Source organism: Salvelinus namaycush, chromosome 29 (assembly GCF_016432855.1).
Source record: "Salvelinus namaycush isolate Seneca chromosome 29, SaNama_1.0, whole genome shotgun sequence".
In the NCBI taxonomy this organism is placed as follows: domain Eukaryota; kingdom Metazoa; phylum Chordata; class Actinopteri; order Salmoniformes; family Salmonidae; genus Salvelinus; species Salvelinus namaycush.
The window spans coordinates 21,970,845-22,042,933 of NC_052335.1; the positions used below are offsets into that span (position 1 = coordinate 21,970,845).

The following is a 72,089-nucleotide window of genomic DNA, read 5'->3' on the forward strand; positions in this document are numbered from 1 at the left end:
AATTGTTGGTTCTAGTCAGGATTCTAGCAGCCGTATTTAGCACTAACTGAAGTTTATTTAGTGCTTTATCCGGGTAGCTGGAAAGTAGAGCATTGCAGTAGTCTAACCTAGACGTAACAAAAGCATGGATACATTTTTCTGAATCATTTTTGGACAGAAAGTTTCTGATTTTTGTAATGTTACGTAGATGGAAAAAAGCTGTCGTTGAAACAGTCTTGATATGTTTGTCAAAAGAGAGATCAGGGTCCTTTATTCAACCATCCTTTATTCACATTACTATAATACAATATTTCAGTTGTGTATAAACATTCTGGTCATTATAGTTAATTACCATGCTTTCTGCACTTAAATATGATGAATTTTGACCTGTGGAAAACTACACCTGTCTATAACTTCCCACAGTTCATGCTTGATTTGCGCATTGAGCTTGCAGAAAGAAAAAAAAACGAAATGAAATTCTAATAATTGAACCGATTTTCAGTCAATTAGTTGTCTAAAAAAACTAAATTAAATAGAAATGTCAGCTAATCGCCCAGAACTAACACAGGTGTGGTTCCTGAGTTAATTAAGCAATTAACATCCCTTCATGCTTTGGGTAAAAAAATGCCCAGTGCACAATATTATTTTGGCTACCATGGCTAGAAGAAGAGATCTTTGTGACCTTGAAAGAGGCTCTCAAAGGAGCATAGGGGGTGTAAAGGGTGTGTGTGTGTGTGTGTCAGTCAGTCACCAGATCTCAACCTTATTGAACACTTATGGGACATTTTGGAGCGACGCCTGAGACAACGTTTTCCACCAAATGATGGAATTTAATTGTGGAAAAATGGTGTCGCCCAACGCCCTATTCAGACTCTATGTTGGTGTTTCCTTTATTTTGGCAGTTACCTGTAGATAGTTACACACAACAAGCAATTGATTTGTAATTTTTTTATGACCAATCCCTAACTGCCCTGTAAGTGGTGCTTGTGTTTTAGGTTCCATTCCATACACATACACACGTTCAGCCACTTCCATCCCTGCCAACCCCAGAGTGCTATACCCATACACACACTGGTATTTGCATCGTCAACAAAATACATTTGTTTTTTCATGTTGGGAAAAAGCGCTGTTGAAATAACTGCTGTTTGATGCCCAGTAACGATGCCGCAATATATGTGTTTGTTTTGAAAATGTACATTTGACACATTTTCTGCCTCCTTCAATGGTCAATATCAGATGTCTGCTGTGAGAATATATCTAAAACCCATTCAATTAAAACATGGATGTCTATGGAGGACGGACACAGAGATGTACAGTAAGATCCATGATAGAGAAGCCATGGTTTTGTTATTTACTCTGAGGAGCCTATTTAAGGAACTCACTTTCAAGCTCAACTAGATTGCATGAAACAATCACTTTCCCATAGTCGTCCATTATTTAAATCTAGTTGGAAGTGTCATACAGTACATGCTATATGTTTATGAATGTGTCTATGAAGTTCATATTAGTCATGTCGGGGGTTTCTGTTCACATCAAATGTATAAGCCCGGTGTCTTGATATCATTAATAATAAACCATAGTCCATTCTCAATTTGAATTTGAAACACTGATTACAATAGGGCATGTTTAATTAAACTTTCTCTCTAATTCAATTTGGGCACAACATCAGTAAATTAAAAAAATAATAATAATTGTATCACAGCTGACAATCAAATGTCTCTTAGACTTTTTTCCAGTGGCCTTTGATGTAAGTACCCTTTTGAAAGGCACACAATGGGCCTGGATCTGTGCCAGTGAATAGTGGATTCTCTGCAGCTTTAAAGGTTGTAACTTGGCAACAGTGGGCCTGTCCACCTCTCCCCTATCTACCCAATCTTCTCACCATGGCCACTGTATTTATCAGACATTCAGACACTGCATTGATTCATGTGTTATTAATAACACATAATATGGTGAGGATGATGATGGAGATGGATGAAAGCTTGGTTACTACTTCACTCTAGTTACTGTGAGTTACCACAATGTCAAAGGTCATGAACAGAATTTGAAATCTATGAGGCTTTTGTAATTGTTCTCAGGGAGCATTCTGTTCACGTTCTCCACTGCTGTCTTTCCCTGCATGCCCCTTTAGCTCCAACTGTGCTACATGATCAAAGCCTGACACACAAATGGTTTGTTTTTGTTTTTTAATGATTTTAAAGATATAGCTTACCAGAAACCAGGTATGATATCACCATTGTTCTCATCAAGTAATCACCTGGATATAATATATTAAAATGCCATTGTTTGATGACACTTTTAGTGTATACATGTTACCTTTTAACCTGACACATTGAATTGACGTCTGGGCAGGTGGGTGATTCACCTCTGATGTCTGAACTTGCCCAGGGGCTTATCGGCTGGCTGAAGTCCCTATTAAAGCCATTGAGGTGTTGTTACCATAAAGATTACCTGGTGCCTTTACAAAGATTATTGATATATGCTTGATCTCCAAGAAGTGTTACTCCTGACTTTAAAGAGAATCTCATCTCTGCTCCAAAAAGGTCTGTAGCTTGCACAACTGAAATTGTCAATTTCTCCTGATCTAGATATAAATTATCTAGTAGTTTAAACTAAAGCTACAACAACACAGATAGTAGTTTTTCATGTATTGGTTGGTTTATGAAAATCAAATGCACAGATTTGTATTCTACTTTTGTTTGTGGGTCTTCGATGCTGCTGCACCACTATCTTCTCAGTTCGTGTAATTCATGTTTTGCAGAAAACGAATGTATGTTTTTATCAGATGGAATTGTGGAGTTATTAAACAGTGATGGTTGAAATGCCAAAAACATCTCTCTTCTCCCTGTACTATTCAGCCAAGGAAAACCAATTGATGGCACAACAAAAAACACTGTCTTGCGCTTGCCTTGATTTATAGTTTTTCAAAGAACACTGCCCCTTCCTGTCGTGAACCCCATTCCCTCCATCCACGAGGATGTCCTGTTCAGAAGTTGTTTTTACGGAAACGTTATCACCTTCATTTCCATTAGTGCTTGCCCCCTCTGAGAATAGCCCAGGAGGGTGGCCTACACCACATCAGCAGGGCCAAGCTGTTATGTTATCTATCCTGTCCAGTATCCACTCTATCCTCCCTGGGTGGACAGACACAGGATGTGTCCCAAATGGCACTCTATTCCCTTTATAGTGCACTACTTTTAACCAGTGCCCATTGTGCTCTGGTCAAAAGTAGTGCACTATATAGGGAATATGGGGGCATTTGGGAAGCAAACACAGCTCACTGCTTCCCAATGTCATGTGATCTAACTGGGGCCTGCGCTTACTCCTCTGTACATAGCTCTGAGATCAGCTGACCTTGCGGCTGTGATGGCTACTGAGAAAGTGAGTCCAGCTGGTTATGGACCCACAGGTCAAGTGGAGTCCTCCTGGGGATGGGAAAGTAGTTACAATAGGGCCTTCAAACAACCAAGTACTGTGGACTCAGATACGCTCCTATGAGCCAGCATAGGGAGAGAGCCCCGGAACGCAGATAGGCTTGTTTGACCAGAATGATGTGTGCTCCCAGCTGGTTCCTTCCTTCCTACCAGGATCATCTGATTTATTGTGTGTGATTTAGAATGCTGTGAACAGCTGTGTAAATACACAGGCTCCATATCAAACAAATTCAAGAAGACAGCATATGATGCAAAAGGTATTATACCGGCTGTATTTATGTATTTTAAAAGTTATTTATGTTGAAAACTTGATTGCTGACATGCAAAACATTTTTGATAGTATATCAACAATGGACTAATGAAACAAACACCAAAACAGTGTTTTTGGGTGGAGTTTTTCTTTAACAGGGCCTTATCAAGAGGCTCAGCAGAGCTGACAAAGCTATGAAATATACAACACAATTAATGAGAATTGCCTGTAGTTAGTGGTTATTCATCAGCAATATTACATAGTAAACAATATTACATTGTTGCTGTTCTGCCCAATACAAGGGCCTCATACCACAATAAGAAACCAATCTGTACCAGACATATTGTAGCTCTGAGTCTGATCTGAATAATGGTTCATCATAATGAAAATTCCACCCATCAGTTGAATATCCTGCCTCCTCCTGTTTCACTCTGTGAAGTGGAGTTGCTGTCTGTCTGGGGGACTGTTTCCTCCTAGTGTGGGGCCGTGCTCCTCTCTCTTTGTACCGGCTGAAACAGACATCCTGTTGACAGAGCTCCTCTGCTGCTAATGACAGGATACAGCTTGGCAGAGCTGCAGATTGAGGAACTCGGCTACCAGTACTACCACACTGGTCCCTGGTATAGCATGTCAGCGTGGGATATGGAAAAACACCCGGTGAATTACAGTATTTCATATGGTGTCTTGATAAGACAAAAAAAATGTAATCTTTCAAATTAATTTGAAATTATATTCATGGAAAGATTACGTCTTAAAAGAGAATTTCACTATTTTACAACTTGATGTTAGATGGTTCTGAAAATAGTCTATGGGCCAGGAGAAACTAACTTCAGCTAACTTTAGCCACTGATAGAAAAACATCTATGGAATTGATGGGCATGTGAGCATGTTTTTTTGAATGTTATGGCCAAATCACCTTTAAGTAAAATCAAACCACATATGTATTACATTTCAGGTGATTTGGACATACATTTTTTTTTACATGCTCACATCATGCCGCAATCACTTCCTTAGATGTTTACCTAGTGGTGGCTAAAGTTAGCTAATGTTGTACTGGCTGTTTAAAGACAACTGAACCATGGTTTCTCCTGGCCAATAGACTATTTTCAGGGTGAGGAACTATCTAACATCAAGTTGTAAAATAGTGAACTTCTCTTTTAAAATGCAAGGTCTTTCCAAAACACATCATTGATCAAAAGAACAACTGCTGCATTGAAGAAGAAGTGTTGCTGGATGCTTACTAAAAGGATGAATGATAAAAGAGTTCAGGTTGAACATGAATTGATTTATTAACCCTCACAGCGATCATCCAATCATTGCATCTGAAAGACTAATGTCTTGAGAGTCTAACTATCTTCTAAGTGTTTTGCTTCTTATAAAATGAATACGTTTAGCATAATTTTCAAAAGTAAAAAAATGTATCTGTTTGCCTGGCCATAACTGTAAGCAAATAATGTATATCACGGAGTAAGGGATTGATTGAATCTGTTAAATCAAAGTATATATTATTATTTATTATTATACTGTAACCCAATCATCTGGAGTTACAGTAACTCAATTTATCTTGTGACAAATGTACTACAAGAGATGTAGTTACCCTACTCTGACAGATGAGGGTGTACTGTACATTGATCAGGGTAGATTCTCAAAGACTAGAATCACAATTTATGAATCAGCAGGTGACTTTCCATTCTGTAATTAAACATTGTATCCAACTAGACTAAATTAATAGATACATGAATGTCACGCTTTCACTCTACCGGAAGCAATGTCAATAATATTTAAGTGTACTAAACTAATAGCATTTATATATATATATATATATATATATATATATATATATATATATATATATATACAGAGTACCAGTCAAAAGTTTGGACACACCTACTCATTCAAGGGTTTTTCTTTATTTTTTACTATTTTCTACATTGTAGAATAATAGTGAAGCCATCAAAACTATGAAATAACACATATGGAATCATGTAGTAACCAAAAATGTGTTAAACAAATCAAAATATATTTTAGATTTTAGATTCTTCAAAGTAGCCACCCTTTGCCTTGATGACAGCTTTGCACACTCTTGGCATTCTCTCAACCAGCTTCATCTGGAATGCTTTTCCAACAGTCTTGAAAGAGTTCCCACATATGCTGAACACTTGTTGGCTGCTTTTCCTTCACTCTGCTGTCCAACTCATCCTTAACCATCTCAATTGGGTTGAGGTCGGGTGTTTGTGGAGGCCAGGTCATCTGATGCAGCACTCCATCACTCTCCTTCTTGGTCAAATAGCCCTTACACAGTCTGAAGGTGTGTTGGGTCATTGTCCTGTTGAAAAACAAATGATAGTCCTACTAAGCGCAAACCAGATGGGATGGCATATTGCTGCAGAATGCTGTGGTAGCCATGCTGGTTAAGTGTGCCTTGAATTCTAAATAAATCACAGACAGTGTCACCAGCAAAGCACCCCCACACCATCTCCTCCATGCTTCACGGTATGAACCACAAATGCAGAGACCGTCCATTGCTCGTGTTTCTTGGCCCAAGCAAGTCTCTTCTTAATATTGGTGTCCTTAGTAGTGGTTTCTTTGCAGCAATTCGACCATGAAGTCCTGATTCACACAGTCTCCTCTGAACAGTTGATGTTGAGATGTGTATGTTACTTGAACTCTGGGAAGCATTTATTTGGGATGCAATTTCTGAGGCTGGTAACTCTAATGAACTTCTGCTCTGTAGAAGAGGTAACTCTGGGTCTTCCTTTCCTGTGGCGGTCCTCACGAGAGCCAGTTTCATCATAGCGCTTGATGGTTTTTACGACTGCACTTTAAGAAACTTTCAAAGTTCTTGAAATTTTCCACATTGACTGACCTTCATGTATTTAAGTAATAAGGACTGTCATTTCTCTTTGCTTATTTGAGCCGTTCTTGCCATAATATGGACTGTGTCTTTTACCAAATAGGGCTATCTTCTGTATACCACCCTTACCTTGTCACAACACAACTAATTGGCTCAAACACATTAAGAAGGAAATAAATTCCACAAATTAACTTTTAACACCTGTTAATTGAAATGCATTCCAGGAGACTACCTCAAGAACCTGGTTGAGAGAATGCCAAGAGTGTGCAAAGCTGTGTGTTGGGTCATTGTCCTGTTGAAAAGTGTGCCTTGAATTCTAAATAAATCACTGGCAGTGTCACCAGCAAAGCACCCCTCCACCATCACACCTAAAAAATATAGATTTTTTATTTTATTTGTTTAACAGTTTTTTGGTTACTACATGATTCCATATGTGTTATTTCATAACATTTTCTCAATTTTCTGATTGTATTAGATCATGGATTGATAAGCATGACACGCATCATTCGTTAGACAGGAAAGAGTATTTGGAAAATGAAAACATCACAACTTTGTATCAGATTCCTTTGTGAATAAAGGGCAGTCTAGTTGGATGCAATCCTTGGGACGTCCCAACTCTAACGTCACCCAATTGAAGTTTAACACATTTTTACATTTTAGCAGACATTGTTATCAAAAGCAATTTACAGGAACAATTTGGGTTACGTGCGTTGAAGGACACATCGACAGACGTTTCTTCTAGTCGGCTCGGACGATTTGAACCAGCGACCTTTCTGTTACTAGCTCAATGCTGCTAACCGCCAGGCTACCAGCTGCTCTACACTGGTTAAAGGGTTAGGGTTAACTAAGGGTAGAGGTTAAGGTTAGGGTTTAGGGTAAGGACGTCCCAATGAGTCCAGATAGCGCTAACCTTATTTTTATGAGTCATTGTGTACACAACAATTGGTTTGTGTTGGACGCCCCGCCCATGGAGGCGTTACCGTAATAACTGAGAGTGAAGGAAATCGTGTAAAGACTGGCATCTGACAGCGCAGCAGTAAGCAACTATATCTACGTCCAACACGTTGTTTGCTAGAACTATTTATATTTACTTGAAGTAGCCAACTGCTTCAGATTGTTTCGAATGGAGACCAGACAACAGGGTGAGTGAGAATTCCATCTCTCTAAAATTATAGAATAATATGTTGCACATAGTGGCTTTTTGTTGTTGCATTTATTCAACTGGGTAACTAGTACTTAGCCAACTGTTTGTTACTTACAATTAGCAGAGATGAACGAAAACTATTGTTAGTGTATTCATATTTGATATAGACTTAGTTAACCTTAATGCATATATTAGTAACCGTAATAAGCAGTTGACCTTGTATATGGGATGATGGGCTTGATAGGTGCGTCATAACTTTTAATAAATTATTTTTCCTCAAAAGGCAAACATTTTATCAACAGAATAGCCATTCGTGACCAGTTATCACATGACGCATCTAGGCTGCCTAATGGAGCACGTGGTTAACTTTTCCATTTCTGTCCGGTGTGCAACATCATGTTGCAACATGGTAACAAAAGATCAAGTTAATGTGGATGTAATATTGCTCTGTCCCTCTATTAGGTTCAAATTCATTTTGCAAACCATATGACTGGCTCAAGGGCAAGGCCACTATTTCCCCTCCCCACATGACCATCTGACCAAATAATTGAAACCTTGTGATAGGTATTTGGTTTGGAGAGGGTTTCTTTGTAGTTGGCCCTATCTTCCAAATAGCAAGATGACTGTCATATCTTGTTCCCACTAGATTAGGTTACCAGTTGAATACTGGATATTATAATTAACTTTCTGGTTCAAACAAGGTCTAGGCATTGGTTTTTATCAACCTCTGGTTATCAAGTTACAGTCAGTCTGTAATGCAGGGGTTTTCAACCGGAGTTCCACAGTCCGTGGAGGTACTGCAGGGTGTGTGCGAACATATATAAAGAAAGAAAAGTGTTTCCCCCTCAATGTTTTTATTAAAATCACTAGCAACAACAGAATATTCTTTTTTTGACTACATACCTACAGTACAATAGAAAAGAGGAGAATATCTTATTTCTAATGATGTCAATGTTAATTCTCAACTCCAAATATTGAGCAAATTACACTACTTGGAGCTAATTACACTCACTGGAGTATCTGACATAAGCTTAGAAAAAGCACCCGTGAATAGATTACCAGGCTGTCGAGTGCCGATGGCAGCTAGTAAGCTTTCTTGACTGACTTGGACTTTCATTTTGCCAACCCATGGCTAACCTTTGTTTAATCAGCTAAACAGCTGCTCTTAGAGAAAATAGGCTATATTAGAGTTTACACCTCCTCTTCCAATTATAATGTGAGGAGGTCAAAATAATTAAACTATTTACCACATATTCATTTTAAAATGTTGTAAGCCAGTATGAGGGTTTGCACTCAGGCTAAAAAGAAAGGTGGCCTGTGCGTAAGATAAAAATATATAAAGATAGTTCTAAAGGGACTAGCACTCAAGCCATGAATAACCCAAGGAGGCCGAGATGTAAAAATAATATACTTCATTTAATCAATGCTCAAAAAAATACAAAGGGTGACAGTGCAAGGTGCAAAAATAGTTAATAAAGAGCATACGTTTCGGCTTTATACTTTCATCACTGCTGTAAAAAGCATTGATTACTTGATGACAAGACGTGAACATTTTGGGGGGGTTAATGTATGATGGGGGTCCGTGGGTCGCCAGTTTGCCTGGGAGGGGGTCCCTGAGCCAGAAAGGTTGAAGACCCCTGCTTTAGTGGACACTGTAACCTACATTGTACACCAATCGTGTGTGTGCCTGTGCGCCTGTGTGTGTGCCTGTGTCTGTGTGCCTGTGTGCCTGTGTGTGTGCCTGTGTGTGTGTGTGTGCCTGTGTCTGTGTGCCTGTGTGTGTGTGTGTGTAACCTACTCTTTTGTCTTGCACCCCATTCATTGGCTTATGGACATCAAATGCATCATCAGATCTGTACTCTAGTGTACTGAGCGACTTTAATGTACTGAGCGATGGTGCAGGGGTATGGGGTAAGACCTTGTAGTCTGATGAGTGGGTTATGCCCAGCAGGTTTGAGATGCAACCTGAAGGTTACATGTCTTTGTTCAGTCCCTCCTTCCCTATTATTGGTAGTATTACAGTAGTTACAGTGTGTCCAAGTGGAGTGTGTCATCATGGGCCCACTTTTGAACAGTAAACCTGTGCAACATCAATTGCATATGTTTTATAGGCTACTGTGAATTGTAAGAGCATGTGGTGATAAATCACTGATCTGTCTTGATGATACTGCACAATTAAACCAGAAAATGGGCCTATGTGTTCTTGATATGCTTGCTTGCCCTATAATGTGGATACAGTTGAAGTCAGAAGTTTACATACACCTTAACCAAATACATTTAAACTCAGTTTTTCACAATTCCTGACATTTAATCCTAGTAAACATTCCCTGTCTTAGGTCAGTTAGGAGCACCACTTTATTTTAAGAATGTGAAATGTCAGAATAATAGTGGAGAGAAGGATTTATTTCAGATTTTATTTCTTTCATCACATTCCCAGTGGGTCATAAGTTTACATACACTCAATTAGTATTTGGTAGCATTGCCTTTAAATTGTTTAACTTGGGTAAAATGTTTCGGGTAGCCTTCCACAGGCTTCCCACAATAAGTTGGGTGAATTTTGGCCCATTCCTCCTGACAGAGCTGGTATAACTGAGTCAGGTTTGTAGGTCTCCTTGCTCGCACACTATTTTTCAGTTCTGCCCATTGTCAAGGTTGTGCGCTACTGGTACGAATCAGGTGCAGGAGAGCAGAGAGTTGTGATCAGGCGCACTTTATTTGGCAGAAGCACAAAAGACAGACGCAACTGCGTCAAAAACCTCTAGCCAATGGCAAAAGTGAATAAGCGTGAAAACACTCACAATAATGCAAATGTATGAACAATAAACATACTACGGGTCAAAACACGATAACCGGGGAACAACCAGTCTGGCGCGTAACACTAAACATTAAACAATTCCACACAAAGACATGGGGGGAACAGAGGAATATATATATGCAGTGTAATTAGGGAATGTAAACCAGGTGTGCGGGAAACAAGACAAGACAAAACAAATGGAACAATGAAAAATGGAGTGGCGATGGCTAGAAGGCCGGTGACATCGACCCGCCGAATGCCGCCCGACCAAGGAGTGACACCCACACATTTTCTATAGGATTGAGGTCATGTTTCTTCAATATATCCACATAATTTTCCTGCCTCACGATGCCATCTATTTTGTTAAGTGCACCAGTCCCTCCTGCAGTAAAGCACCCCCACAACATGATGCTGCCACCCCCTTGGTTCACGGTTGGGATGGTGTTCTTCAGCTTGCAAGCCTCCCCCTTTTTCCTCCAAACATAACGATGGTCATTATGGCCAAACAGTTCTATTTTTGTTTCATCAGACCAGAGGACATTTCTCCAAAAAGTAGGATTTTTGTCCCCATATGCAGTTGCAAACCGTAGTCTGGCTTTTCTATGGCGGTTTTGGAGCAGTGGCTTCTTCCTTGCTGAGTGGCCTTTCAGGTTATTTCGATATAGGACTCGTTTTACTGTGGATATAGATACTTTTGTACCTGTTTCCTCCAGAATCTTCACAAGGTCCTTTGCTGTTGTTCTTGGAATGATTTGCACTTTTCGTACCAAAGTACATTCACCTCTAGGAGACAGAACGCATCTCCTTCCTGAGCGGTATGACGGCTGTGTGGTCCCATGGTGTTTATACTTGCGTACTATTGTTTGTACAGATGAACGTGGTACCTTCAGGCGTTTGGAAATTGCTCACAAGGATGAACCAGACTTGTGGAGGTAATTTTTATGAGGTCTTGGCTGATTTATTTAGATTTTCCCATGATGTCAAGCAAAGAGGCACTGAGTTTGAAGGTAGGCCATGAAATACATCCACAGGTACACCGCCAATCGATTCAAATGATGTCAATTAGCCTATCAGAAGCTTCTAAAGCCATGGCATAATTTTCTGGAATTTTCCATGCTGTTTAAAGGCACAGTCAACTTCGTGTATGTAAACTTCTGACCCACTGGAATTGTGATACAGTGAAATAATCTGTCTGTAAACAATTGTTGGGGAAATTACTTGTGTCATGCTCAAAGTAGATGTCCTAACTGACTTGCCAAAACTATAGTTTGTTAACAAGAAATTTGTGGAGTGGTTGAAAAAACGAGTTTTGAAAGTTCAGATAGTCCCAGTTTGAGAATGTTTGACACGCATAACAAAAACAGCATTTACGGAGGTATCGACTAACACTAATGTAAAGTAAAAAAGTAACCCCTTTTTTACTCTACTAGTGTAACCTATGATTGCTTGAAGTTTTATCTGATTTTAGGAACAGTACTCGAGTGGTTGAAAAAACGAGTTTTAATGACTCCAACCTAAGTCTGTAAACATCCAACTTCAACTGTAGATAGCAAGATTTATCTTTTGGAATACTAAAGTTCTCTAGCATGTTATGTTTGAGCTGATTGAAATTTCTAAATGTTCTCTCGGTACGTATACAGCCTAAAAGGATCTGTACGTGAATTGCCTAACCAGGGTCACCTTCATCAGGCAAACAATGAAACACCTATGTATGTGTCAAAAATGTTCAGATGTTTGTTATACAGCATTTTTTCTCTGGTTATGAACATGTTATATCCATAGGCTGTATGTTTAGAACATGTGACCTCCTTGGACAAAGTAGTCTAGGCCTATACACTGAGAGTACAAAACATTAGGAACACCTGACCTTCCTAATATTGACTTGCATGCCCTTTTACCCTCAGAACAGCCTCAATTCGTTGGGGCATGTACTCTGCAAGGTGTGTGTGTGTGTTTGTTTGTGTTCCACAGGGATGCTGCCCATGTTGACTCCAATGCTTCCCAAAGTTGTGTCAAGTTGGCTGGAAGTCCTTTGTGTGGGGAACCATTCTTGATACACACGGGAAACTGTTGAGCGTGAAAACCCCAGCAGCGTTGCAGTTCTTGACACACTCAAACTAGAGAACGACCAATATGGATTTTTTTTAGGGCCGAAACCAATTTGTTTTGGGGGGGGTCAAGGAAGCCAATATTTTAGGCCGATATTCAATATCATTAGACAGCCATGTATGCATTAATGCATAATTTTTTAACTAAAACAATACAGTTGACTTTGTTGTTATGTAGTTAAATTGGAAAAAACAATGGTAATAGTACAATGCATTCGGAATCTATTCAGACCCCTTGACCTTTTCCACATTTTGTTATGATACAGCCTTGCTCTAAAATTAATTACATTGATGAAAAATCAATCTACAAACAATACCCCATAATGACAATGTGAAAACAGGTTTTATAAATTTGCACAAATTTATAAAAAATACAAAAATGGATGAGACTTGAAATTGAGCTCAGGTGCATTCTGTTTTCATTGATCATCCTTGAGATGTTTCTACAACTTGATTGGAGTCCACCGATTTGGAAAGGCACACACCTGTCTATATAAGGTCCCACATTTGACATTGCATGTCAGAGTAAAAACAAAGCCATGAGGTTGAAGGAATTGTCTGTAAAGCTCCAAGAATTGTGTTGAGGCACAGATCTGGGGAAGGTTATCAAAAAATGTCTGCAGCATTGAAGGTCCCCAAGAACACATTGGTCTCTTCCTAGAGCTGGCCGCCCGACCAAACTGAGCAGTCGGATGAGAAGGGCCTTGGTCAGGGAGGTGACCAAGAACCCGATGGTCACTCTGACAGAGCTCCAGAGTTCCTCTGTGGAGATGGGAGAACCTTCCAGAAGAACAACCATCTCTGCAGCACTCCACCAATCAGGCCTTTATAATAGTGGCCAGACGGAAACCACTCCTCAGTAAAAGGCACATGACAGCCCGCTTGGAGTTTGCCAAAAGTTTTTGCTTTTGTAATTATGGGGTATTGTGTGTAAATTGATAAAGGAAAAAAACGATCTAATCAATTTTAGAATAAGGCAGTAACGTAACAAAATGTGGAAATGGAAAAGGGGTCTGAATACTTTCTAAATGCACTGTAATTTGATTTGAATGGTAATTCTCTTGATAAACTGGGTTAAGACTGCATGACCAGCCTTTCAAAGCACTTCATGGCTACCAACGTTTATTTTCTACAGGTTATTTAAGATATGATGGAGAGAAAAAACATGACTGTAAATAATTCATTACAAAAATAAAGAAATTAAGAAACAAACTTTCAAATGAAAGGAAACTTCTTTGCAGGGAAAAAACATATTTGAATAAATGTGGGTTTTGACATTGTCATAACCAGCCATAAAATAACGCAATATATGTTACAACAGGTGAACATATATGGTTCATGACAGTGTTATGACCATATTATGACAGGTTATGAGAAGTTGTCAGCTGTTGTGACATATTATGATATGGTTATGACCATGTCATAACGTGTTATGATGATAGGTTAAGTAAAGTGTTACCAAAAATAATGTACTTTTTACTTTTTACTCCACACATTTTCCCTGACACCTAAAAGTACTCATTTTGAATGCTTAGCAGGACAGGAAAATGTTCCAATTCACACACTTATCAAGAGAACATCCCTGGCCCTTCTTCCTCTGAGCTGGCAGACTCACCAAACACACATGCTTAGTTTGTAAATTGTCTGTGTTGGCGTGTGCCCCTTGGCTATCCTTAAATAAACAAGACAATAGTGCCATCTGGTTTGCTTAATATAAGGAATTTGAAGTTATTTATACTTTTACCTTTGATACTTAAGTATATTTAAAAGTAGATTTTGGCTGATCTGTGGCATCTAAGGTGCTACAGATGACAAACAGTCTGTTTGCCTTCTATATTGCCCTACTGATCAACAACATTTGCATAAAAGCATCACTCAAGCATGTCACACCTGTATGGAAGGACATCATATAGGCACTGCTGTTAGTTTGAGAATATAAAAGAACATCTGTTCAATGCAAATGGGTCCAACGTAACGTCATGATTTATGATCACGGATGCTTATGAAACTAGTATTTTTTTTTTGTCATTTTCCTTTATATGGATTTTATTTATTTTTTTAGCTGCCAGGACAAATCTCTAAACAACTTAGCTGCCAGGACAAATCTCTAAACAACTTAGCTGCCAGGACGCATCTCTAAACAACTTAGCTGCCAGGACAAATCTCTAAACAACTTAGCTGCCAGGACAAATCTCTAAACAACTTAGCTGCCAGGACAAATCTCTAAACAACTTAGCTGCCAGGACAAATCTCTAAACAACTTAGCTGCCAGGACAAATCTCTAAACAACTTAGCTGCCAGGACAAATCTCTAAACAACTTAGCTGCCAGGACAAATCTCTAAACAACTTAGCTGCCAGGACAAATCTCTAAACAACTTAGCTGCCAGGACGCATCTCTAAACAACTTAGCTGCCAGGACGCATCTCTAAACAACTTAGCTGCCAGGACGCATCTCTAAACAACTTAGCTGCCAGGACGCATCTCTAAACAACTTAGCTGCCAGGACGCATCTCTAAACAACTTAGCTGCCAGGACGCATCTCTAAACAACTTAGCTGCCAGGACGCATCTCTAAACAACTTAGCTGCCAGGACGCATCTCTAAACAACTTAGCTGCCAGGACGCATCTCTAAACAACTTAGCTGCCAGGACGCATCTCTAAACAACTTAGGTGCCAGGATGCATCTCTAAACAACTTAGCTGCCAGGACGCATCTCTAAACAACTTAGCTGCCAGGATGCATCTCTAAACAACTTAGCTGCCAGGACGCATCTCTAAACAACTTAGCTGCCAGGACGCATCTCTAAACAACTTAGCTGCCAGGACGCATCTCTAAACAACTTAGCTGCCAGGACGCATCTCTAAACAACTTAGCTGCCAGGACGCATCTCTAAACAACTTAGCTGCCAGGACGCATCTCTAAACAACTTAGCTGCCAGGACGCATCTCTAAACAACTTAGCTGCCAGGACGCATCTCTAAACAACTTAGCTGCCAGGACGCATCTCTAAACAACTTAGCTGCCAGGACGCATCTCTAAACAACTTAGCTGCCAGGACGCATCTCTAAACAACTTAGGTGCCAGGACGCATCTCTAAACAACTTAGCTGCCAGGACGCATCTCTAAACAACTTAGCTGCCAGGACGCATCTCTAAACAACTTAGCTGCCAGGACGCATCTCTAAACAACTTAGCTGCCAGGACGCATCTCTAAACAACTTAGCTGCCAGGACGCATCTCTAAACAACTTAGCTGCCAGGACGCATCTCTAAACAACTTAGCTGCCAGGACGCATCTCTAAACAACTTAGCTGCCAGGACGCATCTCTAAACAACTTAGCTGCCAGGAAGCATCTCTAAACAACTTAGCTGCCAGGACGCATCTCTAAACAACTTAGCTGCCAGGACGCATCTCTAAACAACTTAGCTGCCAGGACGCATCTCTAAACAACTTAGCTGCCAGGAAGCATCTCTAAACAACTTAGCTGCCAGGACAATCTCTAAACAACTTAGCTGCCAGGACGCATCTCTAAACAACTTAGCTGCCAGGACGCATCTCTAAACAACTTAGCTGCCAGGACGCATCTCTAAACAACTTAGCTGCCAGGACGCATCTCTAAACAACTTAGCTGCCAGGACGCATCTCTAAACAACTTAGCTGCCAGGACGCATCTCTAAACAACTTAGCTGCCAGGACGCATCTCGCCTGTCACCTACTATCATATCCCGTTCAAAGGCCCTTCAATCTTGTTTTGTTCATTCACCCTCTGAATGGCACACATAAACAATCCTTGTCTCAATGCTTAAAAATCCTTCTTTAATCTACACTGATTGAAGTGGATTTAACAAGTGACATCAATACGGGATCATAGCTTTCACCTGGTCAGTCTATATCATGGAAAGAGGTGGTCCTAATGTTTTGTACACTTAGTGTATATCTGATCAATAATGACTAATTTCATAAAATTAACATAATCTTTCCCCCTCGTTTCTGCTACCAAATGAAGAAAGAGGACAAGGACATATCAGGACAGGTATGCTGCTTCTCTGATTATCTGACTGCCCTTCACAGGAATGTTAATGTGATGTGTCCCTTCTGACTGGAGTAATGCAGTATTACTGATTCATGTTTTAAGTCTCACTATCGTGAGTGACTGAAGGACTGCACTCACTCTCACCTCCCTCCACCAATTGGATAAAAACACCCCTGACAGTGTTAATTCACCAAATGAATTTGAGAGCAACCATTTGATGAAGTTGCAGTCAGAGGACTATCTGAAATGGCATCTTTGACTTGAGCTAGCTATCACCACTGCTTAACTCTGCTGTGGCTGAGGCGAAGGACTGTGATAAATCTAGTTTGATAATCCCTGAGGAAAATCCCACTACTATAGCCAGGTCAGAAATTATGTAACAGGCCGAGATGGTCTAAAACGGAAGCAAAAAGTGGAACCAATTTCCAGATAACCTCTGTTTATTTACTAACTGATCCATTTTATTTACCGTGGTTAAGAGCTATCTCATTGGTAAGGGGATTGGAGATTTATAGTAACACTTCCGGTTATGTTGGCTGCGTGCTCCGTCTGACACACTTCGTTATGGTTACAGGATTTGTTTCTTCTGTCAATACGTAATGCAGGTAATTTTACTGCATGGGTAAACTCATTGAACATCAATGAGTTAGCGGTGATAATAGGAGATGACAGTGCTATCGCTATCAATGTGCAAGGGTCGAGATGAGAGGGTATCAGTACATTTTCCGTGTCGTCAAAATGGATCGCAACCTGTTTGTCTGCTTTGAGAGAGAGACAACCATTGTGATACCCACTGTGATACCATCACTAATAGACAGATATTTCACCTTGGATGACAGACTTTAGCATGGCCAGAGCAGCCACAGTGTGAGAGATATGCCTTTCAGTTTGCCTATAGGTTCATATCAGGTTGATTGATTCTGTGTGAACAACACTGGGCTAGCTGTCAATACTACAGAATCTGTGGTGTGGAGAAGGTTGTACAGCAAAACAATGATGACTTTGAGAACCTAGCATGTGAAAAGGAGAGAGTGTATTTCTACAGCTCTGGCCTCTGTGCTGCTGAATATGATTAGTGTGAGTTAAGTGAGGATGAGTTGTCATGCCACAGACTACCTTCAGACTACCCAGACCTGCTGACCTGAACGCTGACCTGAACTGGGAATGTGACAATGACGTGTTCAGATGCGGAACATCCGAAATAGACTCCAAAATCAGGATGAGTACACAAGGACAGATAACCTTTTAGAGTTTATGTAGTATTACAGAACCCCGACTGATTGTGGTTGGTTTGATTTGATCGTACGTACATATCCCAACCAGAAGCCATCGATTACAGGCAACATCCACACTGATCTAAAAGCTAGAGCTGCCGCTTTCAAGGAGTGGGACACTAATCTGGACGCTTATAAGAAATCCCACTACGACCTCTGATGAGCCATCAAACAATCAAAACGTCAATACAGGACTAAGATCTACTCCTCCTATGCCGGCTGTGATGCTTGTCGGATGTGGCAGGGCTTGCAAACTATCATGGAATGCAAAGGGAAAGCTGTCCAGTGATGTGAGACTACCAGAAGAGTCAAACGCCTTCTATGCTCATTTCGAGGCAAGTAACACTGAACCATGCATGAGAGCACCAGCTGTTACGGACGACCGTGTGATCTCGCTCTCTGTAGCCGATGTGGGTAAGACCTTTAAACAGGTACACATTCACAAGGTCGCAGGGCCAGGTGGATTACCATGATGTGTACTCAGAGCATGCGCTGACCAGCTGGCAAGTATCTTCACTGACATTTTCAACCTCTCCCTGACCCAGTCTGTAATACCTAAATGTTTCAAGAAGACCACCATAGTCCCTTTGCCCAAGAATGCCAAGGTAACCTGTCTAAATGACTATCGCCCCATAGCACTCACATCTGTGGCCATGAAATGCTTTGAAAGGGTGTTGATTTGAGTCATGACCAGCATCATCCCAAATAGACCACTATTTACTAGTTAACAAAAAATAATGTGTGTCATATAAAATATATTCACCCCACCCAGTATTGTAATCAAAACTTACCAGAAAATATGTGGTCCTTGGCTCAGACTTTGTAGTAGTGTGGGCTCAATAGCATCTCATTAGTGTGCAACATCTTGAGAATCAGCTGTATATGTAATTGAAGAGTGCACTGCACATGGGATGGAAGAATACACTGTGCATTCAGAGGGTTGCAATTCCATTGAATTGGGGATAGTTTAACCAAAATGTGCCACAAGACCTAGAATTGCCTTGTGTATCCCACAAAAAAGGTTCACTGTTATAAGCTAACTTTTTTGATGAATTTAAGCTAAATTCCGAAAATCCCCGGGCTTATCTTCACATGGAAAAGTTCCCGGAAAAATTCTGGAAATTTACCCGGAAAGTTTCCGACCCTTTGCAACCCTATCCCTACCTATATGTACATATCTACCTCAATTACTTGTTCCCCAGCATATCGAATTTGTACTGGTACCCTGTGTATATAGCCAAGTTATCATTACTCATTGTGTATTTATTCCTCATGTTATTTTTTAAAAATCTCTTCATTATTGGGAAGTAAGTAAGCATTTCACAGTTAGTCTAACTTGTTGTTTACAAAGTATGTGACAAATAACATTTGAGTCTCCAGACTTGAACCCAATTGAAAACTTGTGGTTTGAGTTGAAGAGGGCAGTCCATTAGTGCAGACAAAGGATATCAAGGATCTGGAAAGATTCTGTATGGAGGAATGGTCTAATGGTCTATTCCTCAAATGTGTTTTCCAATCTCAGTGCCGTTGTCCTGGCAAGGGGAGGGTGCACAAAGTATTGAAAACAAGGGTGCCAATAATTTTGACAACCATTCTTTTGTAGAAAAATAAATTATTACTTGATAAACAAAATCTCTTTCTCTGAGTAATTGTATTAGTATAAGAGAATACCATTTTTCTTCATACAATATAGCTGAGTATTTGAATTATTTATTTTATAGTCTTTGTTCATCTCTATCAAGGGTGCCAATAATTTTGGCAGTGACTGTGGTTCTCTGTTAAATCAGACTGAGGCAGGGATGGGGTGAGGTTTAGAGCTGTGTGGTGCAACAGCAATGTGATATTCAGATGACAGGCTGCCAGGGTGTCAAGAGGAAAGTCAGAGTCCATCGACTCCAATGACATTCGGGCTGCATGGTTTCCTGTTGTTTTTGTGTTCTTTCATATTGATTTCCATATTGATTATTTAAGGAACATGAGAAAATGTTAATGTATCTACAGCAGGGACCTCATTCAGGGCCTCAGGAACAATGCTAATGGACGCAGAACCTCACACCGCCAACACAAACACAAGACCTCTAAATTGTCAGATTTAAATTGAGTGAGCCCAGTGTTGACAGATTGACATGTCTTAATGACAACAAAAGGATTTAATGAATAGGATAATGATTAGGTTTGCACGTCTACATGGCAAGTTGCTAAGCAACATATCCCTACCGGGGGCCTACCCTTTCACAGTTAAAAGATAGAAACCGCTGTTCAAAGTAAACTGAATCCTTTCCCATTTGAGATGAGCAAACTGTCAGTAGAAAACTAATGAGGTAAATCGAATGACCATACAATGCTGAGTTTGGTTATATTGTACTCTGAAATATATTGACTATTACAAGCACTGAAGCAAGGCAAAATGACAGAGCTGAAGAGTGATTCACAAGGAGAGCTGCCGTTCATAATGTGGAAGGCTACATGAAAAGGCTCCAAATAAAGGGAACGGCTCCAAAGGCTTCTCATGAGAAAGTATTGGGCTCTGTTCCCCAGCACAGCCTTCCTTTCTGTTATTGGGTTATGTGGCCAAACTGCATCACAAGCTCTGTGCCATGCCACCATTCATCTGCAGATGTAATGAGAAGCCAGGCCTCAAAGACGTGACGCCTGTTTGTTAGTTGTCTTTGTCTGGACAAAAACATCCGCTAGCTAGCTTCGTCTTAGGAAACTTGTCGCTGCTCAATAACATCCCTTAAGTTTAGATGTCACAGTTATGTCCTGGCTCAGAGCTTTTCAACCTTGGGATTAGTGTAGGTTGGGATTTCTATTCAGTTTACATTGTCAGGTGTATTACTTTAGGCTTGTATAGAATGTACAGCCACAGTCTCTTTACTGTACTTCTTATGCAGTTATAAGAGACTATTGGTAGTAGGGACAATTAATGACTGATCTAATCTGCAGAGGGAACACCATGTCAGGGCTTTGGCCATTACTTCATCGGTCTGTGTGTCAGTCGTTTTGAGCAGGGCTGCAGATATTGACCAGACACTCAGTGCTTCACGTACCAGGAAGTGTTATGATGTTTGTCTGGTTTTGCTTATATTGTAACGGTAAACACACACATGCACGCACAGATGCATGCATGCGCACACACACACACACACACACACACACACACACACACACACACACACACACACACACACACACACACACACACACACACACACACACACACACACACACACACACACACACACACACACACACACACACACACTTATTATCATGTAATTAGATCACTATTAGGTTCCAGAAACAATTGCAATAAACAATAGATTTGTGCTCCTATTTAATTAGACACTGTTAGTCAGACCTATTGACCTTTTTTGTTTTAGTGGAACTAGATAAGAAACAACATCTAAGACGGTTAATTAAGTGATAATGTCAGAGAAACTGGTGTTGGGAGGATATATTGCTGTTCGTATAGGGCCGACAAGCTGTGCTAATATATCCTCAACACCGGCTTCAAGGGCATTATCACTTTTGTACAACAGGTTACCAACATATTCAAATAATGATTGATATATTTTCATAAAAAAACATTATTTTGATGAATTTATTCATACTATTCCATCCTTCCACGAGATATAGTCCCGACACAAATCTAAGGTTGCTATCCAAGCCAGCTGGTTGTTTGTTCTATCGGTTCGGTTGCCAGAGACGCGCCCCAGTTGTTGAGTCTTTTTGTTCAATATCTATGGACGCGACCCAGTCGTTCGTTCTAAATGCTATCCAACTATGCCTAACTTAGTCACATCAAACAGTGCAGCCAAAATGACAGCAAAGTAGCTGCATTTGCGTTTTAAGCAGTTTTCTAGTGGCATTTATTTGGATATATCCATAACAATGAGATAATGATACGCGATTTTGCCTGGCATAGAAAATGTACTCTCATCAGGACACTTTTGTTCAGAGCAGGCGCTAGGCAACACCACAGGTAACACAATCACTTCAAACTGAAGATGGAAAGACTGCAAACTAGCTGCATTTCGTTTTACCTGTTTTCTATTGACATTTCTTTGTATATATCCATAAAAATGATGCCAGCTGATTCATGATTTCGACTGGCTGAGAAAAGCTGTCTGCCTGTCTGTCTCATCCCGACTTACGACACGTTCATTACTATGGGACATCTGGAGATCAAATTTCAATATTCAAAACCAATGATCTCCGCTGTTGAAAACCAAATGCTAGTCTAAAATAAATGGGAGATAATGTCGAGATGCTTTTTATAGTGGAGATTAAGTTTATAAATTGCCTGGCTGGGCTGATGAGACAGTGGATCGCGCAGTGAGATGGAACAGAGTAAATGGGCATTTCAACGTCATAGCTTTAGCCAGTGATAACTTTTAGAATAGACACCAGCTGGAATGCAGTTTTAACCAATTAGCATCCAGGATTAGACCCACCTAGTTTTATAAGCTCTAATAGACAACTGGTGGCCTTCTGGAACATTACTTTTCTCTAAACTATCCAGAAGATACTGTATCTTAGCTTTAAATGCATAAAATATAAATGGGCTTGGAAATGGAAGCTCTAGTGTAGAGTATTACGGTCACTGGATCTAACGGTGGTTGTTAAACTATTTTGGGGTCATGCTGGGTATATTGCCATTGTCTCAGTGATGCAGAGCAGTGATCTAGTTCATTCTGACTGAACTGTGGCCGTGTTACTATGGCAACAGATTTGTGGCTCTGCCTTGCTGTCGCCTACTCAGCTCTTCTAGTTAGACCATTTGACAGCAGGGTGCCTAAGTTACTAGCCATGACTTACTGTATGTGATTGTTAATGTCCACCATATGCGAGTTTGTAGTTTCCTAACCTTTGGAGAGTTGGTTTAGTTTTTAAGCCTCCATCCTTGTCTATCCCCAGGTCTGTTAGACCCAGAGCCTGTAACAGAAGTAGATGAAGAGATGGTGTCAGATGTGGACCTCAACAACACTATGACTGATGAAGAGAGGGAGGAAATATTGAGTGAACTCACAAAGGTAGTCCCTCTCATCAGCACTTTTCACTGATCTGTTTTTCAATGTTTAGCCTGGTATGTTGATCGAGTTGGATTCAAGAAAGCTCTACCTTCATTCTGTCCATCCAAATAACCGAAAGACTGCTAAAAAGTTAGTACACTTATCTATCTCACATGGGCAGACAGTGAGAGAGAGAGAGAGGGAGAGATATATTATCAGGAAAATAGGACCGGAAGTAGACGGCATTATGAGTTATGTAAATCCTGGCAGCTCTATCGGCAGAACTCTTTTCATATTATGATTCAGCATAATTGGGATTTGGGTTACAGTTGTTACTGCCGGTCACTGTTGTTTCCTCTGGTGTTGACCTCAGGCCAACTGGGCTCAGGCCAAATACACTGTACTGTGTTATAAGGGAGAGCCAGTGTTCTGTACTTCAGTTCCCTCAGTTTATTATTACAGCTCTATAACCAACATCTATGTAGTGGCGTTTGTAGCGTATTAGGCTTCATCACAAAACAATATTACACTTTTTGAGCATTCAAATTGAATGCTCTATAAAGCAAATAAGGTCACATATGGATACTTGAGCCTAAGGGGAAATTAGTATCCCTCTCTTACTCAATTTCTCTAATTCTCTTTTGTCTCTGTTTTTCTTTATGTTTATCCCTCTAGTTAGAGGAAGAAATCTCCACCCTGAGGCAAGTGTTGGCCTCCAAAGAGAAACACCACTCAGAGCTCAAAGCCAAACTGGGTATAACACCACTCAGTGAGTTCAAACAGAACTTCAACAAGAGCTGGTATGACATGCAGACTTCCACTGCGTAAGTACCCAACATATTTCAGTGTGTGTATTATGCTTGTGTGATGTGTCAAATATGTTGTTACAATACATTCCAATGTGCATAGAGCCAGAGGGATCTAAATTAGACTCCTACAGTTGCCATTTATTGTTGCCATTTAAAGACTGTCTCAGAGTAAGTGCATAAGCTTAGCATTTGGAGAAGAAAATAGGAAAATGGCACTCGGGCCCTTAAGGTGTTTTGCTCCTGACACCAGAGATTGCCTTTATGGGCATCACAGAGTGATGTATGTATGGATCCGGTCTGTTCAGGCTCAGTGAGGTAGACATTGACAGGGAGCAAGCAGCCTATTAGTGCTGTTACATCTACAGCAGTACAGTGCTGCCTGCCAGGCTGCCTGCCCCAGGACACATCTGCCCACGGGAGAAGCCAGTCAAAACAAACAGCAGCTTCAGGCTCTCTCTGAGACACTGATCAACATCAAAACAATGTGTGCAGTTCTGACCAGGACAAACCCTGAAAGATATGTTAAGTGGACCGCTGATTTGTTTTGTAGAGCTTATATACACTGAGCGGATAAAACATTAGGAACACCTTCCTAATATTGCGTTGCACCCTCTTTTGCCCTCCGAACAGCCTCCATTCGTCGGGGCATGGACTCTACAAGGTGTTGAAAGTGTTCCGCAGGGATGCTGGCCCATGTTGACTCCAATGCTTCCCACAGATGTGTCAAGTTGGCTGAATGTCCTTTGGGTGGTGGACCATTCTGGGGGAAACCCAGTAGCGTTGCAGTTCTTGGCACACTCAAACCGGTGCGCCTGGCACCTACTAACATAACCCGTTCAAAGACACTTAAATATTTTGTCTTGCTCATTCACCCTCTGAATGGCACAAATCCATGTTACAACTGTCTCAAAACTTGAAAATCCTTATTTAACTTCTTATGGCTGCAGCCCGGTGTCGGTACACTTATGACAACAGCCAGCTCAAGTGCAGGGCGCGAAATTCAAAAGATATTTTTTTTAAATATTTAACTTTCACACATTAACAAGTCCAATACAGCATATGAAAGGTACACATCTTGTGAATCCAGCCAACATGTCCGATTTTTAAAATGTTTTACAGCGAAAACAGCACGTATATTTATGTTAGCTCACCACCAAATACAAAAAAGGACAGACATTTTTCACAGCACAGGTAGCATGCACAAAGCCAACCTAACTAACCAAGAACCAACCAAACTAACCAACAAACAACTTCATCAGATGACAGTCTTATAACATGTTATTCAATAAATCTATGTTTTGTTCGAAAAATGTGCATATTTCAGGCATAAATCATAGTTTACATTGCAGCTACAATCAGAAATTGCACCGAAAGCAGCCAGAATAATTACAGACACCAACGTCAAATACCTAATTACTCATCATAAAACATTTCTGAAAAATACATAGTGTACAGCAAATGAAAGACAGGCATCTTGTGATTCCAGCCAATATTTCCGATTTATTAAGTGTTTTACAGCAAACACAATATAGCGTTATATTAGCTTACCACAATAGCCAGAAACACAAGCCATTTCCCAGCAGTAAAAGTTAGCGATCGTAACAAACCAGTAAAAGATATATAATTTTTGACTAACCTTGATATTCTTCATCAGATGACAGTCCTATAACATCAGGTTATACATACACTTATGTTTTGTTCAAAAATGTGCATATTTAGAGCTGAAATCAATGGTTATACAGTGTGCTAACTTAGCTACTTTTTCCACAACGTCCAGATATTTTTCTGACACTTTTTCTGACACACATATTCTGACCAAATAGTTATTCATAAACATAACTAAAAAATACATGTTGTATAGGAAATGATAGATCCATTAGTTCTTAATGAAATCGCAGTGTTAGAATTCTAAAAAATAACTTCATTACGACATCCAGCTTCGGTATAGCTAGAGTACCCAAAAGTTGGGCGCCGACGACTACTTCACATGTACGACAGATATATGAAATAGCATCATAAAATGTTTCTTACTTTTGCTGATCTTTCATCAGAATGTTGGACAAGGGGTCCTTTGTCGGGAACACTCGTTGTTTGGATTTAGAACGGCCACTTTCCCTCTTGAATTAGCAAGCACACTAGCCAAGTGGCACGAAGCTCTCCATCGTCAACAAAGTCAGAGAACGGAACACGGCAAAACTCCCGAAAAAATTTCAATAATCTGATTAAACTATATTGAAAAAACATACTTTACGATGATATGGTCACATGTATCAAATAAAATCAAAGCCGGAGATAGTAGTCGCCTATAACGACAGCTTTTCAAAAGGCAAATCCATGGTCCTCTTCGCGCCTTCCTGAAAACAGGAAATGGAGGACACATCATTCCATAAACTGTAATTCGAGTCCAGATCAAGTTACACAGTCCATTTCTTCTCTCACTCCTTGTCGACATCTAGTGGAAGACGTATGAAGTGCATCTAAACTAATAAATAACATGGACTTTAATAGGCAGCCCCTGGAACAGAGCCTCAATTTCAGACTTTCCACTTCCTGTCAGGAAGTTTGCTGCAGAATGAGTTCTGTTTCACTCACAGATATAATTCAAACGGTTTTAGAAACTAGAGAGTGTTTTCTATCCAATAGTAATAATAATATGCATATTGTACGAGCAAGAATTGAGTACGAGGCCGTTTGAAATGGGCACCTTTTATCTGGCTACTCAATACTGCCCCTGCAGCCAAAACAGGTTAACCTGTCTCCTTCCCCTCATCTACACAGATTGAAGTCGATTTAACAGATGACATCAATAAGGGATCATAGCTTTCACCTGGATTCACCTGGTCAGTCTATATCATGGAAAGACCAGGTGTTCACTCAGTGTAGGTCAGTCCTGTATTTATAGCCATTTTGTGTGAACAGCCATACAGTCGGCCTAGATTTCATTCCTCCGACTCAGTCTGTGTGTTTCCAGAGTGGCCTTGTCTCCCTGGTTATTCAGTTACCAGAGTCACACTTTAACTAGGTGCGCAAATGAGCAGTGCCCCTCTCCAATCACTGTTACCATGGTGAGGGGGAACCGCAAGTCGCCAGGGCCAAGCAATCCGGTGGTGCTGAGGAATCATTGGCTGGACGGGAGAGGAGATTAGGGGGCCTCCACTGTGTAAATGCCACAACATATTTCCTTAATCTCCAGTCTCAACACCAACGCAAAACGGGGACAAGTGTGAAGGAGGTCAACAACTCCCTCAACGGCTGAGCTGTATCTATTGTCAGTGTGGTTTGTTACTACAGAGATCGAAATTCAAAAGGGAAACATTGTTTCTGAGGTCGGACAGACAGACTGCAAGGCTTATATTAACCCCCGCTGTACCAAACTAAATGTTAGGCTGGAAGCAAGGACAAGTAATGTGCGAGTTGAGATAAATACAGGAGACTATTCGGACAGCAACATGAACATGATATTCTTATGGAGGCGTAGTGATAATTTTCAGATGGAACTGTTAGCAGGCATAGGTGTGTCTGTGACGGCCAGATGCGGACCTCAGATTTCCATGCAGTCTGTGTCTAATGCACTGAGTGGTAATCAGGCTCTAGGGCCTGGGGCTCTGAGAGGTTGGAAGCCAGGCAGGCAGCACATCCTGGTCTCATAGACTAGACGTAACATAGTAAATCCGGGACACTCAAATTAGTATGATATGTTACTTTTGGTATGATTATATAAGACATATGGTTACTTATGGCAAAAATGAAAGTAAGGGAAAGGGGGGGATACCTAATGCATTCAACTGAAATGTATCTTCCACATTTAACCCAATCCTTCTGAATCAGAGAGGTGCGGGGGGCTGCCTTAATCGACATCCACGTCTTCGGCGCCTGGGGAAAGGGTGGTTGGTCGGTTAATGGGTAGGCGTATAACCCGACTGTCTAGCAACCCAAACGTTGAGAGTTTGAATCTCATCACGGACAATTTTAGCTAATTAGCAACTTTTTAACTACTTACTACTTTTGAGCTAATTTGCAACTGCTTAGCATGTTGGCTAACCCTTCCCTAACATTAACCCTTCCCCTAATCCCTTTAGCTAATCCTTTCCCTAACTCTAACCCTTTAACCTAACACCTAAACTTAACCGCTAACCCTAACCCCTAGCCTAGCTAACATTAGCCAGTTAGCTAAAGTTGCCACCTAGCTAGAATTCGTAACAAGTCATACATTTAGCAAATTTGTAACATAGTACATTTTGCAAATTCATAACATAAGTTGGGTGATGGACATCCACAATTTATTACATACCATACGAAACGTAACATATCAAACTAAATGTAGTGTCTCAGAATTTACATACAGAAAAATACGAAATGCTCTGAGACCAGGTTTGGCTTCAGACTAGCAGGCTGTTAGACCTAGAAAACAAAGAGGAAAATCAATGGCTTCCCTTTATAGTCCAGCGCCCTAACAGTGGTATTTAAGCTGTACAAATGATCAAAGTGATGCTCTCCTCTGTTTCCCATCGATTCTGCAGCATCAATAGGGAAACAGTCTTTCTCACCAGTGCCTTGCTCAGGGAACAGTGCCTTCAGAAAATATTCAGACCCCTTGACTTTTTCCAAATTTTGTTATGTTACAGCCTTATTCTAAAAATGATTAAATTGTTTTTTTTCCCTCATCAATATCCAATAATGACAAAGCAAAAACTGGTTTTTAGAATTTCTTGCTAATTTATAAACTGAAATATCACATTTACACAAGTATTCAGACCCTTTAGTCAGTACTTTGTTGAAGCACCTTGGGCAGCGATAACAGCATTGAGTCTTCTTGGGTATGACCCTACAAGCTTGGCACACCTGTATTTGGGGAGTTTCTCCCATTCTTCTCTGCAGATCCTCTCAAGCTCTGTCAGGTTGGATGTAGAATGTCGCTGCACAGCTATTTCCAGGTTTCTCCAGAGATGTTTGATGGGGTTCAAGTCCGGGTTCTTGCTGGGCCACTCAAGGACATTCAGAGACTTGTCTCGAAGCCACTCCTGTGTTGTCTTGGCTTTGTGCTTAGGGTCGGTGTCCCGTTGGAAGGTGAACCTTCGCCCCCAGTCTGAGGTACTGAGTGTTCCGGAGCAGGTTTTCATCAATGATTTCTCTGTACTTTGCTCTGTTAATCTTTGCCTCGATCCTGACTAGTCTCCCATCCCCACAGCACAATGCTGCCACCACCATGCTTCACCGTAGGGATGGTGCCAGGTTTCCTCCCAACCTGACGCTTGGGAGGAAACCTTTGACCTGATTCAGGCCAAAGAGTTCAACCTTGACACTCAGACCAGAGAATCTTGTTTCTTATGGTCTGAGACCATAAAGGCCTGATTTGGTGGAGTGCTGCAGAGATGGTTGTCCTTCTGGAAGGTTCTTTCATCTCCACATAGGAACTCCAGAGCTCTGTCAGTGACCATCGGGTTCTTGGTCACCCCCTTGACTAAGGCCCTTCTTCCCTGATTGCTCAGTTTGGCCGGGCAACCAGCTCTAGGGAGAGTCTTGGTAGTTCCTAACTTTTTCCATATAAGAATGATGAAGGCCGTTGTGTTCTTGGGGACCTTCAATGCTGCAGAAATGTTTTGATACCCTTCCCCAGATCTATGCTTGGACACAGTCCTGTCTCGGAGCTCTACGGACAATTCCTTCAACGTCACGGCTTGGTTTTTGCTCTGACATGCACTGTCAACTGTGGGACCTGATAGACAGGTGTATGAATTCCAAATCATGTCCAATCAATTGAATTTACCACAGGTGGACTCCAATCAAGTTGTAGAAACATCTCAAGGATGATCAATGGAAACAGGATGCACCTGAATTTTGAGTCTCGTAGCAAACGGTCTGAATACTTATGTAAATAAGGTATTTCTGTTTTTTTATTTGCTCAAATTTAATAAAACCTATTTTCGCTTTGTCATTATGGGGTATTGTGTGTAGATTGCTGAGGAAAATGTTGCATTTAATCAATTTTAGAATAAGGCTGTATCGTAACAAAATGTGGAAAAAGTACAGGAGTCTGAATACTTTCCAAAGGCACTGTATGTATACTATATGCAGTGAATAAAAATTTATCAAATCTGCTGTCCACAGGTAAAGGATATACCCATCGGGCATATTTGTATAGATATGATGCTGAGCTGGAGTATCAGTTACACCCTGGCTCCAACTCTGACTATAAAACTAATGTGTGTGTGTAGTGAACAGTGTTCTGGACAGGGATGGGAAGAGCACAGGAGTGGCTGTCCTAAGGTATCCTGTTCTTTGTCTGTTTTGATCATCACCGTCTTGTCTTTTCATTTGGCCAGGTACAAAAAGACATCGGAGACGTTGAGCACGGCAGGTCAGAAAACGTCAGCAGCGTTCACCACACTGGGAACAGCCATCAGCAGGAAGTTTGGGGATATGAGGTACAGTGTCACTGGTGCCTATGGCAACCACACATCAAAATATTTAATATCCTATCAACTAAATCCTTTTGCTACATCTTTAAGCCTACAGCTATTGAAACAGAATACAGGGGCCCTCCAGTCAGAATGACCACGCTCCCCCCTCGTCTCTGCTTCTCTGCACCCAGTCTGCCTTGTCATGTGCCCAATCCTGACTGTTGCTGGGGTTGACCCAGACAATCTGTTACAGGGGACATGTTTGCGTTGCGTAAGCCCAGAGTAAGCGGCTTTCTGCAGGCCAGATTGGATGCAGGCCGGGGTGGGTTTGGATCAGGGCTTGGAGAGCTGTGATCAGGGCTGGGAGAGCTGTGGGCTAGCCCACAGTGACCCTCGGGGTGGCTTCTGACCACGATCGGCCCTGAAGGACTGGAGCTCTGACAGGGCATGGTGGCACAATAGAGCTCCATGGCTGGCCAGTATTCTGGCTCTACACTCAGCCACTGGGGAGCTATCGTATCATGGACAGCTGTCACTGGTAATGCAATACTCAGACTAGCCATGACGAAGGAAAACTGTGATTTACTGTTATACCTGTCCATGTCATGTAGTGTGTGTTGTAGAGGTGTCAGTCTTTGTTTTGTTCTTTTAATATCGTCGTCATTATTGCATGATAATAACACGTAACAAAATACTTGGAATAGTGTATTTATCAACCAATGTTGTATGAAATCATGTTTAACATTAATCCAGAGAAACAAATAGACATTATTTCATGTATTCCAGCATGTTTGGCCTTGAGTTAATGTATCCCAGAAGGTATGCCCCCTAGTTTGTGTGTGTGTTTGTGTGTGCATGCAAATGAGTTCCTGTGTGGATTTTTTGTGTGAATTACATGTACAGTACAACACATTATTTTCACTATGTTGCCCAGTGAAATGAAAAAGTGCCCTGGCCCACTTGCATTGGGTTTGAAATATGCTAAATGTATTATTTAGCTAGGAGGTACCAGACAGAGCAAGGTATGTTGCCTGTGGTGATACTTGCTGCTGGCTTTACTCGGCACTACAGACTGCAGATTTAAAAATAATAGTTGCAACCCAAACATTTGCATTCTATTTCATAATGTAGGCCTACAGTACAGCATACAGTATGGCATTGCCATAGCTTGGATGATTGATTGGTTAACTGTGTGTTTGAAGTGTGTGTGGACTGGATCTTTATGTGGCTTTTCTTGAAAAGAAGATTAATTAAACTTTTTGCCATATTTCTGAAATTAAGTCACAATGTACAGTATAAGTGGGGCACTTGATACTGTCATTCAAATGTCTTGAAATATGTTTTTTTTTTTCATCTCTTTCTACGCATCAAAAGATCAAATTCACTTGGGTAAGATATTGTGTTTCAGTGTTATCTCAGTAGTCTTATACTTCTGATATTCTGTATGTCTTTGCTATGACTGCACTGAAACTAGTCAAAAGACCAACTAAGATGGTTGCCATTGACTTACTTAAATATGAGCGTAATTAGGATGATGACTACCAACTGAATGGGATAATTTCCAGGATTCCATTGATTTGATTGAGACAATTCCAGTGCAGTCACATAATACTGAATACGCCAACTCCTCAGATCTGTAGCAAACTGACCACTAGGCATGCATGACTTAGTGTTGTGGACCATAGCATGTTTTATTTGAGGGTAGTCCAATATGGTTACAGTTGAGTTTATTTTTCTTTCTCTTTTGTACAATTACCATTACTAGTTCTCTAGAAGTTGTTAGTCATATACAGTGGGGCAAAAAAGTATTTAGTCAGCCACCAATTGTGCAAGTTCTCCCACTTAAAAAGATGAGAGGCCTGTAATTTTCATCATAGGTACACTTCAACTATGACAGACAAAATGAGAAAAATAAATCCAGAAAATCACATTGTAGGATTTTTAATGAATTTATTTGCAAATTATGGTGGAAAATAAGTATTTGGTCACCTACAAACAAGCAAGATTTCTGGCTCTCACAGACCTGTAACTTCTTCTTTAAGAGGCTCCTCTGTCCTCCACTCGTTACCTGTATTAATGGCACCTGTTTGAACTTGTTATCAGTATAAAAGACACCTGTCCACAACCTCAAACAGTCACACTCCAAACTCCACTATGGCCAAGCCCAAAGAGCTGTCAAAGGACACCAGAAACAAAATTGTAGACCTGCACCAGGCTAGGAAGACTGAATCTGCAATAGGTAAGCAGCTTGGTTTGAAGAAATCAACTGTGGGAGCAATTATTAGGAAATGGAAGACATACAAGACCACTGATAATCTCCCCCGATCTGGGGCTCCGCGCAAGATCTCACCCCGTGGGGTCAAAATGATCACAAGAACGGTGAGCAAAAATCCCAGAACCACACGGGGGGACCTAGTGAATGACCTGCAGAGAGCTGGGACCAAAGTAACAAAGCCTACCATCAGTAACACACTACGCCGCCAGGGACTCAAATCCTGCAGTGCCAGACGTGTCCCCCTGCTTAAGCCAGTACATGTCCTGGCCCGTCTGAAGTTTGCTAGAGAGCATTTGGATGATCCAGAAGAAGATTGGGAGAATGTCATATGGTCAGATGAAACCAAAATATAACTTTTTGGTAAAAACTCAACTCGTCGTGTTTGGAGGACAAAGAATGCTGAGTTGCATCCAAAGAACACCATACCTACTGTGAAGCATGGGGGTGGAAACATCATGCTTTGGGGCTGTTTTTCTGCAAAGGGACCAGGACAACTGATCCGTGTAAAGGAAAGAATGAATGGGGCCATGTATCGTGAGATTTTGAGTGAAAACCTCCTTCCATCAGCAAGGGCATTGAAGATGAAACGTGGCTGGGTCTTTCAGCATGACAATGATCCCAAACACACCGCCCGGGCAACGAAGGAGTGGCTTCGTAAGAAGCATTTCAAGGTCCTGGAGTGGCCTAGCCAGTCTCCAGATCTCAACCCCATAGAAAATCTTTGGAGGGAGTTGAAAGTCCGTGTTGCCCAGCAACAGCCCCAAAACATCACTGCTCTAGAGGAGATCTGCATGGAGGAATGGGCCAAAATACCAGCAACAGTGTGTGAAAACCTTGTGAAGACTTACAGAAAACGTTTGACCTCTGTCATTGCCAACAAAGGGTATATAACAAAGTATTGAGATAAACTTTTGTTATTGACCAAATACTTATTTTCCACCATAATTTGCAAATAAATAAATTAAAAATCCTACAATGTGATTTTCTGGATTTTTTTCTTCTCATTTTGTCTGTCATAGTTGAAGTGTACCTATGATGAAAATTACAGGCCTCTCTCATCTTTTTAAGTGGGAGAACTTGCACAATTGGTGGCTGACTAAATACTTTTTTGCCCCACTGTAAATATGGATAAGTCATTACTTTAGATTATACTGCATGACTAAGTCGTCTAAGAACAGTGTTGAGTAGGGAACTACAACTATTAATTTAACTACATAAATGTTTTGCAGTAGGTTTGTGGTAGTTTAACTGAATTCAAATAGTGTTTTCAGTAGTAAATAACGTTTTTACCATGTAGCGGTGTAAGTAACTACTGGAACTACACTACTTTTTTGGCTAAAATAAAATATGGGTGAAGTAGGCAATACTTAGCTTTCCCAACACTGTCTAAGAACATATATCATATTACAGTATATAAGCTATTATATTTCTCTATAATATTTCAATCTAAGAATTGTATGTTTCTTTTAGGCAATCGGATGATGGGTAAATCTCTATTATAGAAATGTCTAGAAAAGTTGCCGTACTGTAGACTAGAGGGTGTGCTTGCTGTGTGTGTGGTGTGTGTGTGTGCTCTGTGATTTCTGCTTTCTGTAAATCCATGTTAATGATTTAACTCCTCTCTTACCTGGGCCATGCTCTCTGGGGACAGCTACTCTATCCGCCACTCAATGAGCATGCCCGCTATGAGGTAATTGTGTGTAGTGATAGAGTTAGTACTCCACTAGATCCCCATCCTTAGCCACCCAGTCATTCTTGTTGTCTTAAGGCTGAATGTTTGTAAGCATTATGATGAGGAGAATTGGTATTGTTTCAGAATTTACAGGTAAACATAATCCTGGTCTATTTACTGCAGCAGTCATCAGGACAAGATAAATACATTTCTAGCCATCTGACCTGTTTATTAAAAGAGAAATGTGTGAAAATACAGCAATCATAGAAATCCTAACACTAGAAAAAGCAACCTTTCAATTACACTGAACATACAGGTCTTCTCACAGTGTTGTGTTGATAGAGAGGACTGTAAGTGCAGGCAGCTTTAGTATAGAGAGGACTGTAAGTGCTGGCAGCTTTAGTTAAACTGTACACAACAGTAAAGGTACAGTATGGTGGCTGGCTTCAACCGTTGAGCAGTTCTGCTTCATGGTGACTCAGATACATGTTGTATACTAAAATTGTAGTATTGTGGAAAACTGATCTGACTAATCATCCCATTAGGAACTCGTCCAGTTTCAAGTCCTTCGAGGAGAAGGTTGAATGCACCGTTTCCAACATAAAGGTAATGTGAAACATTACACATGTTGCTGTCAGAGCAATGACGGAGAGCTATGAGAGATTTATTTACGTAATGTTGAAGTAAGTTAGGCCGGGATTCAATCCGATTGCGGATTTGGACAATGCCCCATTTTAAAGGTAATTTTCCAATTTGAGATATGCAGCGTTTTTTAAGAATGTGTCCCTCCCGAATGCAGGAACATTGCCTTTAAAATGTGCATTGCGGACAAAGCATGATCGGATTGAATCCTGACCTAAGTAAAGTCAACATAAGTGAGTAAACATTATGGGCCTCAACAGTATTCAGGTCTGTCTTGTTGACTCCTTTCTTTTAAAGCTTCACTTCCTCTAGTTTAGGTATTCCATAGGGCGGCGCACAATTGGTCCAGGTTTGGCCGGTGTAGGCCGTCATTGTAAATAAGAATTTGTTCTTAACTGACTTGCCTAGTTAAATAAAACATTTTTATTTGATTTTAAATCCTGTCTATTTTTACAGCTCAACTAATTGAAGTTAAACACTACTCTCTGGAGAACAATCACTCCACTTTGAATGTGAGCATTTAGAGCCTAATGTTGTCATCAGCAGGGTTTTTAGAACACCAGAGAAATGTCACAGATTCTTCTAGGTTTTAACATTTTTGTTTGTTTTTGTGTTTTTGCCTCTGCATTTTTGTTTTTGGAGCAGACTAAGGTGGGAAGCCAAGGGGGTGGAGGGAGTTTTGAGGAGGTGTTGTCTTCAGCCGCCCTCGCCAGTGCCCAAGAAACCCCCAGCAACAACATGCCCGAGAGCAGTGATCATGAGAGGACCTGCTAGACCAGTCTGAACCACTCAACTACCTCCCCATACCAGGATTAGCACTCTACTGCCCCTTACTGGCCCAGAGGCCACATTACATTACCTGATGTGGAGTGCATGACATAGGCCTATCTACCCAAAGCCCCATCAAGTACCAACACAAATGTGTATTATCTACCTGCTACTTAGCTTTATATGTGTTTCCATACAACATCAAAAAGAAAGATTGTGATACTGTAAAGTACTCCTGTCCTTGATATTTCATTTCTATGATTACATCTATTAGCTTTTTGTATTAAAATGAGTCTGTCCCGTTTATATCAAATGTATTTGAAAAACAAAAAATAGTGACACATTTCTTCCCAATACTAAAATTACTGACTTAAAAAAATATATATTGTATTATCATTAGGACATAGGTCTCTATTCAATCCATATTGTGGAAGTCCAGTGTTACAGCGTGATACATTTTAAAGGCAATGTTCCTGCATTCACGGTAAACGCTGCATATGTTAGCTCAATCGGAAAATGTACCTTTTACATTTCTATTGTGCAATCTGTACGGCTTCAGCAATACACATTGAATAGAGCCCCTACTTTCCAAGAGTGGACAGTCATATAACACTATTGGGGGGAGGGAGTTGTATTTGATACTTATACTTGAAATTGCATGTGCTGGGTTTGTAGGCCAATACTGCACTGTTAATGGGGACCAAGATAAGGCCTTGCGCTGGAATCTACTGAATACAATGTCACACCTTTGAATCATACTAGTATCTCCTTTATTCCAACCGTGCACTGTTTGCACATGAGCCTTGATAGGTGGCAGAATGACCATCCAGTGTATGTATATGATACACAATTTATGCTTATTATAGGTCACAGCTGTCAAGCGGTGTAGATGCTTTGACACCCTGTGGGATTAAAAGTTTATTTTTTAAATGTGTTTATTTCTGGTTATTACTGCTAATCTTCAATAATGGACCATACAGCTGTTTTTTTTTTATTTACACAATTAACACTTTCTCCTTGTTGTATATTATTCAAATCGTTTTTATTGGTTTTTAACTTAACTGTGACGTTTCTTAGACATTCAGGTGGTAGATGTTTTCAGACATTTACTGATTTTAGGCCTAGATTCAATCAGATCAAGTGTTAACCGGCAATAGCTGACACCCGCATAGACTGATGTTTTGGCGGTGTCACAATGCCAAACCTGTCCCACTTGCGTTTGAATTTCAGAATTAGAAAGTGTAAGCTAAATAGGAATAAAGTCGCTCAAATTGAAAATCATTCAAACAAAATAGAGGATTTCTATCAACCTAAATGACTTGTACTGTAGATAACATCTCGCATTCCAGTGTTCGAATTTGTAAACAAGGCTGCATGGGTTTTCTCTTAATGCGACGCCATGCATGTCCACTGTAGGTATAATGGGTTTTCTCTTAATGCGACGCCATGCATGTCCACTGTAGGTATAATGGGTTTTCTCTTAATGCGACGCCATGCATGTCCACTGTAGGTATAATGGGTTTTCTCTTAATGCGACGCCATGCATGTCCACTGTAGGTATAATGGGTTTTCTCTTAATGCGACGCCATGCATGTCCACTGTAGATATAATGGGTTTTCTCTTAATGCGACGCCATGCATGTCCACTGTAGGTATAATGGGTTTTCTCTTAATGCGACGCCATGCATGTCCACTGTAGGTATAATGGGTTTTCTCTTAATGCGACGCCATGCATGTCCACTGTAGGTATAATGGGTTTTCTCTTAATGCGACGCCATGCATGTCCACTGTAGATATAATGGGTTTTCTCTTAATGCGACGCCATGCATGTCCACTGTAGGTATAATGGGTTTTCTCTTAATGCGACGCCATGCATGTCCACTGTAGGTATAATGGGTTTTCTCTTAATGCGACGCCATGCATGTCCACTGTAGGTATAATGGGTTTTCTCTTAATGCGACGCCATGCATGTCCACTGTAGGTATAATGGGTTTTCTCTTAATGCGACGCCATGCATGTCCACTGTAGGTATAATGGGTTTTCTCTTAATGCGACGCCATGCATGTCCACTGTAGGTATAATGCCAGGAGCCGCCTGTGGATTTGACCCGCTCTAACAGTTCCACATCTATCACTGCCGAAAAAACTGCTATGTGAATGTACTGTGTTTTCTGCAGTATCATTAAATACTTTTTTGCAAACCAACCTAAAGGTCTAGTGTCGTATGTCACTCTTAAAACATGTTATTACATTGAAATATATACTATATGTTAAATGTGGTACTAATCTAATCAAACACTCAAGCACACATACATTGTATTAAAACAGCCCAAACACATTTTTAAATGTGCTGTAATTGACAAACCGCTTCCCATTGACTCAAGCATTTACGCTAATGCCTTTCTAGAGAACGTGGCATGAGGTGTTTGCAGTTTCTATTGATTGGAACGAGTAGGCCTATTGGAATTAATGCCCAAAAATGTTTTTACTAAAGACTCACAGTTTAAGAGGTACATCAAACAACAAATAAATACAAACGTGCATCTTCTGGTACGTTACGGGAATCATACAGGTGAAGTATGTGCACATTCAGAAACGTTCATTAAAAACAAATGACTCAAAATCTTGCTCAACTTCTATGTAGAATAAAATGAACAATTTGGGAGTAAAACAGGGCACACGTTTTGTTTTCAACGATAGCCCAGCTTTTGCTTCATTATTCCACAGCTCCCGAACCAGAAATCCTGCCATGTCCTGTGAGGATCAGTTAGAACAGTGGCTACCACAACATTATGGACACATGCTGAGTGTAGCATCATTCAGTGGAAATGTTGAAGTCACAAGGAGGAAGGAGCCTGTTCTTGTTCTCTGAGCTAGACAATCCATCACCTCCAGCTGCCATGTGGAGGGAGAGAATGTGAAAGAAACAAACATTTTACACCACCTTTACATAGCCCATAGAGCCGATTATCAGCCCTCATTACCAAGTTAAAGGAGAGATAGTACCTACCTTGTGTGGAATCAAAGAACTAATGTAGCCTGCCTGGTTTCTCCTCCAGCTCCTTGTACTCATCGGCCGGCAGAATCCTCTCTAGCAGATCAAACTCTTTCACCAGTTTAGCCTCAGCGCTCGACTGGCTCTCGTACTCCTGGGGACACAGTGTGGGAGGAGTGTGAGCAGTGATTCAATTAAGCTGGAGCCTCTTTTTTTTTTTTTTTTTACTTTCAGTTGCCCAATAAGTTTAATAAATTGCAACATATTTTTAAAGTCTTCTGAGTTTATGTGGGCGGCCATTGGTGTTTAGGCGAACTGGTAGTAAATAAAAGCCTGGCCAGAAATGTGTGTAACGCTCAAATAGAGCCAATAGATGGCAACATAAACAAGGCAATGCACAAACCATAAGCTCAGCCCTGCAGAACAGTTGTTTTAGGCCTACTACTCTACGGCTGTGTTTAGACAGCCAGCTCAATTCTGTCATTTTTTTCCACAAATTGGTATTTTGAACAATCAGATCAGCTCTGAAAAAGATCTGATGTAAAAAGATCTGATGTTATTGCCGAAAAGACCAATTAGTGGAAGAAAGATCAGAATTGGGCTTCCTGTCTAAATGCAGCCTACTAGTTGACAATGTATGTACAGATTGTTTCTTTGAAATTCTACTTCAATTCTAACACATAAAATATATAATAACATGTTTTTTTATGAGCAATATAATTTTTATGAGCAATAGAATGCCGCCCAAAATTATACACATTACAATTGGACTCCCTTTGAAGCTGTCTGGTAAATTAAGTTTGGCCTAATGCCCAGGAAATTAGTCTCCTAATCATTATACCAGGAATCTCTCTCATATTCGAAAAATGCCTTTAACTTGGCATTATGACGTCCAACCTATTCACGTAGTTTCCCAAAGTGTGTGAAAACTAAGTGCATGAGAAACAAAGTTTCTAAAGGAATCTGTTTGATAGTCAGATACATGTTGTGGAAATTACTGATTGTGTGTTCATAATCTCCAAATATTTACAAAGTGAGTATTTAGACCCTTCTTTCCTTCTGTTGCTGTTAAATCTGTTTCCCCTGTGTCTTTAGAAGTAGTGGCCTTGGCACGTCTGACAAGGCATACAATGTGTCTGTTACAGGAACATTAGGATTCCACTCACATTACATCACTGGCATCTTACTCCAAACCTAATCTCAGTTAACCCAACTAAAGTCTGGCATAATTGTTCAGATTTATGTTTACGTAGTCTGTCCACGAGAGATTACTCTAAACCAAACATCAACACATTACATGTCAAAGAGCTTATAAACCTTCCTGTTGTGTTCGTTTCATGTTAATTAATTCTGTTCCCGGTCCAAAATGACCACCCCGTTATAGCTGATTATAAATCCATAATAATACATGTATTATCACCTAATGTTGTGTTAGATCTTTTAATCAACTTAAGTTCTTGTGAACATTACACATTTTGAACATCTATTTGCTATTTATGGCCTGTAGGCCTCATTGACCTGAACTCATACAACTCGTTTTTGAGTAAAAAAAGCATAATGTATGGATTATTTTGACTATAACAAATACTCAGATGCAACATATTGTGCTATTTATCACAGACTACTTTCTCCTCTAATGCATCTTCACTGTCAGTTTCCTGGCCTCTCTCCTTCGCACCAGTGTCATGATCAAAGATATGATCAAGAGCCTCACATACAGTATATTGTTTGGTCATTGTGCTGCCCCAGAACGAATTGTGAGCAAGGCCTCAAAAAAGCTTTACATACCAGAGCTGTGAGAAAAGTTCTATATATTATTGAAACAATGTTGCGATTGTTTTTGAGAATGCCAACAGGTGTGGTTCCCGTGGGGGAAAGATTATATTGGGGAAAGGTTCCCGTGGGGGTTGCCATGGAAGCCAAGAAGGGGAGGGAGGTTGTGTGTGTGTGTGTGTGTGTGTGTGTGTGTGTGTGTGTGTGTGTGTGTGTGTGTGTGTGTGTGTGTGTGTGTGTGTGTGTGTGTGTGTGTGTATGTGGGGGGGGGGGGGGGGGGGGGGTCTGGGAGAGGAAGTGTGTCCATCTGATGAATGGGCATGTGCCTGAACTCAATTTTATACACTAATTGTAGTGTATAAAATGACCGGGAACACCACAGGTGTACAAAAGTTAAATAAAACACCTAACATTTTATGAATATCATCAACATTTATTTTGTGTGTTCAGATCCCCTGTGTGGACAAAGTCATGGAACCATATGACAATCAGATTACATTTTTCAGAGATAAAACTTGTAAATCGGTCCAATTCGACCAGAACACAGCAGGAGGGTTAAGAGAGATAGGGGGTGAGGTAGCTGAGATATCTGGTGAAATATTGTGACTTTTGCAGTGGAGTGTATTGATTGATGCTTCCCAAAACAATGTACCAAGAAAAAATCTAATAATTGATCTTTTGTCTCTCTGTGTTTCATCATTTTCCTTCAATTCCCTAGAGGCTGAATGTATCTCACCGGAGAAAGCATCAGAGCGAGCGAAACAGCGCACATCTGTCTCAGTATGTGCAGGCCATCTATCTGATGCTGTCTGGTCAAAAAAAGCATTGAATGCAAGGGAAGCCATCAAGCATTTGGCTTCCCTTGATAATTTTTAAAATTAAATAATAGCCAATCAGTGTTGAGTGAGTTCAACTGTGAATGGTCCTGGCACACCAAAAAAGCCCGTTTGGATTTGGCATCACACCAATCACAAGCCAAACGTTATTTACAGAAAAAATTTAATTGTTGCATCCAGTTGTGTCGTTGTCCTCCAGTGGCTAGCTAACTAGCTAAAATGTTTTAGTTCCTAAGCTAGCCATGGATGGAGCTAGGGACTTGGACTTGTGGTTTTACTTAATTCTCCGCACTGGCCAATGGTTATAAAGACGATTCTGATCTAACCATAAATTAATACATTGTGCCCCTAGCCTAAGAGGATGGAAGTTCAATATGTAGCTAGATGTAGTAGGCTAATGTTAACTAGCCGGCCTGCTGCATTGTTTCCAATGAAAGGAAAGGATATCGAGCAAGCATTTTAGCCAGGTAGACTAAGACACCAAAAAACGAAAAGCGTGTACTGTATGATAGAGTCATGAAAGAAAGGAGGATGGATGGCATTGGCGTTTCTGGGTGATTCAGCATGTTTTTTTCTACTTTCTACACACACACACACACACGCGCACGCGCACGCGCACACACACACACACACACACACACACACACACACACACACACACACACACACACACACACACACACACACACACACACACACACACACACATCAGTACAATGGACCGCGATATCATATTTAGCTAATGTTGATTGCACTAAATAGTTTTTGGTATCTTAGTTGTCACTGTATTAGATTTGTATTGGGTGATTTGATGATGTTGAAATATTGAAGTTGAAATGGTGCTGGAATAGTGGAGGCAACTCCTGTTTTCTTTGCGACTTGCGGTAACTCTGTGGTTCTAAATCAATAGTTGTTTAGTATTCTGTAAATATCGAAAACATTATCTTGCTTGACCATGCTGAAGCCATGTAACTGTTTGTTACATGCAATATGTTTTGTGGACTTCAGTTTTGTGATGAAACAAAGGTGTGGTTGAATTTATTCTGCCACTGTGTCGGCTTATTGTCTCAGCCTTATACCTATATATCACGGTGGCAAGGCATATGGACTAACAGGTTATAGAGCAAACAATGTAATTATCACAACACATCGGGTGTAATATGACATTTTCTTTCTTGAATTGGCTTCCCCGGGGATTTTACCCACACACCGCTACTGGACTTTTGTGTTCTAAATTGTTGCTAAATCTTCAACCCATGATACTTGGACATAGAATACCCTCCAACATGTTTATTTCTAGAAATAGGCCTATCCCCAACTGAGTTGTGTCGTCTTTGTCTCTCAGTGTCTTTACAACCAAGCAGCTATGAGCCCATATTTCATCATGATGATGGCAAAGGATATGGGTCACTTCCTCCCTCTTGGGTTGTAATGCTATACCCAGGGTGTGTGTCCTGTCAGGGAGACAGGGACAGTCTCGTTGGAGGATGTCAGCCTCATCCACCTGTGCCACCACACTTCCTGCCTACACTGTTTCCTCCAGACAGACACTCTATTTAGGGGCATGGTAGGCAAAAATACCCAGCCTGGAAGAGCTCTCTCTGGGGCACGACTGGGGGGTTAAATGGGTTTAATGGATGATATGACCGACCAAAGTGCGTTTTGATGTGGATTGTAGAACATTAGTAATTGAAGTATCAGTAAACTCTGTAGTCTTGTGCTACTGTATGGTAATGCCTATGTTTGAAATGATAGATTATAGTCAGCTTATACAATATCTGTAATTGTTCCCAACTTTGGAATGGGTTGGTGAGCCTGAGAAATAATGCTTGAATAGTTTCCATCTTCATTAGCCCCTAAGTAGACTATTATTATTCACCTTTCTGAGTCATTACCATTGGCTTTCTAAGCTGCTGACAGAGTGATATGTTTTCCCTCTGAGTATGGTTTCATCTTCAAGATGGAACAAGTTCCCAGTTCAGACAAAACCCTGCCCTTTGAAATCATTCAAACATCACCTGCATTCCTGTTAGTCAAGATGCCGTTCATCTGCCTAAAGTTCTGCTAAGAATCTCATATCATATCAATGGGTGGATGTTTCCAATTGACCCCAGGGCATGTAGGGAAAGAGTCCCTTCACAGGTCAATGTGATGACTGTCAGACAATAACAACATCCACACTGTTCATGTTGTCAAAACAATGATAGCTGCTGCACTCCTCCCTCTATTTACAGTTCCTTCCTCCCATCCATCCTCTGCTCTGTGGGGTAGAAAATAGACCCAGCCAGTTGACCGACCAGAGGGACAGCTAGGATAGCTAGCTGGTGACTGCTCATCTCTCAGGGGCTGATTACGACCTGAGTCGAGCAAGTGTAAATGGAATATAATTCCGTTTTTAGGCACTATTCTCACTAAGTGTATTCTGACCTTGAATGTAAGCATGAGAATAGCATGCTATTTGTTGGGGGTGGAGATCAAAGAAATTAAGGTGTGGCGGAGGTGTTCGACAGATATGCCGTATTCTGACCTTGACTTAATTCCGTAATAATTCCACCAACTTTACGCTCAATGAAACGATAAATAAGGTCTAGCAATCTACTTTCTTTTTTTCTATAGAAATATCACCATTCTCCAAGCACTGTAATTTACAAATTGATAAGAGCTATTGATAAGAGCTAGGTAAATAAGTAAGCTATTTGGAAAAGGGGATTCTAAATATAAATTACAATTGTTTTAGATCTATTTCACCTTATAATCGCTGGAGACAAATGTGAAACCAGTCATATGGCAGCAAAGTGACGCATATAAACATATAAGGTTTTCCACAGGGCAGTTTATGAAATGCCGGCCTTATAACCTGGGATGAAGTTTGGAGACCCAAGCTATAGGCTTCTGTAGCCATGCACAAATGACAGTATAGCGCCAAACTTACTGAGTTGATGTTACGCCCTGACCTTAGAGATCCTTTTTATGTCTCTATTTTGGTTTGGTCAGGGCGTGAGTTGTGGTGGGCATTCTATGTTTTGTGTTTCTATGATTTTCTATTTCTATGTTTGGCCGGGTATGGTTCTCAATCAGGGACAGCTGTCTATCGTTGGCTCTGATTGGGAACCATACTTAGGTATCCTTTTTTCCCACCTGTCTTTGTGGGAAGTTGACTTTGTTTAGGGCACATAGCCTTTGAGCTTCACGGTTTGTTTTGTATTGTTTATTGTTTTGTCGGCGTCAGTTCTAAAATAAAGAGAAAATGTACGCTCACCACGCTGCACCTTGGTCCGCTCCTTTCAACAGTCGTGACAGTTGATTCATGATTTCTCAAATCTTTTAATTATATGCCCAGACTTTTCATAGTGTTTTTTACAATTTGTATAGTTTTAAATATTAGCCACTATCGGTAGCCACCCATATACATTTATAACTGTCATTGACTTTAGTGTTAGTTTCCTTACATTTTGCATCATTACATTAGATGGTTGGTTTACCTTTCTTTCCTCTGTCACGTTCATGTGGTTGTTCCTGATGATCGCTAGCAATAGTGGATTAGGCTAACATATTACAAGTTGTGCAATAATTTGGGACATGTAGTCTATTTGAATCATTATGGAACACAGACCATACATAGCAGTTGGACTGCTATGGAACACTGGACCATTGTCATCACAGTTCCATGATTAGTGAGGATTATTAGGGTAGATTTATAGGGCTACTCTTCAAACCTTATTTTACACTTTTCTCACCTTCCAATATTTGATGGATTGAACAATTGAATATAGCAACTTTCAGGATGAATCAAAACACTGTATTTTTGATTCACCAATATATTTAGTGGGTAAAGGAGCTGCAAACCTGTTTTTTTTAATTATTCATAAATATTATATCATTTTTTTATTGACCAATTGATGCTGAAAAGGAGATGAATATGCATGTATTTACATGGCTTTCTTTCATTAAGGTCTAATATTCTGAAACATTTTCTCCATATATTGTAATCTTTCAAGAAAATTCAAATTAAATGTACACCAAATTTAAAGGGATGGCTTTAAGAAATGTACTGAAAACCCTATTGAATGAAAACTCCATCAGAAAATCTGTTGGCCAGCAACTGGGAGGCGTTTCAGCGGTTGAATTATGTTTATTCAGCCTGCACAAGGGAACCATGCCTGCAAAGCCCATTACGCACCTGCATAAGGTAAGTCTGAATACCAACTACTGAGAAAAATCAATTTAAACTGTATTTGTCACATGCGCCGAATACAACAAGTGTAGACTTTGCCGTGAAATGCTTACTTACAGAAGTGCGTACGAAAGGCGTGCGTAGGTAAGGCGTACATTTCCTAAGTCTGAATCGGCACCAAATGAATTCTCCCATCCTCCATTTTTACGTTTTTGTTTGTATTGCAGTTTGGGTTTTTTAAGACATCCTCCTAACCTTTGACTCCTCAGTTTGACTCTAGTCGCTCTAAATTTAGGGCCTGGCTCTAAAAATGGTCTGGGAAATCTTTAGGGGGATTTTGCAGCTATCCGGCCATCCTGAAAATCCTCTCGGCAAGAGTGGTGGTGATTGTGAGGCTGGCTGAACTTGGGGACACAACAAAGTAGTTTCTCATGAGAATGCCGTACCGCCTTGAGTTGGGCTTGCGGGGGATGTTTACAGAGAGCGCCGGCGCAGGGTCTTCCGAGCGAGCATCACTCAGACGTCCATGTTGAAGACCACAAAGGTCTTGCTCTCTGCACCAGACTGTTATTGTAACTCCCATGTCCTCCTCCCTGGCTGGCTACTCTGCTATATATCACTGCCTAGTGTTTTAGCCACTGTTGTTGAGTGACGTTATAAAGACTAAGAGGGAAAAGGCACAATTAGTAGCACACTTCAGAGTTTCACATATTTGATTTAGCTTGTGATTGTAGCATTTTATTCACTTTATTTAGTGGTGAATTTCATTAACAACTGGAAAAACTTATATTTTACATTTTAGTTTATAATTATTTATTTATTTCTCAAATCCTAAAGGTGATATAAGAAGGTTGATTAAACCAGAGAAATGCAGTTTGTGTCTGGTCTATTGATGTGATATTTAGCGTGTTAAGCACACTTAGACATGCCTGACTAACAGGCTATAGACAAGACTTCTGGCCAGGATGGTCTCAAGAAGAAGTAAATAAAGTAGTGCACATCCTTTTTGCCTGGGTTTCCTCGGCAACAGGTAATAGATCCCAGGCCCTGGAATCCCCCAGCTGCTCTCTCTGGGTGTTGCCAGAGCGCAGCTTCCTTCCACTCAGCGACCAGCAACAACAACGCTGCTGTGGAAAACCATGGTGGCAAACAAATAGCATCACTTGCGCTGCCTTGTGCAGAGTCTGTCAGACAGAGGAGGGCTATGTCCCTGCAGGCCTTGTGAATGGGGAGAGGTTAGGGCCAGGGCCGGTGAAACATGAGCCCCAGCAACACTGCTCACTGCACCTCAAAAGAGCAGAGCACTACCTTGAAGTGAGCGACCTCGGCCCAGTCATAAACATGGTTTACAGGGGAAGATGGGAAAATCTGTGTTTTTCTGGGAGAGGAAAAGAGGAGAACAGGACTGACTGGGGCCTCGATCACAATTCTGCTTTCTTCTATTCTCTGGGGGATTGGGAAGAAAGGGATATTGTAATTCATGACTCACCTAGGATTAAGACCCTTTGAGAGGCCATGTACACTGAGTATTCCCCCCCCCCCCCCCCCCCCCCCCATTCGTCAGGGCATGAACTCTACAAGGTGTCTAAAGCGTTCCACAGGGATGCTGGCCCATGTTGACTCCAAGGCCTCCCACAGTTGTGTCAAGTTGGCTGGATGTCCTTTCGGGTGGTGGACCATTCTTGATTGGAAACTGTTGAACGTGAAAAAACGATCAGCATTACCACCTACTACCATACCCCGTTCAAATGCACTTCAATCTTTTGTCTTGTCCATTTACCCTCTGAATGGCACACACACAATCCATGTCTCAATTGTCTCAAGGCTTAAAAATCCTTCTTTAACCTGTCTCCTCCCCTTCATCTACACTGATTGAAGTGGATTTAACAAGTAACATCAATAAGGGATCATAGCTTTCACCTGCATTCACCTGGTCAGTCTGTCATGGAAAGAGCAGGTGTTCTTAGTGTTTGTATACTCAGTGTATGTTAGGCTCGTTCAGGAGGACCAAAGCACAGCTTAGCTCACTTACGAAAAGAGGAGGTGGAACTTGCCATATCCATAACATTTATTATTTATCCATTTGAATACACTGGTTTATCATCAAAAAGTATAAGTATACAGATATGTATATCTTTTTTAACCCTGTATTTTCCAAGAGCGATCTATAATCACTCATTCTGAAAATGAAAATCAGTTGTTCTATGGAGAATAGTCTCTTTCCTCAGGCGTGGTTAGGGCTTGTTGTTCACTGTTAGCTGAATGGGGAGAGTGATTTTTTTTCTTCAGATTTATTGGCGGTGTGACAGGACATTTAACCCTGCGTTTGGCATTACGAGGGAGCCCTTTCAGCTGCTCTATGGGGTGCAATGATTCCCAGTGTGCTGTGCCTGTGCTACTATATACCTCGGAGGGAGCAACGCCACAGCCCAACACCATCACACCAATGGGCTTCAGAACAGAAGAACTAAACAGATTGAACGAGATCTTAAGCACCTACAAATTCGTACAATTTTTTACGAATTGGATTTCATAACATATCATACAAATTTCTGGGGGAAATACTTTTTTGGTGGGGGACGTAACATAAAATACAAAATGGATGAAATTGTACACAATTGTGCACATTTGTCAGGGACCCGTTTTGGCTTGTAAGCGTTACTTTCAAAACTTCTGGCTGAATTTATACGAAATATTTTTAGCATCAATCTAACAGAGTTTGTTTGTGGCATTCTAGTACATTGTGATGGATGCTCGTGTTTACAGCCAATTCAAAATGACTGTCTCTTTGTGTTGTTGATGTGTTAAATTTAAACTTGTTGATTCTGATTTCCAATATTCTCATGTTTTTCTAAGCATATCCAGTCCTCTTGAATTTCAGAGGATGTATCAATTTTGAATTGATGCAAAATGTCAATTCAGTTGATGTTGTGTACTGTATAAAACCTTCCACCTAAATGTTGATGTACAACTCTGAGGGCCAACAAAAAACCCACAAAGGGAATAAACTTAGGGAGTCAGCTCCCAGTGGGCTGTCTGTAACTGTAACTCTACCTCTGTTGGCCGTGGGTGACCCACTTCTCAGCCCTGCGTCTCAGATAAAGGGAGAGAGAGGGAGCTGAGCAGAGTGTCGCGCCAGGAGACTTGCCTCCCAGTGTCTGCTCCCACGGCTCCAGCCCCGCCAGATCACCCTGTTCCCAGCACAGTGCCAGCCCCCTGGGTCGCTGAGAGAGAGCCCTCGCCAACCCTCGCCACCCTACCTCCTCCCAGGCTGCACACACAGAGCGCCACTGTCTGCCATATGTACCCAGAGCCTGCCTGGCTGGTTGGCTGACTGGCTACTGCCACTGGCCACGTTGCATAACAGGCTATCTGCTTGTACTGTTTTCTCTTGCACTTTTTGGCATGTTGACAGGGCCATAGTCATGTATTCCCAAAAGAACAAGGCTGGTTGGGTAACATTCGAGCAGGGGGGACTCCGTGTGGGGATTTTGGGTGCTAGAGCTGGGGCTGGACTGTCAGTCAGTCAGAGTAGCCTGGGAAAGGGAGCTGGAAGTCAGGGTGGGTGAAATCCCAGGTCATGACGATTTAGCCTGGGAGCATGTGATGATGCGAGCCCAAAGAGCCGCTGCTGCCGGTGATGTCAACCTTTGAATCAGACGACGTCTGAAATCTCCTTCTCACGTTTGAACAGCAGCCTTCGATAACGAAGTGTGGAACAGCGCCGGAGCCCCCTGTGCAGACAACCTGAATGGGTATTCAGGGGGTATTAAAAGGTCGCAGGAACACCTTTCATCTTTTTAAACTGTTGTTGCGTTCCATCTGTCAGCATCAAAAGGAGCTCCTGCTGTGAGCCAAAATCCACAACAACTAGCGTTACCATTTCAGGATCACTGCTCAGGAGTTATGGCAGAAGGAGTCATAACATGTCCACCATAAACAGGATTAAAGATCACAAGTCATGGGCTTGTTATTTTATGACCGTGTTAAATATAGAGGAATTATTGGACCCCCTTGATAAAGATGAACAAAAAAGACTGTATAAAATAAATCATATTTATACTGAGCTATATTGTATGCAAAAAAAGTATAATTATATATCTATACAGTATATACAGTGCACTCGGAAAGCATTCAGACCACTTGACTTTTCCCACAATTTGTTAAGTTACAGCCTTATTCTAAAATGAATTAAATCCACTTTTTTCCCTCATCAATCAACACATAATGATGAAGCGAAAACAGGTTTTTAGAAATTTTGGCAAATGTATTTTTAAAAATAAATCTTGAAATACCTTAGTTACACAAGAATTCAGACCCTTTGGTATGAGACTCGAAATTGAGCTCAAGTGCATCCTGGTTCCATTGATCATCCTTGAGATGTTTCTACAACTTGATTGGAGTCCACCTGTGGTAAATTCAATTGATTATATATAAGGTCCCACAGTTGACAGTGCATGTCAGGGCAAAAATCAAGAAATGAGGTCGAAGGAATTGTCCCTGAGCAACCAGGGGAGAAGGACCGTGGTCAGGGAGGTGACCAAGAACCCAATGGTCACTCTGTGAGAGCCTCAGAGTTCCCCTGTAAAGATGGGAGAACCTTTCAGAAGGACAACCATCTCTGCAGCACTCAACCAATCATGCCTTTCTGGTAGGGTGGCTACTTTGAAGAATCTCAAATATAAAACATATTTTGATTTGTTTAACTCTTCTTTGGTTACTATGTGATTCCATATGTGTTATTTCATAGTTTTGATGTCTTCACTATCATTCTACAATGTAGAAAATAGTAAAAATAAAGAAAACCCCTGGAATGAGTAAGTATGTCCAAACTTTTGACTGGTGTTCCCACATATGCTGAACACTTGTTGGCTGCTTTTCCTTCACTCTGCGGTCCAACTCATCCCAAACCATCTCAATTGGGTTGAGGTTGGGTGATTGTAGAGGCCAGGTCATCTGATGCAGCACTCCATCACTCTACTTCTTGGTCAAATAGCCCTTACACAGCCTGGAGGTGTGTTGGGTCATTGTCCTGTTGAAAAACAAATGATAGTCCCAATCAGACCAGATGAGATAGCCTATCACTGCAGAAGGCTGTGGTAGACATGCTGGTTAAGTGTGCCTTGAATTCTAAATAAATCACAGTCAGTGTCACTAGCAAAGCACCATCACACCACCTCCTCCTCCGTGCTTCACAATGAGAACCACACATGCAGAGATCATCCTTTCAACAACTCTGCGTCTCACATAGACACGGCAGTTGGAACAAAAATCTCAAATTTGGAGTCATCAGACCAAAGGACAGATTTTTACCGGTCTAATGTCCATTGCACGTGTTTCTTGGCCCAGGAAAGTTTCTTCTTCTTATTGGTGTTCTTTAGTAGTGGTTTCTTTGCAGCAATTCGACCATGAAGGCCTGATTCACGCAGTCTCCTCTGAACAGTTGATGTTGAGATGTGTCTGTTACTTGAACTCTGTGAAGCATTTATTTGGGCTGCAGTCTGAGATGCAGTTAATTGATGATTTCTGAGGCTGGAAACTCTAATGAACTTGTCCTCTGCAGCAGAGGTACAGTAACTCTGGGTATTCCTTTCCTGTGGCGGTCCTCATGAGAGCCAGTTTCATCACAGTGCTTGATGATTTTTGAGACTGCACTTGAAGAAAATTTCAAAGTTCTTGAAATGTTCCAGTTTGACTGACCGTCATGTCTTAACGTAATGATGGACTGTCATTTCTCTTTGCTTATTTGAGCCGTTCTTGCCATAATATGGACTTGGTCTTTTACCAAATAGGGTTGTGTTCTGTATACCACCCCTTCCTTGTCACAACACAACTGATTGGCTCAAACACATTATAAAGGAAATAAATTCCACAAATTAACAAGGCACACCTGTTAATTGAAATGCATTCCAGGTGGTTGAGAGAATCTGTTTGAGAGAATCCCAAGAGTGTGCAAAGATGTCATCAGCTTTGCACACTCTTGTAGAAAATAGTAAAAATAAAGAAAAACCCTGGAATGAGTAGGTGTGTCCAAACTTTTGACTGGTACTGTATATATATCAGTATATACACTACATGACCAAAAGTATGTGGTCACCTGCTCGTTGAACATCTCATTCCAAAATCATATGCATTAATGTGGATTTAGTCCCCCCCTTTGCTGGTATAACAGCCTTCATTCACTCTTCTGAAAAGGCTTTCCACTAGATGTTGGAACATTGCTGCAGGGACTTGCTTCCATTCAGCCACGAGCATTAGTGAGGTCGGACACTGATGTTGGGTGATTAGGCCTAGCTCGCGGTTGCAATTCATCCCAAAGGTTTTTGATGGGATTTAGGTTAGGGTTCTGTGCAGGCCAGCCAAGTTCTTCCACACCGATCTCCACAAACCACTTCTGTATGGACCTCACTTTGTGCAAAGGGGCATTGTCATGCTGAAACAGGAAATGGCCTTCCCCAAACTGTTGCCACAAAGTTGGAAGCACAGAATCGTCTCGAATGTCATTGTATGCTGTAGCGTTAAGATTTCCTTTCACTGGAAATAAAGGGCCTAGCCAGAACAATGAAAACCAGCCCCAGACCATTATTCCTCCTCCCCCAAACTTTACAGTTGGCACTAAACATTCAGGCAGGTAGCGTTCTCCTGGAATCTGCCAAACCCAGATTTGTCTGTTCGTCTGAAGCGTGATTCATCACTCCAGAGAACGCGTTTCCACTGCTCCAGAGTCCAATGGCAGCAAGTTTTACATCACTCCAGAGAATGCGTTTCCACTGCTCCAGAGTCCAATGGCAGCAAGTTTTACATCACTCCAGAGAATGCGTTTCCACTGCTCCAGAGTCCAATGGCAGCAAGTTTTACATCACTCCAGCCGATGCTTGGCATTGCGCATAGTGATCTTTGGCTTGTGTGCGGCTGCTCGTCAATGTAAACCCATTTCATGAAGCTCCAGACGAACAGTTATTGTGCTGACGTTGCTTCCAGAGGCAGGTTGGAACTTGGTAATGAGTGTTGCAACTGAGGACAGATGGTTTTTACACACTACACACTTCAGCACTCGGCGGTCCCGTTCTATGAGTTTGTGTGACCAACCACTTCGTGGCTGAGCTGTTGTTGCACCTAGACTTTTTCACTTCACAATAACAGCACTTACAGTTGACCAGGGCAGCTGTAGCAGGGAAATAATTTGACAAACTGACTTGTTGGAAAGATGGCATCCTATGACGGTGCCATGTTGAAAGTCACTGAGCTCTTCAGTAAGGCGAACTGACTGCCAATGTTTGTCTATGGAGATTGCATGGCTGTGTGATCGATTTTACACACCTGTCAGCAACGGGTGTGGCTGAAATAGCTGAATCCACTAATTTGACGGAGTGTCGACATACTTTTGTATAAATAACCGGACAAATGTTGCTCTCCGGTTTTGTGATCAAACAAATGTGTGGTTGAATTTAATCTATCACTGTGTCTTCTTATTGTCTCGGCCTTAGGCCTATATATCATGATAGCAAGTCATATCAACTAACAGGTTATAGCTCAAACAACACAATTATCACAACACTTTTTTTATTGGATTGGCTTCCCCAGGGATTTTAGCCATGCACCGCTACTGCAAGAATATCAAAAGATCTGGAAAGATGCTGTATGGAGGAATGGTCTAAGATATCTCCCAGTGAGTTCTCCAATCTCCTAAAACATTTTTGAAAAAGGCTCAGTGTCGTTGTCCTCGCAAGGGGAGGGTGCTAGTGTATTGAAAACAGGGGATCCAATAATGCCATCCTCTTCTTTCATGTTGCCTAAACGATCTATAACTACACGCTTTTAGTTTTTGCTGTTCTAGGCTACCTGGCTAAAATACTTGCTCTATAGCCTATATTCCTTTCATGGGCAATGATACGTCATGTCAGCTAGTACATTTTTTGCATAAGTCTGTCTTCCCTTGACTCCATGAATACACGCCACTGATCCTTCGCCTGCGCTTATGGACTGCCCTCTTCATTTAAAATAACAGGTTTTCAATGGGGTTCATGTCCGGAGACTGAGATGGTCATTGCCGGTTCCAATCCAAGTGCCAATGCCGTTTAGAAAACTTCAGGCGGTGCTATGGTCTGATGACATTAAAATAGAGCTCTTTGTATCTTTGTATCCAATAATTCCGGACACCTAGATGACAACAGTTTTGGAAGCAGGAGTTGGTTGTTTTACCAAACTGGATAATTCAACAGTTGTGGTCGATAGTGAAAGAATTAGTACAGGAAATGACTATTGCAAGTCATCAGTCTTTCAATATGTTCATTATTCTGTACATAAAGCCATACATGCTATTTAAAAAGTCAGGATAAAGTCATGAGAAAGTCTTCCAGATAAGCATCTCTCGGTCTCTATAATATTTGTGAACGCTTTGTCTTCAGTGTCTATGTGCTCCAGCTTTTCCTTTGAATTCATCCAAATTAGGTCATTCAAATCATCAAGACTTATCTTAATTGATAACAAGGCCTTTCATTTGGGTGCGCTGCTGTACACGTTATCGTTCCACGGTCTGGAACGATACATAACCTTCATTTCATTAAATAAGAGATAATATGAAAGTGGGAAAATTCCCCTTACATAACTCCACCAACATGCTATTAAAAACCCTGTCGGGGCATCAAAGAAAGACAGGGTCGCTAAGTACATGATAGTCAAATTTGGATTAGCACCAAAATATTTTAAGAATTTGTTATGTGCTAGGTGATAGTTCACAGTCTTTTCATCTGTAACTGTCTCGATTTGCCCTCCTCAGCAACTAACTGTGGACGAAAATCAACTTGACCTTGTCACTGTACGATCAAGGGCCACTGATGACATCTAATAACCAGGTATACTGCCGTAATCTCAGCAAAGCTTGATAGGAAAGGACACAGGCATGAAGGTATAAGTGGGTGTGAGGAATTTAACATATTGGGAAAAACATTAAGCTTTATACAGTCCCTCCAAAATACATGAAAATGATTTGTACCACTTCAATAGAAAAATGTTTTCTGGGTTGCTGCATTAAAAACATAAATTCTAAATAATATGAAGATTTGTCCTTGTGGAAGTAATAGTGAACCTTGTGTGATCATTTTCTCCTTTTTAACAGAAGAATGGCGCTCCAAAACACATGAAATAAATGTTCTCCTTTATAACAGAAAAAATACAGTATGATTCATCATCTCTCTGGAGAAAGTGTGTGTGCTATATCCTGTAGCTCTCATTGGAAGGGATCCAGGGGGAGGTTAAAGCAATGGGAAACGGCCTCCTGCTCCCCCAGCTCCCCTCTGTGCTGCTCTGCCGGCCACTGTGAGCCAGGGGCCCTGCATGGTCACAATGAAAGAGAGGAAAATATGTTATATTTAAAAAATATATGTTATATTTAGAACCTGGCCCGTCTGCGCCACCCCAGACTAGAAAAAAGGGCACCACTTAATAAATAAACATCCCAGAGCCTGAGAATGATGGTGAGGCCGACCAAGGAAAACAATGTGCGAGTCAACACAGAGCGGCCTGTGAAAACAAACAGAGCTGATGAGAACGTTGCTGCTTCTGAAAGTCTCATTAGAGGCCAGATGCAGCCTTCCCCCCTCCGCTCTCAGCGCCCGCCACTTCCTTGCTCGCTATCCCGTGCACCCGGCACTGGCAACCCAGCGGCATGACTTCCCCTCCCGGCCCACTGGCCTGCGTGCCTGCTCAGACCCCTGTTTCCGACAGTACTCAATTTCTTATTCAAGCTCCACGTCAAGTCTATACCTCCCCCTCGAACACCCACCACCTCCTCCTCCTGTCTGCCTGCCTTCTCTAGCCTGATAAATGATAGCACTAAATCATTGACAAGAGCAGCAAGCTCCATTTTATTCCATGAACACTGTCTCGCTCTAATAAGGATATGTTCCTATGGCACTGACTGCTCCCCTCCCTCTTTTTCTTTGTCAGTTCCCTTTGTTTTTTAACCCATGTTTGTTGTGTTAACTTGACATGTCTTTTGTTTTGGCAGACATGTTTCATCTCTGAATGTTTGGAGATTTGATTGCAACACTGACATTTCGAGAGGCGAAATAGGAATATGTCTGTTTCTATTTCAGTGTAGCAATTTGAAACAAGATTTCAGATCAAAACTATCAACATGAATGAGAAATGTTTCTATTCATTTATTCTCTCCCACAAGACCAGGCTCCTTTCAAGATTCTCCAAACCATTTCTCTCAGATCCATTCAAATTGTGTTTCTTCTCTCAGCCTCTCACCCACACAAGGAATCGATCTGCTAGTATGAGAAATTAGAATTGAAATTCCAAAACATAATCATTTCCATTATCAAGGGGCACATTCTAAAACTAACTAATAGGATTACAGCTTCATTTTCTCTAGACCCTCATTAATGATTTGTCTCTTGCACTAATTGCAAACACAAATCTATGGACCTTCTTGACAGTCAGTCTCTCTCAGAGGAATCTATTGAGCAAGGATTAGCACCTCTATCGAGTGACAAAAAAAGGCATGCAAATTCCTCAGCCATTTGCCATAGCACAGACATGCTCACAGGCGTGCGGATAGATGTTATCCATGAAAAAGGCTAAATGTAACCTTTTCTGCTGGTCAGGCTGGTATTTCCCTGGCCTGGCCTATGGCTGTATGTTGTATGCTGTATGCTGTGGCTGTATGCTGTGGCTGTAAGGGCGTAGGTCTCAGTGGACCGTCTGGAGTATGTGTCAAAGCCATGTGGGACCCACAGAGCTGTGGCAACGCTTCCAGATCTTGATAGTGGTGAGAGAGGGTGTAGGGGTCGCCTGGTATCAGCCGAGGGGATCGCCCTGCACAACAGCGGGAAGTGCTCTGAGCGCGTTCACTTAGTGGGCCATTGTGCTGCTCCGGCTCTGACCGGGCCCCAGCCCCAGCCCTAGTGTCACAGCAACGGGCAACAGTGATGCAATGCTTAGCCAAGTTATGGAACGTTCAAAATTATATGTAACACCATGAGTCAACAAATGTGACATGGGACATGCATGCTATCCACCATAGGGACAATGTTTCTTAATGTTAGACAAAAATGAGCTGATGTCCATGACTACCTGGAGGCCTGACAGTGACCTGGTTGGGACATTGGGTTGATAGAGTTCAGTAGACTTACCATGGTCTAGTCTAGTCACTCTACATGGGTGTTTGTGGGCCGCTGGCTTGGATTCCAACGATACTACAGTGTGCAGCAATCTATAGGTCGGTCAGCTCTGGAACTAATGCAGATGGGAGATGTGAGAGGGAAGCTGCTGTATCTGATCCATGGTCATCTGGACCAAGGGGCATCTCATAACCTCTCTGATCCACATGAGGCCAGGACATGCAAACATTGTTGCTGGGAGGGGGGTTCTGGTTGGGTGTGTCCATGGGGATGGCATTACCCATCCCGTTTGTCCCCTAGGGTCCTGACTCAAAGGGATCCCCCTAAGATAGCGCCTGGCCGCCTCACCACTACCCATTCACATGGACATGGGAAAGTTTCACAGAGAATTTCACAGAATAAAAAGCCAGAACAAAGTTAGTGGATACGAAGTTAATCAAGATAGCGGGGCCTCTGATTTGGTTAATCTGGCTACATTTACTGTCATTCAGAGGCAGATAAAAAAAGTTTTGTAAGATTCCCAGACATGTTAAGGGTCTGGACGGCTGGAGACGCAGATGCCAATAAAAATATACTTTTTGATTTTCTAAATATACTTTCTATTTTCTTATTTAGAGAAGGAGCTTGCAGTGTGTGTGTGTGTTTAAGCCAGTCTCCGTCTGTTTGCATGAGTGAGTGTGTGTGTTTCAAAAAGGGAGAGAAAGAGAGTGTGTGTTGTGAGAGAAAGCGAGTGTGTCTCCAGAGACTTTGCTGTTGTTCGTGCAGGGAGCGCAGCGAGCCGTGGAGGGAGCTGTGGTGGGAACGTCACCTGATCCGTGCCTTGGGGGCGACCCCAGTGGGCAGCCGCTGCACCGTGTCCTATGGGAGCGATTGCGAGTGACAGGCGTGGGCCCCTGTCACAAAAAGGCCTCTGTGGTTTAGGTGGAGGGGCAACGTAAGTCACTGATGGACGGCCCCTCTCCTTGGGAGTCTCAGGCTTGGGAGCCATGAGAATGGTCCTGGGAGAGGAGAGGGGTGGGAGGAGGGGGCCCTGGAGCAGATCCAATGCAGGCAGACCCTCTCACATGACCCCCCCCCCCCCCCCACTCCTCCTTTCCACCTAACCCACTGCACTTAACCCCTCAGCAGCTCCACACCTCTCCTCTTTCTCTACTCCCCCTCTCTTCTCACACTGTGCCTCACCCCCACTCTGTTCTTCATGTTCTTCATTCTCTCCCTCTCTTCTCCTCCTCATTTCTCTCCCTCGCTTGTCCTCTCTTCTCCTCCTCATTTCTCTCCCTCTCTTGTCCTCTCTTCTCCTCCTCATTTCTCTCCCTCTCTTGTCCTCTCTTCTCCCCCTCATTTCTCTCCCTCTCTTGTCCTCTCTTCTCCTCCTCATTTCTCTTCCTCTCTTTTCACTCTCATTCTCAGGACCTGTTCTACAGATGTCATTACATGGGAACAGTGAGAATAGGGTACAGTGAGTTTGAGGTACAGTAGAAGAGAGAGGTAGAAAGAGAGACAGATTGAGAGAGGTGAAAATGAAAAAGGAGGGGATAGTTAATGGTCATGTTAGAGGGAGAGAGGCTATGACCTGGGTCACCTACCCAGGCTCTGGTCCTCACGGTGTCTGTCTGTGGGAGCGCTGGTCTCTCTCACTCTCAGGGCCTCCTGCTCAGGGGACAGCCTTGTTCACATATACAAGCCAGTGTGGGAGCCAGCCTTCACTGAGGGGCCAAGGCAACACACTGTCTAGCAGTCAGAATAAAATAAACAGGAGTCAGCTAGCTGATTAAGGCTACGTTTAGACAGACAGCCCAATTCTGATCTTTTGTTCACTAATTGGTCTTTTGAGCAATCAGAGATCGGAATTGGTCTGTCTGTCTTAACACAGCCTTAGTGGACCCAAACACACTGGCTCAATATGTTTGCAAGTAAATATGGTGGATGCCACAAGTCATTAGAATGCCACCAATGACACTAAGGATGTATTGTGGATTCACACTAATGTTTAGCGTGCCCTGTTGTTTTGTTAATAGTGTACATTATGGACTGAAATGGTTTGATTTATGTGTGTGTGTGTGTGTGTGTGTGTGTGTGTGTGTGTGTGTGTGTGTGTGTGTGTGTGTGTGTGTGTGGGGGGGGGGGGGGGGGTTCTACATATCAGTATTGTTTCTTGTGTGTGGTTTTGAATGAGATCAGGTCATTTCAGCACAATAAATATCACTAAGCTTTGTCTCTGCAAGGAACGTTACTTTGTCCATATCAAAATTAATTATGTTTTATTTCTTTGGATTACTGGTTCAAGATTCACTGTATAATTCAACTATGATGACGATGATGGTGATGACGTTGGTTAAAGGTAACAATGTTAGATAACAAAACTAAGTATGATCTGGACTATAATCTAATCTCGTGGGAAAATGTCCCCGCCACCACATCCTTATGGTTTAATATTATGGCTTCCCACCACTTTTCCTGTTGGTTTGTCAAATGAATAACTCTCTTTCATTGGGTAACATACAATTATCCTCCTCTCTCTCAACGGGCGAGGAAACCAAGCCACAAAGCTCTCTCAATGTTTTCATTGTCAGGAAAGAGCTGCTGTAGTAGTAGAAGCATCACACTGTCCTGTACATGGAGAGACTGGTGAGCACACGGAGAGACAGATTATTATTATTATTATTATTCTTTGATTTTTTTGGTGAGGGGGGGTAGATCAACTTTAATATTTCAAATAGATTGTAGCTTCCATCACTGTAATTGTCTGCATTATTTCCAATCTCCCATATATATTTTTGTAAATATACAGTTGAAGTCGGAAGTTTACATACACTTAGGTTGGACTCATTAAAACTCGTTTTTCAACCACTCCACAAAATTCTTGTTAACAAACTATAGTTTTTGCAAGTCGGTTAGGACATCTACTTTGTGCATGACACAAGTCATTTTTCCAAATATAGTTTTAAGACAGATTATTTCACTTATAGTTCACTGTATCTCAATTCCAGTGGGTCAGAAGTTTACATACACTAAGTTGACTGTGCTTTTAAACAGCTTGGAAAATTCCAGAAAAGGATGTCATGTCTTTAGAAGCTTCTGATAGTTGACATCATTTGAGTCAATTGGAAGTGTACATGTGGATGTATTTCAAGGCCTACCTTCAAACTCAGTGTCTCTTTGCTTGACATCATGGGGAAATCAAAATAAATCAGCCAAGACCTCAGAAACAAAATTGCATACCTCCACAAGTCTGGTTCATCCTTGGGAGCAATTTCCAAACGCCTGAAGGTACCACGTTCATCTGTACAAACAATAGTACGCAAGTATAAACACCATGGGACCACGCAGCCGTCATACCGCTCAGGAAGGAGACGCATTCTGTCTCCTAGAGATGAACGCACTTTGGTGTGAAAAGTGCAAATAAATCCCAAAACAACAGCAAAAGACCTTGTGAAGATGCTGGAGGAAACAGGTACAAAACTATCTCTATCCACAGTAAAACGAGTTCCTATATCGAAATAACCTGATAGGCCGCTCAGCAAGGAAGAAGTCACTGCTCCAGAACGCAAATAAAAAAGCCAGACTACGGTTTGCAACTGCACATGGGGACAAAGATCGTACTTTTTGGAAAAATGTCCTTTGGTCTGATGAAACAAAAATAGAACTGTTTGGCCATAATGACCATCGTTATGTTTGGAGGAAAAAGGCGAGGCTTGCAAGCCGAAGAACACCATCCCAACCGTGAAGCACGGGGGTGGCAGCATCATGTTGTGGGGGTGCTTTGCTGCAGGAGGGACTGGTGCACTTCACAAAATAGATGGCATCATGAGGCAGGAAAATTATGTGGATATATTGAAGCAACATCTCAAGACATCAGTCAAGAAGTTAAAGCTTGGTCGCAAATGGGTCTTCCAAATGGACAATGACCCCAAGCATACTTCCAAAGTTGTGGCAAAATGGCTTAAGGACAACAAAGTCAAGGTATTGGAGTGGCCATCACAAAGCCCTGACCTCAATCCTATAGAAAATTTGTGGGCAGAACTGAAAAATAGTGTGCGAGCAAGGAGACCTACAAACCTGACTCAGTTATACCAGCTCTGTCAGGAGGAATGGGCCAAAATTCACCCAACTTATTGTGGGAAGCTTGTGGAAGGCTACCCGAAACGTTTGACCCAAATTAAACAATTTAAAGGCAATGCTACCAAATACTAATTGAGTGTATGTAAACCCACTGGGAATGTGATGAAAGAAATAAAATCTGAAATAAATCCTTCTCTCCACTATTATTCTGACAATTCACATTCTTAAAATAAAGTGGTGATCCCTAACTGACCTAGGACAGGGAATTTTTACTCGTATTAAATGTCAGAAATTGTGAAAAACTGAGTTTAAATGTATTTGGCTAAGGTGGATGTAAACTTCTGACTTCAACTGTATATACAGTGCATTCGGAAAGTATTCAGACCCCTTGACTTTTTCCACGTTTTGTTACGTTACACCCATATTCTAAAATTGATTAAATAAATGTTTTTCCTCATCAACCTAAACACAATACCCAATAATAACAAAGTGAAAATAGATTTTTTGAAGTTTTTGCAAACATTAAAATAAAAACCAGAAATACCTTATTTACGTACATAAGTATTCAGACCCTTTGCTATGAGACTCGAAATTGAGCTCAAGTGCATCATGTTTCTATTGATCATTCTTGAGATGTTTCTACAACTTAATTGGAGTCCACCTGTGGTAAATTCAATTGATTGGACATTGATTGGAATGGCACACACCTGTCTATATAAGGTCCCACAGTTGATAGTGCATGTCAGAGGAATAACCAAGCCATTATGTCGAAGGAATTGTCCATAGAGCTCCAAAACTGAGAAAACTGGGTTTTGGTCAGGGAGGTGACCAAAACCCCCGATGGTCACTCTGATAGAGCTCCAGAGTTCCTCTGTGGAGATGGGAGAACCTTCCAGAAGGACAACCATCTCTGCGCAAGCCACTCTTCAGTAAAAGGCACATGACAGCCTACTTAGAGTTTGCCAAAAGGCACCTAAAGGACTCTCAGACCATGAGAGACAAGATTCTCTGGTCTGATGAAACCAAGATGGAACTCTTTGGCCTGAATGCCAAACGTCACGTCTGGAGGACAGCTGGCATCCTCTCAACCAGCTTCACCTGGAATGCTTTTCCAACAGTCTTGAAGGAGTTCCCACATATGCTGAGCACTTGTTGGCTGCTCCTTCACTCTGCGGTCCAACCCATCCCAAACCATTTCAATTGGGTTGAGGTCAGGTGATTGTGGAGGCCAGGTCATCTGATGCAGCACTCCATCACTCTCCTTGGTCAAATAGCCCTTTTTTTGGGGGGGGGGCTATTTGAGGTACAGTTAACTCTAATGAACTTATCTTCTGCATCAGAGGTAACTCTGGGTCTTCCTTTCCTGTAGCAGTCCTCATGAGAGCCAGTTTCATCATAGTGTTTGATGGTTTTGCGACTGCACTTGTGGTCCCGTGTGGCTCAGTTGGTAGAGCATGGCGCTTGCAACGCCAGGGTTGTGGGTTCAATTCCCACGGGGGGACCAGGGTTCAATTCCCACGGGGGGACCAGGATGAATATGTATGAACTTTCCAATTTGTAAGACGCTCTGGATAAGAGCGTCTGCTAAATGACTTAAAATGTAAAAAAAAAGAAACTTTCAAAATTCTTGAAATTGACAGACCTTTATGTCTTAAAGTAATGATGGACTGTCATTTCTCTTTGCTTATTTGAGCTGTTCTTGTGATAATGTAGACTTGGTCTTTTACCAAATAGGGCTATCTTCTGTATTCCACCCCTACCTTGTCACAACACAACTGATTGGCTCAAATGTGTTAAGAAGGAAATAAATTCCACAAAGAAAACTTTAACAAGGCACACCTGTTAATTGAAATGCATTCCAGGTGACTACCTCATGAAGCTGGTTGAGAGAATGCCAAGAGTGTGCAAAGCTGTCATCAAGACAAAGGGTGGCTACTTTTATCAGGAATCAAGGTAAGACCCAAGTGCAGACTGTGTGAAGTAACAATGTTTATTGTAACCACAGGGGCAGGCAAACGACAGGTCAAGGCAGGCAGGGGTCGATAATCCAGAACAGAGGCCAAGGTACAGGATGGCAGGCAGGCTCAGTGTCAGGTCAGGCAAAGGTACATAATCCAGAGGTGGAGCAAAGGTACAGGACGGCAGGCAGGCTCAGGGTCAGAAACAGGCAGTGGTCAGGCTGGCGGGTACAGAGTCAGGACAGGCAAAGGTCAAAAACCAGGAGGACGAGAAAAAGAGAGACTAGGGAAAAACAGTAGCTGAGACAAAGGTAGGCTTGCACAAACAAGACAAACTTGCAACAGACAGATCGAAAACACAGGTATAAATACCCAGAGGATAAGTGAGGAAGATGTGCAACACCTGGATGGGGTGGAGACAAGCACAAGGGCGTGACAACTTTGAAGAATCTCAAATCTCAAATATATTTTGATTTGTTTAACACTTTTTTTGTCACTACATGATTCCATATGTGTTATTTCATAGTTATGATGTCTTCACTATTATTCTACAATGTATAAAATAGTAAAAGTACTGAAAAACCCTGGAATGAGTAGGTGTGTCCAAACTTTTGACTGGTACTGTATATATACATACATACATACATACATATGAAATATATATACAGTATATAAAATATATTTTCCTTTATTATTTTCCCCTAACCTTACCACCCCTCCCCTAATTGGAGAAAACGAATGAACAACAACACTTAGGCGTCTACTTCCTGCTTATACATACATTTTACGGACACAGTCTATTTTACAATAGTTATATTTAGTTTGTTTTTACTCCTCTCCTTCCACTACCCTCAACCTCTCCCATATATTTCTGAAACCATCCTGTTTCTATTTGACATATATTTTTGTGCAGTTCGTGAAACTGTGCTGTTTCACAAAAGTTCTGAATCTATATGCATTTTACAGACACAGTATATTTTATAATAGTTATCTTATTGTTATTAGTCCCACCCTTCAGCTCCTCTCAACCCCTCCCATCTATCTCTTAACACCATCCATATTGGACTTGTACTTGGCATATATTTTCCTACTGTGCTGTGATGTTTCACAAAAGTTCTGAACCTTTCTATTCTCATAGTTTCTACAGATTGTAAATTACAGATACCATTTTTGCTAAAAGTATTATTATATTATTTATTGATTGACTATGACGTTTCAAATCATCCAGTAGTGCTATCTGCAGAGTTGGCTCCAGGTAAATGTTGCAATTCTTCAGCCATTCCTGGACCTGCGACCAAAAACAAGCTACATATGCACAGTACCAAAACAAATGCTCTAATGATTCTGTCTCTTCGCAGCAAAATCGGCAGAGCTGTGATTATTGTATCCCCCATATAGATAACGTTCTATTGGTTGCAAGAATATTGTATAATAATTTAAATAGATCAATTCTATGTGTTGAATCCGGTGTCGTTTTCCATATCAGTTCATAAACCATTTGCCGGAGAGACAAAATGACCATATCCTTAGAAGAACTGGATTATCTTGACTGTATAATGATTGATCCTATACCATCAGGTTCTGTGGTCAGGAAAACCCCCTGCCCTTATGTAATCCCATATTAATGTAAAACACCATGTATTGGGCAATTCCACAGTAACGGAATTATGCTGAGACTCCGATTTTTAACTTTAAAGAGTATGCCAAAAAAATATATATTTTAAAGTTTAACGAAGCATACAACTATATGCACAATGATTAGTTTGAACAATTTACACAGTAAATTAATAACATTTACTGAAAAAACTGCAGATGCAATCTTTGGTAACAGAATTACAGTAAAATCTCCCTCAGTTTTAGTCTGTTACCAAAATTTTTTCAGTTCTTCCTGTTTCATTCATTTCACTCCATGACTGATCATTTCTCAGCCCGGGGGTGCGTGCCACCACTAATTCATGTTCACTAATATATTTTGACGGGCGTTGCCCAGCTCAGACGTACAAACAATGGTCTGATTATGCCCTGAGATCCATTTGTCTCACTGCCCCCCACCCAAAACGTATAACTTCTCTACAAGATTATTTAATCTGGCTAACCTGCAGGGGAAAGGACCCAGCCCAGGCCTGATAGCAGATAAGGTGAGAGAAGCATTGTGGCTACTGCTGATTAATCCACACTCATTTACATTCCTGTACAGAATAGAATAGCCTTATAGACTAGGCAGCTAGCAGAAGGCTTGGCTTCCAACATGGCTGGATCCTTTGACATGTGAGGAAACGGCCAACTGGGTTGTTATGCTTCCTCACTGTCAGAGCCCCATTACTGCTGCAGAGCTGCTCTTTAGGAACAGAGAGAGAGAGAGAGAGAGAGAGAGAGAGAGAGAGAGAGAGAGAGAGAGAGAGAGAGAGAGAGAGAGAGAGAGAGAGAGAGAGGAGAGAGAGAGAGAGAGAGAGAGAGAGAGAGAGAGAGAGAGAGAGAGAGAGAGAGAGAGAGAGAGAGAGAGAGAGAGAGAGAGAGAGAGAGAGAGTCTGCCTTGTCTACCGTAGCGCCTATAGGTTACAGAAAACACCCCAATAGATACTCATGAATACATATATAACGTCAAATCTTCTGCTTACGTTTGACTTTGACATAATTCATGGCGCAATTTAAAAAATATATTATTGGCAATTAATTTTGATTGGGGAAACAGCACCATTTTGCTGAACTCCCAGAACCCCACAGACCAATGTCAAGATGGTAAGTCAATTCAAGAGTAGACATTGTCTCCCATACAGAGAATCAGCATTGTCTGTGCTGATGAAAGTCATCAATATCCACAACTTCTCATGCTACCTGTTTTTTTTAGATGTGATGGGAATAGTGGAGATATGGCAATTATGAAGGTCTCCTTTCACAGTGAACACAGTTTCCCAGACTGTAGGACTGTGATTGGCAGAAAAGTAGTGTTCTGAACTCCTGAGGTCAGCTTTCAACAGAAGCGGTGAAGACACTTGTGCTTTCAATTGAAACTATCTCATGCCATCAGAGCTGTGCTATGTTTCTGACCTGCATACTGTACTGTAGGTCTCACGCACACACATTTCCGTCCCACTTTCTCTGCATATTACTTTCTCTTGCATCCACACTGGGAGTTAGCTATAGAGCAGCGACAGCCACTTTAAGCACTCCTCGGTGAGAAGAGAACAGAGCAGGTCTGAATGGCCGCAGGTGGTGTTGGCCCTCTCCACACAATGCCAGAATAAATTTGCTGGTGATGTTGAGCGAGGTGCGAGAGGGCTGCCAAATTGTCAGGGAGGGTGCGGGCGGTCTGCACAGGAAGTCAGCACGCAGGCAGGGCCCAGTTCAAAGGAGAGGTGCCCTGGAGGGAGACTCGGCTCTCACTCTCTCTCTCCCTTTCTCTCTCTTTGTCTCTCTCCCCCATCTCCCTCGCTCTCATTCACTCTCTTTTTCTCTCTCTCTTATCTCCCTCTTGTATCCCTCTTATCTCCCTCTTTCACTCTCTCTTTCACTCTCTCTCTCTCTTTCTCTCTCCCTCTCTTGCTAGTGCTTACCTGATGAGATTTCATCCCAAGGTATACCACTCAGCCACCTGGAGACATCTCTTCTTCTGCCAAGCGTTGACATCCTCAAGTGTACCCGGCCTCTGTTTTGCTGCCTGCTCTAAATACACTGCTGTGAAACTCTCACACTCCACTCAGTCCCTTCCTCAATCTAAAGACGGTATTTTAACAAGATCTTGTCTGAGACTAAAAGTGCATCACAACAAAATAACTCCTTGGATAACAACCTGGGGACTACCTGAAATGTAAAGGTAATTTATTAGCATATACATTTATACTGTTAATTAATTGTGTTACAATATGTGGACTAAATGGAATGACATTTGAATAGGGGTAAATAAATCACAATTTCAAAATGTCATTGCTCAATGTCAGTGTGTAGAAGACGTCCAGCCAGTAAGCTTGAGGTGAGGTCTGTGTTGAGTATGTCACTGTTGGCAGGGCCAGCAGCACATTAACACAGCGACTCCCAGGACTACTGAGTGATGGGATAAACCACAGGTTAGGGTTTCATTTTAACTACCAGACAGGTACTCTGACAGATTGCAGTCGATTTAAGTGATTAAGAGTTCATATATAACCTGTTCTGTGGTGGAAATTATGTACAGCTCTAGCTATATAAAACTTTCTGACTAATATGTAGATTTGGAGGTCAACTGATAGAATCAAACATCAACAACAAAGTTAGTAAATGTTTGAGAACTGAAGGCCACATGTAAGCCATGCATTGTCAACTGACAAACACAGACCTCACTTTTCTCTATGGGATTTATTGCACTGTACTTGCAACAATACAAGGTACAGCTGCATACTTTATTTAAGTGTAATATTTACACAAGATGTAAAAAATAAAATCCTGCTGATTGCACTGTGAAAACAATGTCAGTGGGTATTCCAAAATGTTGGCTGTCAGTAAGGGGTGGACAGTTGTGTTTCCTAACTCTGCTTAGCAACACAGGAATTAATTTATGTTTGAGTTCCTGGCTGCTGACTGAGATGGAAGTGATGTGATCAACATGTAATTACCATCACTCTTATCGGCTTCATCTGCTGCAGCGTGCCACCCTAATTGTGTTGTGTTGGAAATGGCGCCTTGTCCAATACAACAACCAAGGAAACAGGCAGAAAACATGGAACCCCTATTACATTGACTTTCCCAGAGTTAAATAATCAACAGGTGGCTGAACAATGAACATATGCTCACCTGGAGCCTGTATAAGGCCACCTGGGAAAGGTACGCACACATTCTGTTAAAGCCTACAGTCAACTCCTGATAAGTGCACTTCAGATAAGTGCCAACTCTTCTGTATCAGTCATAGTGATGTAAGTAGGTTAAAGGATTGTGGAAATGTAGAATGATGTTGAATGATTCACTGCACCACAACTATCATCGTTATTTGTGTTTTCAATTAAAAAGTAGGACTCAGTGACTGACATTGTGAGTGTCTCAAACAGTCTCGCTTGGTAATAAAATAAAATTCCTTCTCAAAGATAGTGCTTTTAAAAAGGGAAGAATATGATATTGTACAGTAAAAAATGTGTTTAAACTTCTCTTTATTTATATTGTTATTTTTTGTGAGTTGGTAAGATCTCATTGGAAGCTCCAAAACAACTTCTATTACAAAGTAATGAATACTATGCAAATGCTATCACTAATTCTGCTATTGTGAGCCAATGAAAGGGGAAAATAGAAATGAAACAAGGGGGAGAAGTTAATCAAGCCTTTCCAACCACTTCACAAGAACCATTTCAAAAGCCCCTTACATCCCACTCAACACGGTGGTCCTGTTTTGTGGGACCTGATTTTGAAACGCGGCTCCGAGCTACAAAGGCTTTTCTATTTGCTCTGCAGCATAAATTAAAAGGACCACAATCAGAACAATCTAACAGAAATAGCAGCCCAGAGTCTGAGCTGTGCTCTGGTCACGTTCTGAACTCTTGTATTGGGGATTTTCCCCAAATCTTGACCCTGCTTCAATGGAAACTGTATCAGTATTTCAGGAATCAAACATGGTAAAGAGAGGGGGGGGGGGAATCAGCTGATCCAGGGAGGGGCACAGCCGTCAAGGTCTTTCCCACACCCCTGTCTCTTCTGGGGAATGTGCTGGAGCTCAGATTCCACACCCTGTGCCCCTCCGATACCATCTCTGGAACGTGTGGGGTTAGGCGGCCACAATACGCGCTCTGACAAAGGTCGCACTAATAAAGGAGGGAGTGGTGTAACTAGCTGGTTCACTTTGCATAATCGTGAGCTGTACTAAGGCGCTCAGCCTATTGTGCCCATCCTCTCTTATTCTCTAAGTAGGATGATGCTTTGTATGTGCTTGAAAGACAGTGATGTAATCAACCTTTTCTTATTAAACGTGACAGAATTACACACTCCTATCATTGACCTTCACTGACCGTTTAAAGACTTAAACCATAAAGGTTTACATGGTGGATTTAAATACACTACATAACCAAAAGTATTTGGACACATGCTCATTGAACATCTCATTCCAAAATCATGGGCATTAATATAGAGTTGGAATTCACTAATTTGAAGGGGTGTCCACATACTTTGTATATATAGTGTATGTAGATGCAGTGGAGCAAGTAAAAAGCTTCATTCCAATGGTAATTTGTAATGAATAATTCAGATTACATTATAATAACAAATCAGAGACAAGAGAAAACAGTCTTGCTTTGGAACTGTCTGCTATACGGGCACTACTGTAGAACCAGATCTGACAGGCCTTGTTCTTCAATTGCATAGCATAAGACCACAAAACAACATACATTCAAATTGTTGTTTTGCTCAAAGCAATGTCTCACAGAATAATAAAACATGAAATCCCCATAATTGGTGACTAACCTACATAATGTTTGTATTGCCTTACATATATTCATATATGTAACTCAAATGATGTGCACCTAGTTGAACCAAGTGCAAACCAAACCACTAAATCTCTTACTATTGTTTTATTGTGATGAATAGTCAAAACAAATGAAATGTTACATTATTCTCAATGGTCAAAGCTTTACCAAAGGGTAATGTCGCGTCTCTTAAGAATTCTTCTGAAACGGTGGTTACAACTGTACCTTGGGGAACTCAGCGGTTGTTTGTCTCTCACCACTTTTTCGCTTTATAAATAGACCTGAACAATGGCTCACAGAAGACATTGTCTATTTTCAAGCCCACAAAAAGGGTCACAAACAAGAAAGCGGGTGTTTGCCAAAGTGAAAAATGTCTTCACATTCAGCAACATAATGCCAAATCAACCGTGAAGTTGTTTTGAAAGCAAAGACACACAAAAATTCCCTCCGGCACAGAGAAATTCACACTTCATTAGATACAATGACAGTTTTGCCCCCACAGCTCTATTCGACAGTCATATACAGAAAGGGCACAAGATTACAAATCTAATACCAGGGTAGTTGGAGTAGAGGGAGGCGCATAGTGGGTTGGTATACTGTTCATGGAGCAGCAGTCGGTTCAGGTATGAACAGATGGGGAAATGCCAGCTCATATGTGATATGAACATTTGACCTTTTGGTTTAGGTGAGGAGGAACGCCACTCACCCCCGTGCTGACCAGCCTGCCATTAGACCTGGCCCTGACACTGCCCTTCCCCTCACACTATTAACAGCCGGTCACCAAGGGTCCCAATCATGTCAATACAAGGGTGGCATGGCTGGCCCTCAGAAACCTGTTGGCCTGGGACGGAGGTACAAGGTGACTGATGAAGGATTGACCCAGGCAACTGACCGACCACCCTCAATACTCCTGGCCTTCCCTTCTCTCCCCTCTCTCGGACTCATACAGGCTTCACAGCTCAGCACACATTTAACACACAGGTTTACATCCATTACAATGAACCCTTGCCAATGCCCTCTAGAACACAGTTTGGAAAAAGTTTTTAATTACAAGATTTGGTAATAGCAGAGATTTTCATGTCACCTGTGATGTTTTGGAAATACTAAAATCAGAGTTCAGTTCAATGCCATACATGGCAATGACAGTGTAATGGGATTTACACGCACGCACGCACGCACGCACGCACGCACGCACGCACGCACGCACGCACGCACGCACGCACGCACACACACACACACACACACACACACACACACACACACACACACACACACACACACACACACACACACATACAGGGACCTCTGTTGCTACTTGAAAGTATCCTCTGACTCTGAGAAAGTGTGTCTCACAGACTTTATTTAGCCCACAGAGGAATGTCTGCCTCACTACCATTTGATACCATAGTCTCTCAGTACTCAGAATTCCCAAGGTGAGTCTAAAGTTTTATGGGGTGTCTGAGAGGACAAAAGGGATTCGCTCCAACCACTGTATCCTAAAACAGGAGCAGAATAACATTCACTAGAAGACAATGAAGCCTTTTCTGCAACTATGAGCAATGGGAAAGCACTCTAAAACATGATATAAAACTAAATGCATGACTAATGGAAAAATGGGACTAACCACCTGGATTTGGTCTTATGTAGCAAAATTTGAAATTGTGTTTTTTACATTAGATAAAAGTCTCTCGAAGCGCACACTTGACGCTCTGGCCAATGATTTGTTTTTCCTCTGGATAGCATGAAAACAGCCTAACCAGCCCTGCTGGCAACAATTTCATTACGCTTTTTTGTTTACTGACACCGGCCATATTCAACAGGCGTTGTACACACGTCACGTAACGTTAGTTAACGAGACAGCCAGCTAACGTTAGCTAGTTAAACAATAAACAGTGCCAACAATGCCACAATGCTGGGAGCTAACCAACCATGTTCAATGTTAGCTAGCTAACATTAGGCTCTAACTAGAACTGCACACAGCTCTGGGAAACAAATAATAACGTCAGCTAGGGAGCCATAACAGTACACTTTAGCTTAAGACATATAGCTAGCTAGGTAAATAATGTACCTAGCTAGGTAAACAAAGTGTAAGTTCACACATGTCACATAATGTTAGCTAACAAGCCAGCCAGCAAATGTTAGCTGGATAAACAACAATGAATTGTGCCAACAATGTCACAGTGCTGGGAGCTAACCAACCATGTTCAATGTTAGCTAACTAGAACAGCAAATGGCTCTGGGAAACGAATGTTAACATCAGCTAGGGAGCCAGCCAGCTAACATGAGCTAGCTAACGGTACACTTTAGCTAGAAATGAAACCACTTTCTGTCAAAATTAGGAAACATGTAATATCTGAAAACGTAGCTAACTAACTCTAGACTACCTTACCTGTATACATCATCGTGCATGGACTTGTCTCCCTGTCTGGAATGCCATGCCACGGTTGCCCTTAGTTTGAAGATGTAATCCGGAGACAGGTGTTTCCTCCATCTCTTTAGCTATCATACTCTAATTCCACTGATTTTAAAACTTGATCCTCCAGAAAGTGGAGAGACACAAATATGCAGCTCCACTACACAATACATTTTTTTTAAAGCCGCGTTCGACAGGATTACCAACACAGACCGACGAGCTTCTATGGCAGACCAATCTGAACTCTTCTCTCGGCATGTCCAGCCCACTAATTATCTCAGCCGATCATGGCTAGTGGGAAGGTTGCTCACTTTTTCTGTTTCTTAACCAACAAGGCTCGTAATTTAACAATTGTATTGGTATTTACAGATGGCATACAAGTTTGTTATTAAGACACATGAAAGTTCACATGTTCATTTCTGCCAAAAAAACGCATTTTGAAAAAAAAAAAAATTACGTTCCAACGTCTCTCCTGTGAAGTGTGTGTGACATACGCCTTGTTTCCTGAATCGGGTCACAAATATAATGTGAACAGGAATGGCCATGAAATGACCAACATGGACTGATGTCCTCTTCTGGGATGCTTCTTTGGTTAAATTCATTTCATGATATAACACCTAGTTAACTCTTTAATATGGTGATGAACAAGTAATAAATCATTATTATGTGTAATAATTTTTCCTGTAATAAGTATGTTTGGGACAGTGTAGCCTATTGAGGACCAAGCTGTGGGAAGAATAATGGAAAGGAATAGGCAGCAGGCCTGGGCTATTTCCATAACTGTCACGCCCTGGCCATAGAGAGGGTTTTAGTCTCTATTTTGGTTAGGCCAGGGTGTGATTAGGGTGGGCATTCTATGTGTTATATTTCTTTGTTTTTGG

At 41.4% G+C, this 72,089-nt stretch overlaps 1 protein-coding gene across 3 annotated transcripts; it reads left to right on the forward strand.

Annotated features, from left to right (window-relative positions):
• Nucleotides 1–7,522: 7,522 nt before the first annotated feature.
• On the forward strand, nt 7,523–37,654 carry LOC120024392 (tumor protein D53 homolog). 3 transcript variants are annotated; one of them, XR_005472826.1, is made up of 7 exons: nt 7,523–7,659; nt 22,790–22,905; nt 23,560–23,708; nt 30,017–30,118; nt 34,587–34,647; nt 35,326–37,478; nt 37,526–37,654. XR_005472826.1 is itself a non-coding variant. In XM_038968632.1 (6 exons), exons 1-6 carry the CDS (start codon nt 7,641–7,643, stop codon nt 35,455–35,457), a joined length of 579 nt encoding a protein of 192 aa, XP_038824560.1. In that variant the 5' UTR covers nt 7,523–7,640; the 3' UTR covers nt 35,458–37,654. The 3 variants fall into 3 exon arrangements, 2 of the variants coding, with proteins under 2 accessions (XP_038824560.1, XP_038824561.1); XM_038968632.1 differs by having other exon boundaries at nt 35,326–37,654; XM_038968633.1 differs by having other exon boundaries at nt 35,329–37,654.
• The last annotated feature ends 34,435 nt before the right edge of the window (nt 37,655–72,089 follow it).

What these genes read in the sequence shown, in the direction of transcription:
- LOC120024392 (XM_038968632.1), top strand. An exon ending in TATTGAGTGAACTCACAAAG is followed by an intron (nt 22,906 to 23,559) that starts GTAGTCCCTCTC and finishes TTATCCCTCTAG; the next exon opens with TTAGAGGAAGAAATCTCCAC. An exon ending in GCACCGTTTCCAACATAAAG is followed by an intron (nt 34,648 to 35,325) that starts GTAATGTGAAAC and finishes TTGTTTTTGGAG; the next exon opens with CAGACTAAGGTGGGAAGCCA.